General features: G+C 48.0%; 1 protein-coding gene across 3 annotated transcripts; it reads right to left on the bottom strand.

Moving 5' to 3' along the window:
* Positions 1-19,071: 19,071 nt before the first annotated feature.
* Positions 19,072-65,712, bottom strand: lats1 (large tumor suppressor kinase 1). Of its 3 annotated transcripts, none has more exons than XM_070884812.1 (8): positions 65,636-65,712; positions 63,713-64,221; positions 53,901-54,051; positions 48,003-49,594; positions 32,862-33,444; positions 24,367-24,549; positions 21,848-21,954; positions 19,072-20,957 (listed from the first exon to the last, which is right to left on the bottom strand). In XM_070884812.1, the coding sequence occupies exons 2-8, from the start codon at positions 64,103-64,105 to the stop codon at positions 20,442-20,444; spliced, it is 3,525 nt and encodes a 1,174-aa protein (XP_070740913.1). In that variant the 5' UTR covers positions 64,106-64,221; positions 65,636-65,712; the 3' UTR covers positions 19,072-20,441. The 3 variants fall into 3 exon arrangements, with proteins under 3 accessions (XP_070740913.1, XP_070740914.1, XP_070740915.1); XM_070884813.1 differs by lacking the exon at positions 65,636-65,712 and adding an exon at positions 65,080-65,594; XM_070884814.1 differs by lacking the exons at positions 19,072-20,957; positions 21,848-21,954; positions 24,367-24,549; positions 32,862-33,444 and adding an exon at positions 39,744-40,026.
* Between the last annotated feature and the right edge of the window lie 6,377 nt (positions 65,713-72,089).

Here is a 72,089-nt window from a genome sequence, read left to right as displayed (position 1 = left end):
ATTGAGAACTGGTTGTCAGACAGGAAGCAAAGAGTAGGAGTAAATGGGTACTTTTCGGAATGGCAGGCAGTGACTAGTGGGGTACCGCAGGGTTCTGTGCTGGGGCCCCAGCTGTTTACATTGTACATTAATGATTTAGACGAGGGGGTTAAATGTAGTATCTCCAAATTTGCGGATGACACTAAGTTGGGTGGCAGTGTGAGCTGCGAGGAGGATGCTATGAGGCTACAGAGTGACTTGGATAGGTTAGGTGAGTGGGCAAATGCGTGGCAGATGAAGTATAATGTGGATAAATGTGAGGTTATCCACTTTGGTGGTAAAAACAGAGAGACAGACTATTATCTGAATGGTGACAGATTAGGAAAAGGGAAGGTGCAACGAGACCTGGGTGTCATGGTACATCAGTCATTGAAGGTTGGCATGCAGGTACAGCAGGCGGTTAAGAAAGCAAATGGCATGTTGGCCTTCATAGCGAGGGGATTTGAGTACAGGGGGAGGGAGGTGTTGCTACAGTTGTACAGGGCCTTGGTGAGGCCACACCTGGAGTATTGTGTACAGTTTTGGTCTCCTAACTTGAGGAAGGACGTTCTTGCTATTGAGGGAGTGCAGCGAAGGTTCACCAGACTGATTCCCGGGATGGCGGGACTGACATATCAAGAAAGACTGGATCAACTGGGCTTGTATTCACTGGAGTTCAGAAAAGTGAGAGGGGACCTCATAGAAACGTTTAAAATTCTGACGGGTTTGGACAGGTTGGATGCAGGAAGAATGTTCCCAATGTTGGGGAAGTCCAGAACCAGGGGTCACAGTCTAAGGATAAGGGGTAAGCCATTTAGGACCGAGATAAGGAGAAACTTCTTCACCCAGAGAGTGGTGAACCTGTGGAATTCTCTACCACAGAAAGTAGTTGAGGCCAATTCACTAAATATATTCAAAAGGGAGTTAGATGAAGTCCTTACTACTCCGGGGATCAAGGGGTATGGCGTGAAAGCAGGAAGTGGGTACTGAAGTTTCATGTTCAGCCATGAACTCGTTGAATGGCGGTGCGGGCTAGAAGGGCTGAATGGCCTGCTCCTGCACCTATTTTCTATGTTATAATCAGGGATGCGCGAGGGCAGAACTTGGGCGCAGAAATCTTGTTGGGGGGGGGGGGGTTGGAGGAGATTACAGAGATAGGGAGGGGCGAGGCCGTGGAGGCATTTGTAAACAAGGATGAGGATTTTGAAATCGAGCGTTGCTTAACTGGGAGACAATTTAGGTCAACAAACATGGGTGATGGGTGAGCGGGACTTGGTGCAAGTTAGGACACGGGTTGCTGAGTTTTGGATGGCCTCAAGTTTACGTAGGCTAGAATGTGGGAGGCCAGCCAGGAGTGCATTGGAGTATTCAACACCGCCTCCAGTGCAGCCTTTAGCCACCTGAGGAAAAGAGTGAAGATCAGGCACTCAAAACTGTCACCAAGCTCATGGTCTACAGGGCTGTAGTAATACCCGCCCTCCTGTATGGCTTAGAGACAAGGAGTATGTACAGCAGACACCTCAAGTCGTTGGAGAAATACCACCAATGATGTCTCCGCAAGATCCTACAAATCCCATGGGAGGAAAGATGCACCAACATTAGCGTCCTCGACCAGGCCAACATCCCCAGCATTGAAGGACTGACCACACTTGATCATCTCCGGTTGGCAGGCCACATTGTTCGCATGCTCCCAAAGCAAGCGCTCTATTTGGAACTCCTTCATGGCAAACGAGCCAAAGGTGGGCAGAGGAAATGTTACAAAGACACCCTCAAAGCCTCCCTGATAAAGTGCGATATCCCCATTGACACCTGGGAGTCCCTGGCCAAAGACCGCCCTAAGTGGAGGAAGTGCATCCAGGAGGGTGCTGAGCACCTCGAGTCTCATCGCCGAAAGCATACAGAAATCAACCACAGGCAGCGGAAAGAGCATGCGGCAAACCAGTCCCTCCCACCCACCCCTTCCCTCAACAACTATCTGTCCCACCTGTGACAGAGACTGTGCCTCTCATATTGGACTATTCAGCCACCTACGAACTCATTTTAAGAGTGGAAGCAAGTCTTCCTTGATTCCGAAAGACTGCCTATGATGATGATGGCTATGGACTGCGCTGATGATGCTTCAGAAATAAGGCAGTGAGGACAGGAATTGCACTGGGTATCTGCTCGTGACCGTTTTCACTACCACAGTTATATTATTAGTTTGTGTTCTATGTAGAATTCCTGGACTTCCCCAGAGTACAGCGTGTGAGGATAACATTGCTGGGTATGTCATTGGGTAGAGTTATAAAAGAGAGTCCCACTGAAAATCTCTGAAGGAAGACTAAAAACCACAGCCCATTCACAAAAGCAATGTAGAGATTGGAGTCTATCTTGGTGTCAGTGATAGCACTCCTGCCTCTGAGTCCCACTTCAGGGACTTGAGCCCATAATCTAGGCCAACATTCCAGTGCAGTACTGAGGGGGTGCCGCACTGTCGGAGGAGCCGTCTTTCAGAGGAGACGTTAAACTAAGCCTTCTCTGGTGGATGTAAAAGATCCTGAGGCACTATTCAAAGAGCAGAGGAGGTTCTCCCACTGTTGTAGAACAACATTTAATCCTTAAACATCATCATCCAAAGACTGAAAGACGAGATTAGTCATTTATTTCAATGTTATTTGTGGGACCTTTGCGTGCAATTGGCTGCCGTGTTTCCTACGTCACAACTGACTACATTTTATTGGCTGTGAAATGCTTTGATACGTCCCGAGGACATGAAAGGTGCTATAGAAATGCAAGTTCTTTCTTCTGACACCTTGCCATAACCAGGCACTTAAATTTTATTGAAGTTTCTTAGAAGTTAGTTATGTCCCAACTTGACCACTTCATAGTTAAAGAGGCAGTAGCAACATTTATGCAGACGAGATACATTCCTTTGTGTGCTGCCAAATGGCATGATCCTGGCTCCAGAATCTATCACATGCAGTATTGCTTCTGGTGAACATCAGCTGCCTGAAGCGGAGGAGCTGAGAAGAGATCCTCACTTTGCAGGATTATTCTCATTCCCTGATTACATCTTCCACAAGCATTTCTTCCCAGCAATCCAATCGGGCTTCATAAGGGAATGTTTTTTTCTCCATGCTTAAGATTAACTGGTTCAAACAAAGGTCAAAAAAGCTCCCTTTGATGTGTGTGAGATGTTATACATGGGCCAATCTCAGCACATAGCAATACCAAGGAACCATCAGTGTGTGTATCTGTGTCTGAAAGGAATGCCATCTAGAATAGGTGAAGCCAGCTGAACTCCCAACAGTGGAGGATGCGACATTTGGAGAATGAGGACCCTCTTTGTCATTTACTATACCCATTTCTAAATTCTGCCATTTTTTAATGTGAATACACCAAATTGAGAAGAATTTCAAACTGGCAAAGTCTGCACTAAACATATATAGGGATTGTTGGCTGAAAACAGACCGAGGGCCATTTAGCTGGCCTTCTACCATCCTGGTAGTCGTTCGATACACAGAATAATGGATTGTTGACTAATCACAGCAATCTCAAATTTGCAGATGACACAAAGATTAGTGGGAAAGCGGGTTGTGTAGAGGACTCAGAGAGGCTGCAAGGAGATTTGGATAGGTTAAGCGAATGGGCTAAGGTTTGGCAGATGGAATACAATGTCGGAAAGTGTGAGGTCATCCACCTTGGGGGGAAAAAAAACAGTAAAAGGGAATATTATTTGAATGGGGAGAAATTACAACATGCTGAGGTGCAGAGGGACCTGGGGGTCCTTATGCATGAAACTCTTTTTGGGAGTAAACAAAAAACATTAAACCGTGCCCCCCCCCCCCCGATCTGGGGGAAACACCAAACATTTACAGGCCCTTTTATTTTTTTGTGGTATTTTTTGGGGGGTTTTTTTGGGCACAAAAACATTTTTTTTCTCCAAGTGCCCCCTATAAAAGGGGAGGGGGACACTAAAAGCACTGGCAATTAAAACAAATTAACTTAAAAACATAAAATCAAATTAAAATTTGGTTGCCGGGCGTGATGATGCACTCCAGTCCCTCCGGTGCCCACCTCTTGCGGAAGGCCACGAGCGTGCTCTATCTCCAGGGACACCCTGGCCCGGATGTATGCGCGGAAGAGAGGCAGGCAGTCTGGCTGAACGACCCCCTCGACCGCCCGCTGCCTGGACCGGCTGATGGCACCCTTGGCCGTGCCAAGGAGCAGTCCTACGAGGAGGCCTTCGGACCTACCCGCTCCCCTCCGCACAGGGTGCCCAAAGATCAGGAGAGTGGGACTGAAGTACAGCCAGAATTTCAGGAGCAGCCCCTTTAGATAACAAAACAGGGGCTGCAACCTCATGCACTCAATAAAAACATGGAACACGGACTCTTCCAGACCGCAGAAATTGCAGGCGGCCTGGGAGCCCGTGAACTGGCTTAAAAATTTATTGCACGGCACTGCTCCGTGCACCACCCTCCAGGCCAGGTCCCCGACAAATAGTGGGAGGACCCCTGCGTAGAGTGCCCTCCATCGGGGACCTCCGCCTCCTCCGGACGGCAAGATGGTACGCCATGGTGTGTCCGGACGGCAGGCGAGGATGGCAAAGTTGAGAGTGTGCAGGAGCAGCCCGTACAGGAAACCCTCCGCGCGGAACTGAAAGGCTCGGAGGGGATTTCCCCGAGGCGGCTCAAGTTGTGAGGCGCCGGTCCCCGAGGGAGGTTCCGGGGTTTGGCGCCGATGAGGAATTCCGTCCGGACGGGGGTCAGTTCGGACGGGATCTCCCCACGTGCTTGAGCCTCCTCGATGCACCTAACGGAGTTGGGGCCCAGAGCTCTTTTTAACGACTCGATGGCATCGGCCGCGTGGCGGACGTTGGCAGAATTTAGGCGCCGCGCCAGCGTGTCTGGCGCCATCCAGCCCGCTCCTCCACCATCGAGCAGGTCCCTGACCCTGGTCACCTCACCAGCCACAGCCCTCTCTTCCGACCGCCACATAAAACCTCGGTCGTGGAGGTACGGATTCCCGAGCAGCGGCTCCTGCAGGACGGCCGCCACTCCAGCCGGCGGAGAGCTGCGCTTGGTGGAGACTTTGTTCCAGACCCTGATGAGTTCCTTGTAAAAGACAGGCAGCTCCCGGAGGGCGGTCCTGACGCCCCCCACACTCACAAACAGGAGCTGCGTGTCGTAGTTGAGGCCGTGCTGCTGGTGGAAGAAATATGTCGCCAGAGCACGCCACCTAGGAGGGGGCTCAACGTAAAGGTATCTCTGCAGGGTCTGAAGACGGAAAGTCGCGAGCTGGGCGCTGACGCACACCAATGACTGACCGCCCTCCCCAAGCGGGAGACTCAAGACCGCGGCAGAGACCCAGTGCTTCCTGTTGTTCCAGAAGAAGTCCACCAGCTTCTTCTGTATCTTGGCGACAAACGCAGGGGGAGAGGTCAAAGTGACCAGCCGGTACCACAACATGGTGGCCACCAGCTGGTTTATGACTAGCGCTCGACCCCTGTAGGACAGCACTCGGAGCAGTCCTGTCCAGCGCCCTATGCGAGCGGCGACCTTTGCCTCCAGCTCCTGCCAGTTCGCCGGCCAGGCTCCCTCGTCGGGGCTAAGGTAAACTCCCAGATAGAGGAGATGGGTCGTGCTCCAGGCAAAAGGCCTGAGCTCCTCCGGCAGGGAGTCCACCCGCCACTGACCCACCAGGAGTCCGGAACATTTCTCCCAGTTGATTCTGGCGGAGGATGCGGCCGAGTAAATCTCCTGGCACTCACGCATCCTCCGCAGGTCAGCGGGATCCTCTACCGCGAGGAGCACGTCATCGGCGTAAGCCGAGAGGACGACCTCCACGCCCGGCCCTTGCAGAGCCAGTCCCATCAACCTCGTCCGCAAGAGGCGCAGGAAAGGCTCCACGCAAACGGCGTATAACTGGCCGGACATGGGGCGCTCTCCCAAAGCGAAGGGGCGCCGTCAAGGACCCGTTAACCTTAATCAGACACTCCGCGGTGGCGTACAAAAGTCAGATCCGGGCGACGAAATGCGTCCCGAACCCGAAAGCGCGCAGAGTTCCGAGCAGATAGTCGTGATCCACCCTGTCGAACGCCTTCTCTTGGTCGAGGGATAGGAAGGCGACCGACAGACCAGCCTCCTGGGAATAATGGATGAGGTCCCGGACCAGATGGATGTTGTCGTGGATTGTCCGGCCCGGGACCGTGTAGGACTGGTCGGGATGGATCATGTGGTCCAGCACGGCACCAAGGTGAGCAGACATCGCCCTGGCGAAGATTTTGTAGTCCGTGCTGAGGAGGGAGACCGGGCACCAGTTCTTAAGGAGGCGGAGATCGCCCTTCTTAGGCAGCAGGACGATGACTGCCCTGCGCCAAGAGAGGGGCATCTCCCCGGTCGCCAGACTTTCCCCCAGGACCCGCGGGTAGTCGCCCCCCAGGACGTCCCAGAACGCCCTGTGTAACTCCACGATCAGCCCGTCCAGCCCCGGGGATTTTCCCCTCGAGAGCCAGTCGAGGGCACCGGTCAGCTCCGCCAGGCTTAGCGGAGCTTCCAGATTTTCGGTGCCCTCTGGGCTGACCTTCAGCAGGTCCTCCCACAAAACTCTACGCGCTTCCTCGCTGGACGGCTCCGGAGAGAACAGGGCCCCGTAATATTCACGGGCCCGGTTGTTGACGCCCTCCGGATCCGAGACGAGAGAGCCGTCATCGGCCAGCAGCGTCAAGAGCTGCTTACGGACACTGTGTCTTTTTTCCAGCGAGTAGAAGAAGGGGGAGCCGCGGTCCAGATCCCGCAGGAACCGGATCCGCGACCTCACGAACGCGCCTCGGGACCTGACGAGCTGCAGGTCCTTCAGCGCGGCCTTCTTCGCTTCGTACACCGTCCGCAGGGCCGGGTCCTGGACGACTTGACCGAGACGGGACTCCAGGTCGAGCACCTCTTTTTCTAGGCGCCCGACCCTGGCCGCCCGCCTCTTGGTCGACCCCCTCGCATACTCTTGACAGAAGACGTGGACGTGAGCCTTGCCCACGTCCCACCATAGCCTCAAGGAGGGGAAGCCCCCCTGCTTCCTTCTCCAGTCGGCCCAGAAACGACGGAACGAGTCCTGGAACCGCACGTCCTCCAGCAGCCGGTTGTTAAAGTGCCAGTACGCGGACCCCGTCCTCGCGCGGAGCGAAGCGAGCTCCGCCCACACCAGGTGGTGCTCTGAACACAGCACCGGCCGCATGGAGGCCGCGGGGACGCAGGAAACGTACGCCCGAGACACGTAAAGGCGGTCGACTCTGGACCATCCTACTCCAGGCCTCACCCAAGTAAAGGCGCTGGAGTCGGGGTGGAGATTTCGCCAGACGTCCATCAAGTTGAAGGACCCCACCAGGTCCCTCAACTTCTCCATCGCCGTCATGCACTGCGGGGCAACGGAGCGGTCCCTTGCCTCGAGGGTGCAGTTAAAATCCCCCCCGAGGACAATGCAGTCGCCGACGTCGACGGAGCCAAGAAGAGTGGACACCTCCTCAAAGAAGCGCGTTTGCTGCGGGCCGGGCTGAGGGGCGTACACGTTCACGGGATGGAGCGGCACGTCCCCCAGGCGAACCATTACGTGCAGCAAGCGGCCTGGCACGGGCTCCTCGACCCCCAAGATCTCCGGCTGAAAATGCGGGCCCAGCAAGATGGCCACCCCACTAGAAATGGCGGTGAGGTGGCTCATGCGGACCTCTCCTTGCCATTCCAGGAGCCACGTGGCTTCGTCTCCCGGAACGGTGTGGGTTTCTTGCAGGAAGCACACCGCATATTTCCCCTCCCGCAGGAGCGAAAAATTGTTAAATCTACGGCGTGCCCCTCTGCCGCCGTTGATGTTGAGGCTGGCTATGGTTATCTTCATGACTAGAGCATAGTGCAACCTCTACCTAACCTATTGTGGGGGAGGAGTGGAGTCGATTGTTGACCTCCACTCCTTCAGCAGCCCAGCGAGGAACTTTTTGAGCCGGCGCAGCTCAAGGCCCTGCGCCTTTGATAAGGGCCCGCCCGCGGCCATGGTTTTAGCGGCGACGCGGACGGACGCGACGAGCAGCCCCGGCTCGGACCATCTTTCCAGGGCCAGACGGGCTTGGTCGCGGCGACCCCGGCACTGGACCAAAAAGTCCCGGAGTTCCTTTGCAGGAATGAGGAGGGTCTCAGCGGCGGGCACGAGGAGATCCACCGCCTCACTAGCGATGGACTCGAGATCTTCACCCGCGTCATCCACCAAGTCCCCGTCCCCCTCCGGGAGGTCGCCGCTAGCAGCCGGCCCGTCGACCGCACGAGGTACGGCAAACGGCCCGGCCGCTCCATCCGGCCCTGGCTCTGCCCCGATCCCACCCCCAGGATCGTCGGCAGAGGAGTCCCCACTGGGCTCTTTTAAAATTGGTGCTGGGTCGGGAAGCGACAGCGGAAGGGGTTCCCCCTCCGCCCCAGGAGCCGGGGAACACGGAGAGACCTGGTTTAGGAAGTTCTCCAGGTCCACCAAGTCCCTCAGCTCCAAAGTAGGGGGCAAGGGTTGTTGTTCTTCCCCCTCCCCGCCGCCACCCCCCGGCCCAGCATGTACAGTGTCATTAAAATTCTGAATTTCGGTTTCTGCCGGGTCGAGCGACTCCCAGGGGACGTTGGGTATTGGCTGGGCGGGCTCAGGTTCGGCCTTTTCGGCCCCGCCCGCCTCAGGCCCCGGGATGCTCGACCCGGCGGCTACGCATTCCTCCGCTGGCCCCACGCCCCCCACGACAGGCAGATCTTCCACGCCATCCCCAGGAGGCAGCGGCTGGGCAGCCTCGACTGCCTCACCCTCCCCGGGGACAGATTCCTCGCGCCTGCAGCGCAATTTGGGGGCGCTGGTGGGGGACGTGGGACACGCGGCGGGCACCGACTCCTCCGCAAAGGGATGTTGTTCCCCCTCCGCCTCATTGGGGCAGTGCCTCCTTTTGTTCCTGGGGGAGCGCGGAGGCAGGGAGACCTCCATGTCTGCCGAGGCCTCCCGCTCCGCCCCCCCCTTTTCCTTTTCTTGCCCGCGCCCGGGCCCCTCTGCGGTGTTGTTCAAGGGCTCGGGCACGGGCTCAGGGCACCCCGCGCTCGCCGGTGATGGGGTTGGGCCGAGCGCGGTAAACAAGTTGTTTGGCGCACCAAGGGGACCCGCCTCTAGATGTTTCGCCTTGTTCCGCGCCTTCTTTCCGGTCGGACGCTCTCCCTCCCTCCCGCCGGAGGCCGTGAAAACAAAGGCCCCCGACGATGCCCGCGCACCTACGGCTCCCGGCACGCGGACGCAACTAGGGGGAGGGGTGGCGGCGGCGCCAACCTTGGCCGCCCTCGGTGGTTTGGCGGCCCTGGAGGCGGGGCAGTTCTTACGAACATGCCCCACCTCCCTACAGGCATGGCACCGCACGCCGTCCGACGTCCAAAAGCAGTCCCCTCGTGCACCACATTAAAAGACCCCTCCGTCGTCTCCTCCCGCGCCAGCTGGACAAAGAGCTGGCGGCGGAAGGAGAACACGTGGCGCAGGCTGCTCTCCCTGAGGCCGAGCGGTATGGGGTTGATCCCCGACCTTACCTCCCCCAGTTGGTGTAGGTGAGGGAGGAGGAGCCCAGCGGGAACAAAGGGCGGGTCGTTCGATATGATGACCCTCTGCGCGGTGGCCTCGAGAGGGTCCACCGGCAGGAACGTCCCGCCCACCGTGAGCCCCTTTTCAAGGGACACCGCCCGCTCCGACCCCAGGAAGAACACAGCCTTCCCTGACATCTTGGAGGCTGCGACAATGGCCGAGGGGCCGACTACCCCAGCCATCGCCCGCACGCACTCCTCGATGATCATTGTGGGGTGAGTGTAGTTCTTGACCCCGTGTTTTCTGGTAATTAATCTGAATGGTGGCAGGGCAGCGGGTGGCGCAGGAGGTGCCGTGGAAGCGGTTGCCACCTGCGCATATGACCTTGCTGGCCCTGCCACCGGCGTGGATGGGGTCGCCATCACGGGGTCCCTTTAAGGGCCACACCCACCCCAAAGTCACAGGCCTTAATGGTCTTTATTGGCCTCGTTTGTGTTTTGAGCAGAGGGAGCTCTGAAAGAGGCACACCTCTCCCCTAGTTAACGATTGGGGAGGAGCCTTGTTCCCTCTGCTCAGTGTCTTAATTGTTTTGTTTTTTTTTAAATTAGGAGGAAGGGCTCTCAGAGAGGGGCTAGACAGAGAGAGAGAGAGAGAGAGATAGAGAAAAGGGGGTGTGGGAAAGATGGAGGCTGCGAGGGCAGGTCTCCCCTCACAGCAATGGGTGGGTGCACTCCCCAGATGGAAAAAAAAAACAAAGTACAGTCTTTGGGGTGGTCTTCAGGTGGGGGGAGAAGATGTCTTCACCTGGGGCAGCTTGAGCCACCCAGGCACACACTCCCAACGATGTTCAAAGGGTGATTAATGAAATCTTCAGCCAGGTAGCTCCAGCTATCCCAGGCTAGGCAATGGGGGAGGGGTGTTTCAATTGTGTGTGGGGCCTAGTTGTAAGCAAGGCCCCCACACACACATCCCCCGCGATGTTCCGGCCCTCAGTGGTCTTCTTTCCTCCCCCCACCGATACAACAAAGTCTATTGGGGAATGCACCAAAACACACCCACCTGTCGAAGATGTGGAAATGACTCTCCCTCCTTCCACACTGGATGGCGTTTCCTCAGGTTGTTCTTTCCCCCTCTCTCCAACTCTCTGTAGTTGTAAATAAATGATAATTGTTCAGCTCTCCACCTCTCCCTCCGGATGTTGTATTGTAGCAAGCCAGCCCTTTCCTCCTCTTCCTGGGCTGGTCTCAGGGCTCTCAAGGCCTTCCAAACAGGAGCAAAAGTTGATAGCCAACTGAATAGGACACGCCTCCACTGCTCCACCATTGGCCCTTGTGCATGAAGCCCCAAAAAGTTAGTTTGCAGGTGCAGCAGGTAATCAGGAAGGCGAATGGAATGTTGGCCTTCATTGCGAAAGGGATGGAGTACAAAAGCAGGGAGGTGTTGCTGCAACTGTATAAGGTATTGGTAAGGCCACACCTGGAGTACTGCGTGCAGTTTGGTCACCTTACTTAAGGAAGGATATATTAGCTTTGGAAGGGGTACAGAGATGATTCACTAGGCTGATTCGAGAAATGAGGGGGTTACCTTATGATGATAGATTGAGTAGACTGGGTCTTTACTCCTTGAAGTTCAGAAGGATGAGGGGTGATCTTATAGAAACATTTAAAATCATGAAAGGGATGGACAAGATAGAGGCAGAGAGGTTGTTTCCACTGGTGGGGGAGACTAGAACTAGGGGGCACAGCCTCAAAATACGGGGGAGCCAATTTAAAACCGAGTTGAGAAAGAATTTCGTCTCCCAGAGGGTTGTGAATCTGTGGAATTCTCTGCCCAAGGAAGCAGTTGAGGCTAGCTCATTGAATGTATTCAAGTCAAAGATAGATAGATTTTTAAGCAATAAGGGAATTAAGGGTTACAGGGAGAGGGCGGGTAAGTGGAGCTGAGTCCACGACCAGATCAGCCATGATCTTATTGAATGGCGGAGCAGGCTCGAGGGGCTAGATGGCCTACTCCTGTTCCTAATTCTTATGTTCTTATAATAAATAGAAGCAGGAGTAGGCCATTTGGCCCCTTGAGCCTGCTCTGCCATTCAATAAGATCATGGCTGATCTGATCATGGACTCAGCTCCACTTCCCTGCCCACTCCTCATCTCAGTTTTCATGAGGCAAGGAAAGCCCCAGTGGTGGAAAGCTTTGGGAACCAGAGGTCCAAAGTCTCCTACTTTGCCAAGAAGGCTACACCTTCCACAGGTCATGTCTCAAATTATTCATTTAGTGCATCAAAAATGTTATTTTCTGAAAGAAATCTACCTGATTTGTATTTGAATGAATCAACACCAATTGCTTCTGGTGTCTCCCTAGGGGGTTTAAAAAAAAACAGTAATTCATAACTGCAAACACAAGTCCGTGTCGAATTACTTTTGACTGGATAGTGACACCACTATTCCCGGCCAGAATGGTGACGATTGGGCAAATCCCCTGTCAATCACACCTGGAGCAGCACCATATATGGACTATACCTGCCACCTATTGTGCCCTTCCTATTTGCTGCAAGTGACTGGGATTGATTTTACACACAATTTGGATGCAACTATCCTCAACTCACAGCAACCTGTACAGCCCATGCAGCAACTGAAATTACAGCGGTCACTACACTGTAGAGGGGAGTCCAGAAGATGAGCTGTGACAAAATGGGGGTGCATGAAGCAGTGCCCCAGTATTCTCCTGCCAGTTTTCCCCAGGGAAGACCATTTTGGCCCATGTTAGTCATACTTGTAGAATGAGCCAGAAGTCTTCCCCCATCCCCAATGCAGTCTTTGATCATTTCTGAACAGCGCTACATTTTCTGGGAGTCCATGCCACTCCTTGTGTAAAGAAATACTTTGAACCTATGGGCCCCTTGTCCTGCTTAAGTAATTCAAATGAATTGCTTGCATTTACCTTCTCCATACTACTTATTATCTTGTGCAAGTCTATAAAGGTGCCCTCTCATATCACTGCTTATAAAAGGTTCAAAAACCCACGTTTCTCCAGTCTTTCCTCATATCTCGGACCCAAGACTATGGACCAGCCTTGTCTGGTGGCTTTTCTCTTCAGTTCCTCCAACACTTGAACATCTCCCTTGTGTCTCAAGGACCAGAACAGGAAAAGTACTCAATGTACAGCCTGACCAGAACACCTCAGACTTATACTGTTTTTACTCGGTAGTTTAACATTCGATTGACTTTTGTTGATTGGGACTCTGCATCGGTTGTTGGGTGTCAGATCTACCAAGACTCTTAACAATTTCAGCACCGTATACAATTTATGCGTGCCATCTATTTTGTCCTTCCTATGTGCAGTACTTTACACTTGTCTGCATTCAATTTCAATTGTTCTGCCCACTTATATATTTGTCTAAATTACTTTGTAATGCCCAAGTGCCTCCTCCAAAACCACTGCTCCTCAGAGCTTGGCATCATCTGCAGATATGACTAATATGTATTGACTTTGAGTCAGTCATTCATGTAAAGTAGAACCAGCAGTGGTCATAGAAACATAGAAACATAGAAACATAGAAAATAGGTGCAGGAGCAGGCCATTCAGCCCTTCTAGCCTGCACCGCCATTCAACGAGTTCATGGCTGAACATGAAACTTCAGTACCCACTTCCTGCTTTCACGCCATACCCCTTGATCCCCCGAGTACTAAGGACTTCATCTAACTCCCTTTTGAATATATTTAGTGAATTGGCCTCAACTACTTCCTGTGGTAGAGAATTCCACAGGTTCACCACTCTCTGGGTGAAGAAGTTTCTCCTTATCTCGGTCCTAAATGGCTTACCCCTTATCCTTAGACTGTGACCCCTGCTTCTGGACTTCCCCAACATTGGGAACATTCTTCCTGCATCCAACCTGTCCAAACCCGTCAGAATTTTAAACGTTTCTATGAGGTCCCCTCTCACTCTTCTGAACTCCAGTGAATACAAGCCCAGTTGATTCAGTCTTTCTTGATAGGTCAGTCCCACCATCCCGGGAATCAGTCTGGTGAATCTTCGCTGCACTCCCTCAACAGCAAGTATGTCCTTCCTCAAGTTAGGAGACCAAAACTGTACACAATACTCCAGGTGTGGCCTCACCAAAGCCCTGTACAACTGTAGCAACACCTCCCTGCCCCTGTACTCAAATCCCCTCGCTATGAAGGCCAACATGCCATTTGCTTTTTTAACCGCCTGCTGTACCTGCATGCCAACCTTCAATGACTGATGTACCATGACACCCAGGTCTCGTTGCACCTTCCCTTTTCCTAATCTGTCACCATTCAGATAATAGTCTGTCTCTCTGTTTTTACCACCAAAGTGGATAACCTCACATTTATCCACATTATACTTCATCTGCCACGCATTTGCCCACTCACCTAACCTATCCAAGTCACTCTGTAGCCTCATAGCATCCTCCTCGCAGCTCACACTGCCACCCAACTTAGTGTCATCCGCAAATTTGGAGATACTACATTTAATCCCTTCGTCTAAATCATTAATGTATAATGTAAACAGCTGGGGCCCCAGCACAGAACCCTGCGGTACCCCACTAGTCACTGCCTGCCATTCTGAAAAGTACCCATTTACTCCTACTCTTTGCTTCCTGTCTGACAACCAGTTCTCAATCCACGTCAGCACACTACCCCCAATCCCATGTGCTTTAACTTTGCACATTAATCTCCTGTGTGGGACCTTGTCGAAAGCCTTCTGAAAGTCCAAATACACCACATCAACTGGTACTCCTTTGTCCACTTTATTGGAAACATCCTCAAAAAATTCCAGAAGATTTGTCAAGCATGATCTCCCTTTTACAAATCCATGCTGACTTGGACCTATCATGTCACCATTTTCCAAATGCGCTGCTATGACATCCTTAATAATTGATTCCATCATTTTACCCACTACTGAGGTCAGGCTGACCGGTCTATAATTCCCTGCTTTCTCTCTCCCTCCTTTTTTAAAAAGTGGGGTTACATTGGCTACCCTCCACTCGATAGGAACTGATCCAGAGTCAATAGAATGTTGGAAAATGACTGTCAATGCATCCGCTATTTCCAAGGCCACCTCCTTAAGTACTCTGGGATGCAGTCCATCAGGCCCTGGGGATTTATCGGCCTTCAATCCCATCAATTTCCCCAACACAATTTCCCGACTAATAAAGATTTCCCTCAGTTCCTCCTCTTTAATAGACCCTCTGACCACTTTTATATCCGGAAGGTTGTTTGTGTCCTCCTTAGTGAATACTGAACCAAAGTACTTGTTCAATTGGTCTGCCATTTCTTTGTTCCCCGTTATGACTTCCCCTGATTCTGACTGCAGGGGACCTACGTTTGTTTTTACTAACCTCTTTCTCTTTACATACCTATAGAAACTTTTGTAATCCGCCTTAATGTTCCCTGCAAGCTTCTTCTCGTACTCCATTTTCCCTGCCCTAATCAAACCCTTTGTCCTCCTCTGCTGAGTTCTAAATTTCTCCCAGTCCTCAGGTTCGCTGCTATTTCTGGCCAATTTGTATGCCACTTCCTTGGCTTTAATACTATCCCTGATTTCCCTAGATAGCCACGGTTGAGCCACCTTCCCTTTTTTATTTTTACGCCAGACAGGAATGTACAATTGTTGTAATTCATCCATGCGTTCTCTAAATGTCTGCCATTGCCCATCCACAGTCAACCCCTTAAGTATCATTAGCCAATCTATCTTAGCCAATTCATGCCTCATACCTTCAAAGTTACCCTTCTTTAAGTTCTGGACCATGGTCTCTGAATTAACTGTTTCATTCTCCATCCTAATGCAGAATTCCACCATATTATGGTCACTCTTCCCCAAGGGGCCTCGCACAATGAGATTGCTAATTAATCCTCTCTCATTACACAACACCCAGTCTAAGATGGCCTCCCCCCTAGTTGGTTCCTCGACATATTGGTCTAGAAAACCATCCCTTATGCATTCCAGGAAATCCTCCTCCACCGTTTTGCTTCCAGTTTGGCTAGCCCAATCTATGTGCATATTAAAGTCACCCATTATAACTGCTGCACCTTTATTGCATGCACTCCTAATTTCCTGTTTGATGCCCTCCCCAACATCACTACTACTGTTTGGAGGTCTGTACACAACTCCCACTAACGATTTTTGCCCTTTAGTGTTCTGCAGCTCCACCCATATAGATTCCACATCATCCAAGCTAATGTCTTTCCTAACTATTGCATTAATCTCCTCTTTAACCAGTAATGCTACCCCACCTCCTTTTCCTTTTATTCTATCCTTCCTGAATGTTGAATACCCCTGGATGTTGAGTTCCCAGCCCTGATCATCCTGGAGCCACGTCTCCGTAATCCCAATCACATCATATTTGTTAACATCTATTTGCACAATTAATTCATCCACCTTATTGCGGATACTCCTTGCATTAAGACACAAAGCCTTCAGGCTTGTTTTTTTAACACCCTTTGTCCTTTTAGAATTTTGCTGTACAGTGGCCCTTTTTGTTCTTTGCCTTGGGTTTCTCTGCCCTCCACTTTTCCTCATCTCCTTTCTGTCTTTTGCTTTTGCTTCCTTTTTGTCTCCCTCTGTCTCCCTGTATAGGTTCCCATCCCCCTGCAATATTAGTTTAACTCCTCCCCAACAGCACTAGCAAACACTCCCCCTAGGACATTGGTTCCGGACCTGCCCAGGTGCAGACCGTCCGGTTTGTACTGGTCCCACCTCCCCCAGAACCGGTTCCAATGCCCCAAGAATTTGAATCCCTCCCTGCTGCACCACTGCTCAAGCCATGTATTCATCTGCGCTATCCTGCGATTCCTACTCTGACTAGCACGTGGCACTGGTAGCAATCCCGAGATTACTACTTTTGAGGTCCTACTTTTTAATTTAGCTCCTAGTTCCTTAAATTCTTTTCGTAGGACCTCATCCCTTTTTTTACCTATGTCGTTGGTACCAATGTGCACCACGACAACTGGCTGTTCTCCCTCCCATTTCAGAATGTCCTGCACCCGCTCCGAGACATCCTTGACCCTTGCACCAGGGAGGCAACATACCATCCTGGAGTCTCGGTTGCGTCCGCAGAAACGCCTATCTATTCCCCTCACCATCGAATCCCCTATCACTATCGCGCTCCCACTCTTTTTCCTGCCCTCCTTTGCAGCAGAGCCACCTACGGTGCCATGAACTTGGCTGCTGCTGCCCTCCCCTGATGAGTCATCCTCCCCAACAGTACTCAAAGCAGTGTATCTGTTTTGCAGGGGGATGACCACAGGGGACTCCTGCACTATCTTTCTTGCACTGCTCTTCCTGTTGGTCTTCCATTCCCTATCTGGCTGTGGACCCTTCTCCTGCGGTAAGACCAACTCACTACACGTGATACTCACGTCATTGTCAGCATCGTGGATGCTCCAGAGTGAATCCACCTTCAGCTCCAATTCTGCAACGCGGACCGTCAAGAGCTCGAGGCGGATACACTTCCCACACACGTAGTCGTCAGGGACACCGGAAGTGTCCCCGAGTTCCCACATAGTACAGGAGTAGCATATCACATGACTGAGCTCTCCTGCCATGTCTTAACCTTAGATACCCTTAAATTGGTAATAACAATGTTATAGTTCACTTACTGATATAAAAAATAAAAGAAAAGCTACTCACCCAACACCAGCCAATCACTTACCCCATTGGCTGTTACGTCACTTTTTGATTACTTTCTACTTCTATTTTGCTTTCTCTCCCGCTGTCGCTGCACCAGTACGTTGGCTCTCGATCTCCCGCTGGGCCTTTTTATAGGTCGCTCCCCTCTCACCCACTGCCGCTGGCTCTCGATCTCCCGCTGGGCCTTTTTATAGGTCGCTCCCCTCTCACCCACTGCCGCTGGCTCTCGATCTCCCGCTGGGCCTTTTTATAGGTCGCTCCCCTCTCACCCACTGCCGCTGGCTCTCGATCTCCCGCTGGGCCTTTTTATAGGTCGCTCCCCTCTCACCCACTGCCGTTGGCTCTCGATCTCCCGCTGGGCCTTTGATAGGTCGCTCCCCTCTCACTAACTGCTGCTGGCTCTCGATCTCCCGCTGGGCCTTTGATAGGTCGCTCCCCTCTCACCCACTGCCGCTGGCTCTCGATCTCCCGCTGGGCTTTTGATAGGTCGCTCCCCTCTCACCAACTGGTCTCAACAGAGCGTTCTATGGCACCCCACTCAGTCCTTCCATCCAACCAGACATAACTCCAAACAAGTACCTGCTGTTTTCTAGCCATCAGCTATTTTGTGTTAGATCCATACCTACGATTTACTCCAAATTCCCACAGCTTTCAGCTGAATTACCAGCCTTTCGTGTGGAAGTTTGTCAAAACACCTTTCAAATTTTGTTTGATAATCGCTCCTGTGAAGCGCCTTGGGGCGTTTTATTACGATAAATGCAAGTTATTGTCGTAGGGTCATTGAAAAACAAACAGCACAACGCAGTGATCATTTGACAGCAATCATACAAACCTGGCCTTTGATAGAAGTTTTTCTTGCGTCATATCATCGCTGTACTTGTGGCTGATTAATCCGTGTTTCAGTTGAACGAACAGCAGACAAGAAATGAACAGCCCTTCACTGAGGGCAAGACATCATTGCAAATTATGACCAGCACACCTGGGGAACCATCCAGGCGGGGAAAACACACACGAATCTTGTTGTCACGTCTCAATGCGTAGGCCTGGTTCTTTATTACCTACCTGCGTTACCATTGAACAACCCCAAAACATTTTTCCAACAGGCATGGAAGATTGAAAGCAGCAGGGCCTGCCCGAGAACAGTATAATGTAAATCTTAAAATATTGCATGTAAATATTTAAAGCTGCATACAGTGACACGAGTCCCGGCCAGAATGGTGATGATTGGGTAATTCCCCCCATCAATCACTCCTGGAGACTGATCGCACTGTTGCAAGTGACTGGGAATGATTTTATGCACAGAATTTGTATGTGACTCACTGCATTTTGTTGGAGAAATCATCCTGCTGTAGTCGGGAGACTCAGTTTGCTGTAGTTTGTGTCACGAGTTTGGAGACTCTACATTAAAACCTGTCTGCAACTCACTGGCCAACAGTGGTATCAATATTCGCTGAATATTTAACAATCTACATTACAACGCCACCTCCACAAACATATTCACATCTCGATTTCAAAACGTGAACAAGCAATGGTTTAATTTTTTTTAAATGAGTGTCGTTGACAAGGCCGGCATTTATTGCCCGTCCCCAATTGCCCTTGAGATGGTGGTTGTGAGCTGCCTTCTTGAACCGCTGCAGACCGTGAGGTGAAGGTACTCCCACAGTTGCTGTTAGGGAGGGAGTTCCAGGATTTTGACCCAGCGACGATGAAGGAATGGCGATATATTTCCAGTGTAGGTGTGTGTGTGTGTGTGTGTGTGTGAGATTTGGAGGTGGTGGTGCACGGTGCAAAGATGACAACTGAACACTTGTTAATTTGCATCTAAATTGTTAACAGATTACCAAACAATTAACATTGAAAATGATCTTAGATTTAATGTCATTGGAAATAAAATGAAACAATGAAGGTATGTACAGTCAAATTAAATGTTTATACAACATGTATAATTTATAAATAAATTCAAGTCATAAATTAGAAAAAATAGAAAGCTAATAACCTGTGTTTTCTACACGCTTCTAGAAGAAAATTATTTTCATGTAAATTACACCAAACTGATTTCTTCATATTTGGTCAAAGCTAAGCAGGATGTTTTAAGGCACAGCGTTAAAGACCATTTCCAGCTTTCAGACACGCAACAGGTCAATTTAGCACGATCCGTCTCCATGGGGACAGCTTCGCGAGACAGGAGCGTGGGTCCCAGAATGGGCCCTATAGTGTTATAGCCCATTCCCCACTCCCAGAATGGGCCCTATAGTGTTATAGCTCTATCCCCACTCCCAGAATGGGCCCTATAGTGTTATAAGCTCTATCCCCACTCCCAGAATGGGCCCTATAGTGCTATAGCCCATTCCCCACTCCCAGAATGGGCCCTATAGTGTTATAGCCCATTCCCCACTCCCAGAATGGGCCCTATAGTGCTATAGCCCATTCCCCACTCCCAGAATGGGCCCTATAGTGTTATAGCCCATTCCCCACTCCCAGAATGGGTCCTATAGTGTTATAGCTCTATTCCCACTCCCAGAATGGGCCCTATAGTGTTATAGCTCTATTCCCACTCCCAGAATGGGCCCTATAGTGTTATAGCTCTATTCCCACTCCCAGAATGGGCCCTATAGTGTTATAGCTCTATTCCCATTCCCAGTGTGTGGGCTCTCACTAGACAGGAGCATGAGTCACAGATTTAGCCATGTTCTGTTGTAGTCCTATCCCCACTCCCACCATAGAGCCTCACTGGCTGGAAGCATAGGTTAGAGTCAGCCCTATGCTGTTACAGTCCTACCTCTGACTTGTGCTCTGTGTTGGGAGTGGAGCCTCGAAAAATGACTCTTTTATAGTCTTTTAATGAAAAAATACAGGTATCTACTGTGCACGTCACCTACATAAAGCTCTCCAAGAACATGGGAGAACTTCAGGTAATAATTAAGACGGTGTATGTGCAGAATAAAGTCATGTACTAGGACAATTTTGCTGACAGACTACTGATCACATGATCCAACCAATTTCAACTCTAGTGTTAGGTGCTCAAGCCAGCGTTCTATTTATTCACATAACAACTGGAGGATTCAATTTACCACATTCAAATAAATTAATACTTACAAAATATAATTTTCTGTAAGTTCTTAAGGAGGAAAACACAAAAGCATAGGGTAAAAACTAAAATCCGTCCCTGGGAATTAAACAAGGGGATTTCTGCTTAATAAAAGAATAAGACTCTCACTTCATACGTATACCAGCTCTCGATTCTGGCTCCCTTTCCCCACTGCAGGCTTTTCCTCGTTACTTTCTGTTTGATGCTCGGGGGTTTCTGGACTGAGATAATCACACTGCAATGGTTTGGGATAGCTGTAAGGGTAGCCGTTATCATCGAAAAACCTCCGGAATGTGAACTCGTAGAAAGCGTGTTCAGGATGCTTGCCGTTCTGGTACCAGCCATTGAGTGTGTCGCTGACACTTTCCCCATCGCTGCCATTGCTCCACAACTTGTCGGGATCCACGGGATCGAAATTGGACGTATCAGTCGGGTGAGTTATCTTGGGAATGTATGGAGCCGACTGGTGCCGGATGTCACAGGAGAAATCAATCAGTCTGAAAAACGGATGGGCTTTTATTTCATCCGTGCCGTTCTTCCCGAGCCGATCTTCTGGGCCTCGACAAAGCTTGATGATGAGATCGGACGCCTCTGGGCTAAGTTTAGCCTGGGGTGGGATGTGAAGTGTCGCCTGCCAGTTTATAACCTGTGATAATGGGCAGTAATATAAATCATAAGTCTACCATTCCACAATTGTGTCAGCTGTGGCTCAATTAGTAGCATCCTCGCCTCGGAGTCAGAAGGTTGTGAATTCAAGTTCCACTCCAGAGACTTGAGCACAGAAATCTAGGCTGACATTCCACAACAGTGCTGAGGGAGTGCTGCACTGCTGGAGATGTCGTATTTCCAATGAAACGCTAAAACGAGGTCCCATCTGCCCTTTCAAGTGGATGCAAATGATCCCACGGCACTATTTCAAAGTACAACAGGGGAGTTATCCCCGGTGTTCTGGCCAATATTTATCCCACAACCAACATCACTAAAATCGATAATCTGGTCATTATCATATATTGCTGTTTGTGGGAACTTGCTGTGCGCAAATTGGCTGCTGCGTTTCCTACATTACAACAGTGACTACACTCCAAAAATACTCCACTGGCTGTAAAGCGCTTTGAGACGTCCGATGGTCGTGAAAGGCGCTATATAAATGCAAGTCTTTTTCTTTTATTGCTGAACCATCGGATTTTTAGAAAACATGCAACTGCTTTTAAATGCATTTATCGGAACAGGAGGAGGCCAATCGGCTCCTCAAGACTGCTGCCATGCAATTACATCTGCCTGGTCCCTTTAATTAATTACAAACCCTTTAATTGGGGCTCCCATTTTGGCAACTCTGCGGTGATAAATATAAACGTTCCTGGAGAATAAAGAACCATTTTCTGCTGTGTTTTGAACAGGTTTTGCTTCACTGGCATGCATGTTTCTTTGAAAAAAAATTAATAATTGGACCCAAATGGGCTGAAAGAGGCCCAGTGTAGAGAGAGAGAAGCATCAAGGTGCTGAAGGTAAATGAGACATACACTATAAACTCATTACCTTAATCTGTGTTTCCAATGGGGTTTGTGCCAGGAAAGGAGGCTGTCCCACTAACATTTCGTAAAGAATGACACCAACACTCCACCAATCACACAACTGGGTGTAACCTACAAGATACAAATTAATATACAGATTATACTTACAACTTAATGGAATATTACCCTGGTAACCATGATGTGTTAATCAGATTCGCATTATTGAGCTGTGTAACCTGGTTTTGTTATTCAGGTTAGAACTTTCACATCTGTAACAAGGATTAATTGCCATGATTTGTATTATTTACTCCTGAGACCATGATGTGTTATTCAGGATTCTATTTATTCCTGTAACTAGGGTTTGTGATTCCGCATGGTATTATTTAGAGATGTATTCAGATTTGTATTATTTAACAATATAATAAGGGTTGGTATTCGGCTTTGTGCTTTAACCCTCCAAGTAGGGTTTATAATTCAGATTTCTATCAATTATCACAGAACCAGCTATAGGTATTCTACCTTGCATTACTTAGAGATGTGACCAGGTTTTAAAATTGAGATTTGCATTCTTAACCTTTAGGAAGATAGGAACAGGAGCAGGCCATTCAGCCCCTTGAGCCTGTTCTGCCTTTCAATTGATCGCGGCTGATCTGTATCTTAACTGCAGCTACCCGCCTTGGTTCCGGAACCCTTTATACCCTTGCCTAACAACAATCTCAGTCTCGGTTTTGAAAGTTTCAATTGCTTTTTGGGGGATAGAGTTCCACAATTCCCTGGTGCAGGGATTTACTAGCAAAACAAAATTACTAGGATGATACCAGAACTGAGAAGTTAGAAATATCAGGAAAGATTAAACAGGCTGGGGCTCTTTTCCCTAGAAAAGGGAAGGCTGAGGGGTGACCTGGTAGAGGTCTTAAGATTATGAAGGGGTTTGATAGGGTAGAGAGGGGGGTTTCCGCATGTGGGGGAGTCCAAAACTGGGGGCCATCAATATAAGATAGTCACTAATAAATCCAATCGGGAATTCAGGAGAAACTTCTTTACCCAATGTGTGGTGAGAATGTGGAACTCGCTACCACAGGGAGTGGTTGAGGCGAAGAATATCGATGCATTTATGGGGAAGCTAAATACATGAGGGAGAAAAGAATAGGAGATATTGATGGGGTGAGATTAAGAGGGCAAGAGGAGGCTTGTGTGGAGCTGTTGGGCGGAATGGCCTGTTTCTGTGCTGTGAATACCATGCACAATCCTTTAAGTGAAGAAGTACTGCCTGACATCACCCTGGAATGGCCTAGCTCTGATTTTATGCTTATGTTCTTGTTCTGGACTCCCCAGGTTTTGTTCCTAATTTAGAACATAAGAAATAGGAACAGGAGTAGGCCATATGGCCCCTCGAGCCTGCTCCGCCATTCAATACGATCATGGCTGATCTGATCATGCACTCAGCTCCACTTCCATGCCATAACCCTTTACTCCCTTTTGTACTGTTTAGCTCTGTAACTGGGGCTTGTTATTCCAGTTAGTAGTATTGACAGATGTAACAAGCTTTAGTTATTCAGGTTTTTAATGTTGACCTCTGTAACCAGGGTTTGTTATTCACATTTATACTGTATACTGATCTAATCTGGTTTATAGGTTGCAAGCTTTCTGTCACTGCAGAAAATGCAATACATAGAGGATGAGACCAGAAGTTAACAGAGGAATCTTTGGAAGGATTTGTACTTTCTGGATACTCTGTGTCTTGACGTCACAGACAGCTGAAACTGAATGGAACAAACTTCAAACTCACGGTCAATCATGGTCCAAGCAATGAAGGTCTTGAAAATAGAACAAACTGGTTCACGAAGTACTGGATGCATTTCTGAAGAGTAAGTTAAATAAGGGATGGGGTGATGATGCATGTTGGCGGGATTAGGGTTTATTAGGATTGCTGATTTTTTTTGTTCTCAAACAATTTATTGTCCAGTTACCACTACAACAACAATTTGCATTAATACTGCAGTTTTAACATAGTCAAGCGTTCCACGGTGCTTCACAGGAGCATTAACATAATTTGGCACCGAGCCACATAAGGAGATATTAGGACATGTGACTAAAAGCTTGGTCAAAGAGGTAGGTTTTAAGGAGAGTCTTAAAAGAGAAGAGAGGTGGAGGGGTTTAGGGAGGGAATTCCAGAACTTAGGACCTCGGCAGCTGAAGGCACGGCTGCCAATGGTGCAGCAATTAAACTCAGGGCTGCTCAAGAGGCCGGAATTAGTGGAGCGCAGATATCTCGGAGAGTTGTAGGGCTGGAGGTTACAGACACATGGAGGGATTTGAAAACAAGGGAGAGAACTTTAAAAATGAGGCATTGCCGGACTGGGAGGCAATGTAGGTCAGTGAGCACAGGGGGTGATGGGTGCGAGTTAGGATATAGGCTGCAGTATCAAGAAAGCTCAGCATCCACGTACAGCAGTGGGGCTTGATGCTACAACGAGGAAAGAAAATCATCACTCACTGAATGCGAACAAAATGTGCTTCAGTGTATGTAGTAATTAACCGTACCTGTACGGAGCAAGACCTCTGGTGCGATGTAGTTCGGCGTGCCCACTAGGGAATGTGCCAAACAGCGCTGATGTTGCCGAGCTGCCCTCCGCTCCAGTGGTTTTAGCCTCTCCGCACACTTGCAGCTCTTGGGGTCACCCCATTCATTACTGAAATCCATGCTGTCCTGCCGAGGGTGGTCACCTGGGTGCAGAGAGGAAATACATCAACAATCAGACAACTAGGGTTTCTGAAGGTGGCAATGTACAGAAGAGACACCATTCTGTACCATTAGCTAATCTCCAGTACTATTCTCTCCCGCTTTTGTGACTACCCCTTCTGGGACCGTATGGCGCTATCAGTCACGGGGCTGCAGGAACTATTAGGATGGCACGATTGTTAAGCGGCCATCTTTGATCCGGGCACAGTTGGGGCTTTTCTGCATCGCACCCTGAAGGGAACTGACATTTATGGCCGGATACATTAGAGTCTGTGCCCCTTGTGAAAGCGAAGATGGGGCGCTATAACAGGGGGAAAAGACCAAGATTGGATTAATTAAGAGTTTTACTGAGGACATGGATATAAACGGTGAGCAAATAGACAATTAAAAAAAAAAAAATTTGTTCATGGGACGTGGGCGTCACTGACAAGGTCAGCATTTATTGCCCATCCCGAATTGCCGAGAAGATGATGTTGAGTTGCCTTTTTGAACCGCTGCAGTCCGTGTGGTGAAGGTACTCCCACAGTGCTGTTAGGGAGGGGGGTTCCAGGATTGTGACCCAGCGATGATTAAGGAACGGCGATATAGTTCCAAGTCAGGATGGTGTCTGACTTGGAGGGGAACTTGGAGGTGATGGTGTTCCCGTGCGCCTGCTGTCCTGGTGCTTCTAGGTGGTAGAGGTCGCGGGTTTGGGAGGTGCTGCCGAAGGAGCCTTGGCGAGTTGCTGCAGTGCATCTTGTAGATGGTACACACTGCAGCCACGGTGCGCCGGTGGTGGAGGGAGTGAATGTTTAAGATGGTGGACGGGGGGGGGGGGGGGGGGGCAGTCAAGCGGGATGATTTGTCCTGGATGGTGTCGAGCTTCTTGAGTGTTGTTGGAGCTGCACTCATCCAGGCAAGTGGAGAGTATTCCATCACATTCCTGACTTGTGCCTTGTAGATGGTGGAAAGGCTTTGGGGAGTCAGGAGATGAGACACTCGCCGCAGAATACCCAGCCTCTGACCTGCTCTTGTAGCCACAGTATTAACTGGCTGGTCCAGTTAAGTTTCTGGTCAATGGTGACCCCCAGGATGTTGATGGTGGGGGATTCGGTGATGGTAATTCCATTGAATGCCAAGGGACGGTGGTTAGACTCTCGCTTGTTGGAGATGGTCATTGCCTGGCACTTGTGTGCCACGAATGTTACTTGCCACTTATCAGCCCAAGCCTGAATGTTGTCCAGGTCTTGCTGCATGCGGTCATGGACTGCTCCATTATCTGAGGAGTTGCAAATGGCACTGAACACTGTGCAGTCATCAGTGAACATCCCCACTTCTGACCTTGATGGAGGGAAGGAAAGCTGAAGATGGTTGGGCCTAGGACACTGCCCTGCAGCGATGTCCTGGGGCTGTGATGACTGACCTCCGACCACCACAGCCATTGTCCTTTGTACCAGGTATGACTCCAGCCGGTGGAGGGTTTCCTCCGATTCCCATTGACTTCAGTTTTACTAGGGCTCCTTGATGCTACACTCGGTCAAATGCTGCCTTGATGTCGAGGGCAGTTACTCTCACTTCACCTCTGGAATTCAGCTCTTGTGTCTATGTTTGGATCAAGACCATTATGAAGACTGGAGTCGAGTGGTTCTGGCGGAACCCAAACCGGGCATCGGTGAGCAGGTTATTGGTGAGTAAGTGTCGCCTGATAGCACTGTCGATGACACCGTCCATCACTTTGCTGATGATTGAGAGTAGATTGATGGGGCTGCTGGATTGGATTTGTCCTGCTTTTTGTGCACAGGACATACCAGAGCAGTTTTCCACATTGTCAGATAGATGCCAATGTTGTATCTGTACTGGAACAGCTTGGCTAGAGGCGCGGCTAGTTCTGGAGCACGTCTTCAGCATGACAGCGGGGATGTTGCTGGGACCCATAGCCTTTGCTGTATCCAGTGCACTCAGCCGTTTCTTGATATCACGTGGAGTGATGGTGGGGACCGCAGAAGGAGGCCAATGTGGATCATCCACTCGGCAATTCTGGCTGAAGATGGTTGCAAATGCTTCAGCCTTGTCTCTTGCAATCGCGTGCTGGGCTCCGCTATCATTGAGGATGGGGATATTCATGGAGCCTCCTCCTCCCATTAGTTGTTTAATGGTTCAACCACCATTTACGACTGGGTGTGCCAGGACTGCAGAGCTTTAATCTCATCCGTAGATTGTGGGATCGCTTAGCTGTTTCTAGCATGCTGCTTCCACTGTTTAGCATGCATATAGTCCTGTGTTACAGCTTCCCCAGGTTGGCACCTCATTTTTAGGTACACCTGGTGCTGCTCCTGGCATGCTCTTCTACACATTGCATTGAACCAGGGTTGGTCCCCTGACTTGATGGTAATGGTAGAGTGAGGGATATGCCGGGCCATGAGGTTACAGATTGTGGTGGAATACAATTCTGCTGCTACTGATGGCCCACAGCACCTCATGGATGCCCAGTTTTGAGTTGCTAGATCTGTTCTGAATCTATCCCATTTAGCACGGTGGTAGTGCCACACAATGGAGGGTGTCCTCAGTGTGAAGATGGGACTTTGTCTTCATAATGACTGTACAGTGGTCACTGCTACCAATGCTGTGCAGGACAGATGTATCTGCGATAGGTAGATTGGTGAGGACAAGGTCAAGTAGTTTTTTCCCTTGTGTTGGTTCTGTCACCACCTGCCACTGGCCCAGTATGGCAGCTATGACCTTCAGGACTCGGAGAGCTGAGTCAGCAGTGGTGCTACCGAGCCACTCTTGATGAACATTGAAGTCCCCCACCCAGAATACATTCTGTGTCCTTGCTATTCTGTGCTCTTCCAAGTGCTGTTCCAACATGGAGGAGTACTGATTCATCAGCTGAGGGAGGGCGGTAGGTGGCAATCAGCAGGTGGTTTCCTTGCCCATGCGTGGCCTGAAGCCATTAGTCAATGTTAAGGACTCCCAGGGGCACTCCCTCCTGACTGTATGCCACTGTGCTGCTACCTCGGGTGGGTCTGTCCTGCCGGTGGGACAGGACATACCCAGGGATGGTGATGGAGGAGTCCGGGGCATTGGCAGAAAGGTATGATTCTGTGAGTATGACTGTCAGGCTGTTGCTCGACTAGTCTGTGTGACAGCTCTCCCAATTTTGGCACAAGTCCCCAGATGTTGGACTTTGCAGGGTCGACTGGGCCGGGTGGTCCGTCCGGTTTTATTCAGATTGTTTCTCGTAGCTGTTTTGTTACAACTGAATGGCTTGCTCGGCCATTTCAGAGGGCATTTAAGAGTCAACCACATTGCTGTGGGTCTGGAGTTACATTTAGGCCAGACCAGGTAAGGACGGCAGATTACCTTCCCTAAAGGACATTAGTGAACCAGATAGGTTACAGACGTATCATGGCGAATGGATTGCTGGTGAAATATTCACGGCAAGCTCCTTGCCCAGATTGAACTTACAGTTGGGAGCTCCCAATCAGAGAGATTCAGGAAGTTGTATACAGCTACAGCTCTTAGAGCTTCAGCTGTCAATTGACGACTGCATTTCTGGCTCAGCAGTAAAGAAATTGCTGGCCAAAAGTTTCACCAGAGGAAAGTACAGATAGCCAGAGAACGTCAGCGGGTGCCTGCAAGTGCAGGAAGAGGCGCTCACCTGCTTTTAGTCCCCCCCTCCCCCTCACAGAAGTGTACACTCAGGAGGTGGCCCAATGAGAGGTGCTGCATTCCACAGCCAAATGGCCGGGGATCAGAGGAGGAAAAGGTTTACTAAGTGTGCCAAAGTAAGGCGTGGCCATTTTTGCCAAGAACTAGCAGATAGGCAAAGTATGAATGCTAGAGTTCCCATGCAACCGGTCACGCCAGAACTAAGGCTGAATGCCAAGTTTTAGATGATATTACAGTTCTTTGAGCATCCCGTGAATGCCCATACTGTAGCAGGGCACACTATTTTTGCACTTACACCACCATTTCTCTCAGCCCCGGTCTCTAAATTGTCAGACTGCTCGTCCAACATCCAGTTCTGGATGAGCAGACATTTTCCCTAATTGAATATTGGGACAACCAAAGCCATTGTTTTCGGTCCCCGCCACAATCTCCGTTCCCCAGCCACTAACTCTATCCCTCGCCCCAGCTCCTGTCTAAGGTTGAACCAGACTGTTCGCAACCTTGGTGTCATATTTGACCCTGAAATGAGCTTTCGACCACATATCCACAGCATAACCAAGACTGCCTATTTCAACCTCCGTAACATCGCCCATCTCCGCCCTTGCCTCAGCTCATCCGCTGCTGAAGCCCTCATCCATGCCTTTGTTACCTCTAGACTTGACTATTCCAACGTACTCCTGGCTGGCCTCCCACATTCTACCCTACATAAACTAGAGGTGATCCACCACTCAGCAGCCCGTGTCCTAACTCGCACCAAGTCCCGCTCACCCACCACCCCTGTGCTTGCTGACCTACATTGGCTCCCGGTTAAGCAACGCCTCGATTTCAAAATTCTCATCCTTATTTTCAAATCCCTCCATGGCCTCGCCCCTCCCTATCTCTGTAATCTCCTCCAGCCCCACAACCCAACCCCCAAGATGCCTGCGCTCCTCTAATTTTGCCCTCTTGAGCATCCCTGATTATAATCGCTCAACCATTGGTGGCCATACCTTCTGTTGCCTCGGCCCCAAGCTCTGGAACTCACTGCCTAAACCTCTCCACCTCCCTTTCCTCCTTCAAGACACTCCTTAAAACCTACCACTTTGACCAAGCTTTTAGTCACCTGCGCTAATTTCTACTTGTACGGCCCAGTGTCAATTTTTTTAAAATCTCAATACGCCTGTGAGGCGCCATGGGACGTTTCACTGCGTTAAAGGTGCTATATAAATACACGTTGTTGTTACAACTGGATCATTTGGGGTATTTGTAAAGGCGCATTTTATAACAAAACCTCACTTGGCCAATGGACACAGTTTCCACTCTACATACTCCTCAAACTTCGCGTCTAAAAACTATTTCTCTGCTTGCAGGATGAAGTGGCCCATAACAGATGGAGACAAACCTGAACAGGAGAAGGATCTGTAATTTTCAAGTCTTTTTTCACTGGTTCGCCAGAGGTCACAGAACATTGGGAGAGGGGTCAATGTTAAGCCAGAGGCCTTGTACCGTCTTTTCTCCCAGTCATCCTTTCCCAGTTGCCCATTCCAGTCCTAGCTCGCTGCGTTGCTCAAACCTGAGCAGAGCTTCAACCCACACATCCATTGTCTCATCAAAACCGTCTACTTCCAACTCCCAAACATCTCCATCCCAATCTCTCGCTCAGTACCGGAGACCCTCTTCCCCGAACTCTGACTCCATCAACTCCTCAACCTATCTCCTGTCCCATACAAAATCCCATTTACCCATCGCCCTGCTCCTGGCACACCAATACATTTTCATTTTCGTCCTCAAATCCCTCCCATGCTCCTACCTAGCTCTGCAAGCTCCTCCTGCCCTACATTCTGCCTGCTCCCCCTCCCTCCACTTTATCGTCAGTGGCAGTTTGGCTTTCGGCCTTAGATTTGCTTTTGTAATTTATTTTGTCTTGTTCAGTTCAAGAGCTGCAACTTTGGTTGCTGCACACAAAAAAAAAAAGAGTTCCTCAGCGTCCTTTCTGCGATTTAGACATGGATGAGACATGGTGGGTGGGGGGTGAGGTACATTTACAACATCCTTATTGAACTGCTGTCCATAGACTTGAGAATGGCTGAGGAAACTGGCCTTCGCAAGATCCACTTGATTAGGTTGATCTGATCACAGCACTTAAAGTTTATGCCTCCAGATCTTTCCAAGACACATGCAACAGCAGTTGATCATCAGATGACTGACTGGATGCTCACTAACTCTTTTATAAATCCCCATATGGAAAGCTGGTATGGCACGCCTGGATGGGTTGGAGAGGAATTTTCCCAGATTTTGTTTTCCCCAATTGGCCTGGGTTTTTAATCTAGTTTTTGCCTCTCCCAGCAGATCATATGGCTCCGGTTGGGGTGGAGTGTAGAATGTTTTAGTATAAGGGGTGTCGCAGTTGTGTGAGGCGGACTGGTTGGGCTGGGTGCTCTTTGCTTTTCCGTCATTGTTCATAGGTTTATATGTAACCTTCAGGGCTGCTGACCGAGGGCCGTGTGGCTCTTTGTCGGCCGGCGTGGACACGATGGGCCGAAATGGCCTCCTTCTGCGCTGTAAATTTCTGTTTCTATGATATTTTTCTTTTTCTATTTGCCAGGATTCCAAAAGTGCAGGCCATGATTGATGGGACACATGTGACAATCTGGGCCACAGTCTACAGAAATCACAATTATTATGCAGTATAGCCCTGTAAAAAGCATGCACATAACGTCACCACACGGCGAGGAGCCACCATGGAGGTAGACAAGGTTGCCCAGCATCAGCTTACGGCAGAGCATGATACCGAAAATTATTCAGAAGAGATGCCGTGGAAGCTTAGAGCACGGAAGCTGACTGCTTGGCGAATTGTGTTTGTACTGGTTCTTTGCTAGAACAAATGCCAGCTAACTACTTATTTTTAAATTCATTTTAATAATTCAGGAGAGACTTCTTTACTCAAAGTGGTGAGAATGTGGAATTTGCTATCACAAGGAGCAGGTGGAGGCGAATAGCAGAGTGGCATTTCTGGAGAAGCTGAACACGAGGGAGAAAGGAACAGGAGGTTATGTGGATAGAGGGAGATGAAGAGGGGTGGGAGGGATTCCCTTTAATTTATTTGGGGCTGTCGGCCCCTTTAACGGGCTGCATGGCCCATTCAAGTTCCCACGCACGCACGGTTTTTCCTACTGTAAAGCCGGCAAGCGGCCTGTGCCAGAGCTCCAGACAGCTACATGGCCGTACAACTTAAAGGGAACTTCGGTGGGAGGAGACTTGTGTGGAGGATAAACACTGGCATAGACCATTTGGGACAAAGAGCTTGTTTCTGTGCTGTACATTGTATGTACAGGTACAAACTCCGAAATCCGGAAACCTCGGGACCAAGGCCATTCCAGTTTTTCCGGAATTCGGAACAGAACAGCGGCAGTGGGTGAATCAAAATCCCAATGCTGTCAGGGAGAGCACCTATGGGTGATTCAAAATCCCGATATCATCAGGGAGAGCACCTATGGGTGATTCAAAATCCCGATATCATCAGGGAGAGCACCTATGGGTGATTCAAAATCCCGATATCGTCAGGGAGAGCACCTATGGGTGATTCAAAATCCCGATACCGTCAGGGAGAGCACTTATGGGTGATTCAAAATCCCGATACCGTCAGGGAGAGCACCTATGGGTGATTCAAAATCCCGATACCGTCAGGGAGAGCACCTATGGGTGATTCAAAATCCCGATACCGTCAGGGAGAGCACCTATGGGTGATTCAAAATCCCGATAGCGTCAGGGAGAGCACCTATGGGTGATTCAAAATCCCAACACTGCCCCATGCTCTTTCCATAGCTCTATAGCTTCCTCTGCTTCAAATGATTAGAAAGAGGCAGGAGTGGAAGAGAGAAGAAAGTGAAGGAGTAAATAAGTGAGTCGAAAGTAAGGAGAAACAGACATATTGGATAGTGAGAAAAATGATAATGTAAACTTTGCAGTCATTCTTTGCAAGCTTATGATCCGTAGCTAGTGGAGCAGAAGCTTGAAGACTTTTCTAGGTAGGGCCCAGCTAGATAAAAATGTCACAACTGTGGATATGGACTTTCCAGCAATCACATATGCAAACACTGAGGTAGGCAATGAGTCACGTGTAAATACTAAGCTGGAATCTCACTTGGGGAACCAGAGTTACAAATTCTGATTGGGGAGCAAGCTTGTCCTTCTGCCCAAACCCATTACGCCATGACACTATGCTTAATATAAGAAATAGCAGGAGTAGGCCATTTGGCTCCTCGAGCCAAACGTCTAAAGACTCTACAAGACAGAGGTACTTGCAGACATACTGCCCCGAGCAGCAGAGAAACTCTTGGACTTCTCTTCACGAAGCCCTTCCCCGGCCTCAGTCCACATCCCTGCAGCAGCCTGGTGCCTCTCTGATTTCCCTTCTGATGGAAAAGGGCTTACAGGCATCTGTGGCCCAACTCAACAATGTCAAGGACAAGATAGAGTCCTTGTCCACAAGTCCCACTCTGGTGCGCTTCCAACGGGGGCCAAGAAGCTGATTGTCTGGATTATCAAGTCTCAGGACTATATTAAGGTAATTAAAGTAACTAATCAGGTTGAACAGAGCAGCTATTAACAGTTCCTTAAGTGCAGTAAAATTCCCTTACCATATGGGTTAGCAAATGTTACTTACCACTTTGGTAATACTTGGAATCGTGGGTCCATCGGAAACCAGTACACAGCCCAAAGTCAGTCAGTTTTATATGGCCATCTCGGTCAATCAGGATGTTATCTGGTTTGATATCCCTATGAATGAAGCCCATTTTGTGGACACTTTCCACGGCACAGGTCAGTTCAGCAATGTAGAATTGTGCTAGAGGTTCTGGAAAGATGCCCATTCGGATTAGGAGACTCATCATGTCTCCTCCTGGAATGTAGTCCATCACAAAGTACAGGTTGTCTCGGTCCTGGAATGAATAATAGAGTCGAACCACCCACTCATTGTCAGCTTCCGCCAAGATATCCCGCTCAGCTTTCACATGAGCAACCTGGTTCCGCAGCAACACATCTTTCTTCCTCAGTGTTTTCATAGCGTACAATGCATTGGTATCTACTTTCCGAGCTAGGCAGACCTCCCCAAATGCACCGATTCCCAGGGTCTTGATCTTCACAAACATGGATTTATCCATCTTTGCCCTTTTTAGGCGAATATAATTCGACTCTTTTTGGCACAACATCTTGTGCATCTGATCTTGGGCATCTTTTGACAACCCAACCTACAACCAAATAAAGCAAAGACAGATCACATTTTCAAAATGAAGTCCTCAAAATATAACTTCTGATTGCACACTGTACAATTTATTCAAGAACAGATCAACAATGTTAAATAGTTTCCAATTCATTTCCTGTAGTGTTGTATACGGGGCGTCAAAACCAAGTGAAGCCTTTAGGTGAAGTGGGATAGTTGGACAAAGGCACACAGACACAGTTTAACCACCATTTTATCATACATACTGTCCTTATTTTAATATTTCCATTATAAACTCCTATGTCCACATACATAATGGGAACCATTTATGTCAACTTGCATGCTGTAATGACACCCTTCTGCCAGTAACAGGTCCCACTGATGAGAGGATGGAACTACGGCAAGACAAGTTTACATGGACAGTTACCTTGCTCAATGTGGATAGAGGCATTTATAATGGAAAAGCTGACAGGAAATGCCCATAGATATTAGATTTTAATATATTACAGATACGATTTGCTTAGTATTTTAAACATTCAAATGTTTATTGTGCTGATATTGCTTGATAAGATGCCACAAACTGAAAATAGCATCAATGCTAAACCTATGACATACTGATGATTAGAATGAGTTATATGCTCCTTTCTAAAGCTTTGCTGCAAAGGGAACGAGTTGGGACCTTCCGGTCCAAAACTCTCCTTCGATAAAAATGGGACAATTTCTTCTTTGTCTCCCTCTCTCTAATTATCAACTCAGTCCAATGACAGGAATCCATACCTTTGAAACAGGTGACTTGGGAGAAGCTGCTTTTATCATCAGGGCAATTACTGGAGGAAAATAGTCCACTGTTTCATGTTATGATAGATTTCACCCCTCCTTCATTGCACAGACCAGAGATCAGACACAGAAGGAAATAAGGAAGTGGCCCTAGAAATAGTGGATGCATTGCTGGTCATTTTCCAACAGTCTATAGACTCTGGATCGGTTCCTATGGATTGGAGGGTAGCTAATGTAACCCCACTTTTTAATAAGAGGGAGAGAAAACAGGGAATTATAGACCGGTTAGCCTGACATCGGTAGTGGGGAAAATGTAGGAATCAATTATTAAAGATGTAATAGCAGCGCATTTGGAAAGCAGTAACAGAAAACGGTCCAAGTCAGCATGGATTTAAGAAAGGGAAATCATGCTTGACAAATCTTCTAGAATTTTTTGAGGATGTAACTAGTAAAGTGGATAAGGGAGAACCAGTGGATGTGGTGTATTTGGACTTTCAAAAGGCTTTTGACAAGGTCCCACACAAGAAATTAGTGTGCAAAATTAAAGCACATGGTATTAGGAGTAATATATTGATGTGGATAGAGAACTGGTTGGCAGACAGGAAGCAAAGAGTAGGAATAAACGGGTCCTTTTCAGAATGGCAGGCAGTGACTAGTGGGGTACCGCAAGGTTCAGTGCTGGGACCTTAGCTATTTACAATATAATGATTTAGATGAAGGAATTGAATGTAATATCTCCAAGTTTACAGATGACATTAAGCTGGGTGGCGGTGTGAGCTGTGAGGAGGATGCTAGGAGGCTACAGGGTGACTTGGACAGGTTAGGTGAGTGGGCAAATGCATGGCAGATGCAGTATAATGCAGATAAATGTGAGGTTATCCACTTTGGTGGCAAAAACAGGAAGGCAGATTATCTGAATGGTGACAGATTAGGAAAAGGGGAGGTGCAATGAGACCTGGTTGTCATGGTACATCAGTCATTGAAAGTTGGCATGCAGGTACAGCAGGCGGTGAAGGCGGCAAATGGCATGTTGGCCTTCATAGCGAGAGGATGAGAGTATAGGAGCAGGAAAGTCTTACTGCAGTTGTACAGGACCTTGGTGAGGCCACACCTTGAATATTGTGTACAGTTTTGGTCTCCTAATCTGAGGAAGGACATTCTTGCTATTGAGGAAGTGCAGCAAAGGTTCACCAGACTGATTCCCGGGATGGTAAGACTGACATATGAAGAAAGACTGGATCGACTAAGCTTATATTCACTGGAATTTAGAAGAATGAGGGGGGATCTCATAGAAGCATATAAAATTCTGACGGGATTGGACAGGTTAGATGCAGGAAGAATGGTCCTGATGTTGGGGAAGTCCAGAACCAGGGGTCACAGTCTAAGGATAAGTGTTAAGCCATTTAGGACTGAGTTGGGGAGAAACTTCTTCAGAGAATTGTGAACCTGTGGAATTCCCTACCTCAGAAAGTTGTTGAGGCCAGTTCGTTAGATATATTCAAAAGGGAGTTAGATGTGGCCCTTATGGCTAAAGGGATCAAGGGGTATGGAGAGAAAGCAGGAATGGGGTACTGAAGTTGTATGATCAGCCATGATCATATTGAATGGTGGTGCAGGCTCGAAGGGCCTATTCCAGCACCTATTTTCTATGTTTCTATAACTAACAGGGAGGGAGAGAAAAGATTAGGGCTCCCGCATTAGGTTGCATTTCAGTACTCCATCAGCTCATCAATGTATTTGTCATGGAAATTCCAATTGACTCAGGAAATTCCCACCAACTGAGAAAAAGATCAATAAAATGAAATTATTATTTAAATATAAATTTCTAAGATGTTTATTGAAGTTAGTAAAATGTGGTTGTTTATTTGCAGGGCAATAACAAAGAAATACAGTATCAACTCAGAATAATACAAGCTTGCCTTTCACAACTTCAGGATGCTCCAAATTGGTTTACAGTCAATGGAGTGTTGTTGTAATGTATGAAACGCAGCAGCCAATTTGTGCACGGCAAGGTCCCACAAACAATGGCCAGATAATCTGTTTTCGGTGGTGATTGTTGGCAAGAACATCAGGGAGAACTCCCGTGTTCTTCTTTAAATAATGCTATAGGATCTTTCAAATCCACCCGAGAGGGCACACAGAACATAAGAAATAGGAGCAGGAGGAAACCATACGGCCCCTCGAGCCTGCTCCACCATTCAATAAGATCATGGCTGATCTGATTTTTATCATTCAAAAACCTGTATCTCCACCTTAAATATATTCAATGACCCAGTCTCCACAGCTCTCTGGGATAGAGAATGTTACAGATTTACAATCCTCAAAAGAAATTCCTCCTATTTTCCGTTTTAAATGGGTGGCCCCTTATTCTGAAATTATGCCCACTAGTTCTAGATTCCCCACAAGGGGAAACATCCTCTCTGCATCTACCTGGTCAAGCCCTTTCAGAATCTTGCAGGTTTCAGTCAGATCCCCTCTCATTCTTCTAAACTCCAATGAGTATAGGCCCAACTTGCTCAACCCTTTCATTTCAGGAATCAACCTCGTGAACCTTCTCAAGTATATCTCTCCTTAAATATGGAGACCAAAACTGTAAGCAGTACTCTAGGTGTGGTCTCACCAACGCCCTGTACAGTTGTAGCAGGACTTTCCTACTTTTATACTCTATCCACCTTACAATAAAGGCCAACATTCCATTTGCCTTCCTGATTACTTGTTGTATCTGCATACTCACTTTTTGAACTACAGTTCAATGTCTCATCCGAAAGATAGAACCTCCAACAGTGTTGGACTGCACAGAAGTGTCAGCCTAGATTATGTGCCCAAGTCCATGAAGTGGGGCTTAACTCCCAGACTCCGAGAGGACAGTGCTAGCACAGAGTTTGAATGATCACTTGGGGCCCCTCCATGCCCAATTTGCCTCATTGCCAACTCTATGCAGCTATACGTCTCAAAGTGAACAAATGATCTCCCAGTCACACTATAAAATGAGGACCTGGTTCGAGATGTAGCAAGGATTACTACTTGACAGTGTCTTAATTCTTTGAAGAGGATACATTCCACACATTGCTGGCATTAATCTGGTCTGGGGAAACTATAGAGAGGGCCGACTGTCAACACACACTCAGGTGGTTACTTCATTACCATGCAGTACATTAGGCAGCTTACACGTCACAGTGTCAGTTTGCTTCAACCAACACTAACTCTACAACCGGAATAAAACACATGTACTCCCTTCAAGGCCTAAGGGGACAGCCAGTGGCAGTATGGGGAATGAAAACAAATTACTAGCTAGATCAATCTATATTCGTCAATCTGTATCCCCCACACGCCACTGGAAACGCCACAGAACTCAAGGCAAGGGCGATTCCAGCTGCAGGATACATCTGCTAAAATTAGTTTCAGCTTTCACTGTCAAGAACAACTAAATGGAGTTATCATAGAATCTAACAGTAGAGGAGGCCGCCGTTCAGCCTATTGTGCACGTGCCAGCTCTTTGAAAGAGCGATTAAATTAATCCTGCGCCCTGTAGATTTATCTTTTTCAAGTTATTTATTCAATTCCTTTTTGAAAGTTATTACTGAATCTGCTTTCAGGCAGCGCGTTACAGAGTTGGGAGTCTGTTTTGGGAGCTGTGGGTCTATAAACCAAGGCAGGTGGGACAAAGTGTCATGACTCGATGACAAGCACTGGAAATGGTGGTCATGCCCTCCTACCACACTTGCAGTGGAGCTCGAAGCTTTTTGCAATACTCGAGATGTTGCTGAGGGCTAAGGAGAATTGTTCTGATTGTAACGCTATTAAACTGGAGTGATCCCAGTCTTCATGTCAGATAAGTAGCTGGAGAGAGTAGCAATGGTGACTGGTTCAATGGTGAAAGTAGAGAGATAGATGTGGATGCCATGGAGACACATGTGGACGGTAATGCTATACTTATAAATATACCCAGGGTCAGCTGTGGCTCAGTGGTCGCACTCTCACCTCGGAGTCAGAAGGTCACGAGTTCAAGTACCACTCGAGAGACTTGAGCACAAAAAAAATCTAGACTGACACTCCAGTGGAGTGCTGAGGGAGCGCTGTGCACAAATTGGCTCACGCGTTTCCTACATTGCAACAGTGACTACACTTCCAAAAGTCCGGTGGTCGTGAAAGACGCTATAGAAATGCAAGCCTTTCTTTCTTTTTACCCGCAGAGAGGACCAAGGATACAACTCTAAGTATTCTAGGGACCAAAAGGGTACAGCACGAGAAACCACTGGAGGAAATGTAGTGCCAAATAGAATTGAAACCATGATTGAACAGCATCACGAGATGGACAGTTGAGGAATGGCATTGAAATTGGATGAGAAGGCAGCAGCAACCAAGATTGAACCGGCGAGAGGGATAAAGCATACTATCCTTTTCTTGAGACAAAACATTGTTCAGAATTGCTCCAGCTTACTTCAACCAGTACTAATAGAGGATGCATGCACACAGGCACCACAAGAAATAGAGGGGCAGAAATCTTGCACGTGCATGAAACGAAGCAAGTATGAGAATGGAGACCACAGGGAAAATGCCGAAGCTGTGGGAACAGAACAGAAGTTATGTCCCTTGGCCTTGTCAGTGGCAAAACATATTTAGACAGATTTCCTACAGGTGACGGGCAATTTCAAGAGTAAATTGCAAAAAAAATTCGGAACCATTCCGTTTTTAGTGTGCTTCTTACGATTATAAATGTGGATTTTGCACCTGTATATTGGTTTGAATGTCAGCTTGGCTCAGTTGGTATCACTCTCACCTCTGAATAACAAGGCCCCACTCTCCAGAATCTGACCACACGATGCAGGCTAACACTATAGTGCAATACCGAGGGAGTGCTGCATTGTCAAAGGTGCCATCTTTCATGCAAACTGTTAAACCAGGTGAATGTTAAAGATGTAAGAGAAAAGCCTGTTGCTCTGGCCAAAATTCTTCCCTCAACTACCACCAAATAAAGAGATTAACAGTAAATGTTTATAGCACCAAAAACAAGGCTATTTGATCCATCATTTCTGTGCCAGCTTTTTACTAGAGCAATCTAAAACTAATGCTTTGTAACTTCCACTGCTTCAAATACTTTTTTTCAGATTTCCATTAAAAGATGCCTTGGTCTCTGTTTCAACCACTCTTTGTGGCAAACCACATCTACTACAACCCCTCAATCAGATTGTCAGCCCTGGCTCAGTGGGTAGCTCTCTCGCCTCAGACAGAAGATTGGAGTGGGACATGGGTGCACAAAGACTTAAGCACAAAAATCCAGGCTGACACTCCAGTGCAGTGGCTGAGGGAACGCTGTACCGTTGGAGGTGCCGTCTTTCAGATGAGACGTTAAACCGAGGCCCTGTACGCCCTCTCAGGTGGACATAAAATATCCCGTGACACTATTTCGAAGAGCAGAGGGGTTCTCCCATGTCCTGGACAATATTTATCCCTCAATCAACATCACAAAAACAGATTATCTGGTTGTTATCACATTGCTGGGCATAACTGGGAACAGTAGCATAAAGGCAACGTCACCCTGGACTAGTAATCCAAGGCCTGGATTTATGATCCAGAGACGCGAGTTCAAATCCCGGAATTTAAATTCAGTTAATTAATTTTTTTTTAATCTGGAATAAAAAGCTAGTAATGGTGATCATGAAACTATCGGATTGTCATTAAAAACCCATCTCGTTCACTAATGTCCTTTAGGGAAGGAAATCTGCCGTCCTTACCAGTCAGCGATGGTGTGACTCCAGACCCACAGCAGTGTGGTTGACTCGTAACTGCCCTCTGAAATGGCCCAGCGGGACACTCAGTTGTAATAAAACCGCTACAGAAAACAATAAGAATAATAAAACCGGGGGACCACCCGGCATCGACCCAGACTCTGGCTATGGACACGACACACCCAGTCAGCCCTGCAAAGTCCTCCTCACTCACTTCTGGAGACTTGTGCCAAATTTGGAGAGCTGTCCCACAGACTAGTCAAACAACAGCCTGATATAGTCATACTCACAGAATCATACCTTTCAGCCAATGTCCCAGACTCCTCCATCGCCATCCCTGGGTATGTCCTGTCCCACTGGCAGGGTAGACCCACCAGAGGTGGCGGCACATTGGTATACAGTCGGGAGGGAGTAACCCTGGGTGTCCTCAACATTGACTCCGGACCTTATGAAGTCTCATGGCTTCAGGTCAAATATGACCAAGGAAACCTCCTGCTGATTACCACCTACCGCCCTCCCTCAGCTGATGAATCAGTACTGCTCCATGTTAAACACCATTTGGAAGAAGCACCAAGAGTAGCAAGGGCACAGAATGTACTCTGGGTGGAGGACTTCAACGTCCATCACCAAGAGTGGCTCGGCAGCACCACCACTGACCGAGCTGGCTGAGTCCTGAAGGAATTAGCTGCCTGACTGGGCCTGCAGCAGGTGGAGAGAACACCAACACGACTTGACCTCGTTCTCGCCAATCTACCAGTCGCAGATGCATCTGTCCATGAAAGCATTGGTAGCAGTGACCACCACACAATCCTTGTGGAAACGAAGTCCCGTCTTCACACTGAGGACAACCTCCATCGTGGCACTACCACCGTGCTAAATAGGATAGATTCTGAACAAACCTAGCAGCTCAAAACTGGGCATCTAGGAGTCGCTGTGGGCCATCAGCAGCAGCAGAATTGTATTCCACCACAATCTGTAACCTCATGGCCCAGTATATCCTTCACTCTACCATTACCATTAAGCCAAGGGACCAACCCTGGTTCAATGCAGTGTGTAGAAGAGCATGCCAGGAGCAGCACCACGCATACCTAAAAATGAGGTGCCAACCTGGGGAAGCTGTAACACAGGACTGCAGCATGCTAAGCAGTGGAAGCAACATGCTACGGACAGGGCTAAGCGATCCCACAATCAACGGATCAGATCAAAGCTCTGCAGTCCTGCCGCATCCAGTCGTGAATGGTGGTGGACCATTAAACTAACGGGAGGAGGAGGTTCCATGAATATCCCCATCCTCAATGATGGCGGAACCCAGCGCCCGAGTGCAAAAGACAAGGCTGAAGCGTTTGCAACCATCTTCAGCCAGAAGTGCCGAGTGGATGATTCACATCGGCCTCCTCCTGAGGTCATCGTCACAGAAGTCAGCCAATTTGGTTCACTTCACGTGATATAAAGAAACGGCTGAGCGCACTGAATACAGCAAAGGCAATGGGCCCCAACAATATCCCGGCTGTCATGCTGAATACTTTTGCTCCAGAACTAACTGCTGTGGAAGCTCAATCATTGAGTATATTCAAGACAGAGATGGATAGATTTTTGGATATTAAGGGAATCAAGGGATATGGGGATAGTGCAGGCAGGTGGAGTTAGAAACATAGGGCTCAAGTTTTCACACGATAAAAAACGGGCGCCCCTCCGAGCTGGGCGCCCGTTTTTCGCGCCTAAAAAAAAACTCGCGATTCTGGAGCGTTCTGCAGCTCCTTGTCTGCCTGGCGCGGCGCCCAGGGGGGCGGAGCCGATACTCGCACCGATTTTGTAAGTGGGAGGGGGCGGGTACTATTTAAATTCGTTTTTTTCCTGCCGGCAACGCTGCGCGTGCGCGTTGGAGCGTTCGCGCACGCGCAGTGTGAAGGAAACATTGGCACTCGGCCATTTTTGTAGTTCTTTGTAACCGTTTAATTTTTGAAATTTTTTTTTTTATAAAAGCACATTGCCATCAGCACTTTCAGCCTTCTCACTGTCTCCTCCCCCCCCCCCCGCGGGAAGAACGGACGCCTCCTCGCCCCCCCCCCCCCCCCCCCCCGCGCGCGGGAAGACCGAGCGCCGCCTCTCCCTCCCCCCCCGCGGGAAGAATGAGCGCCTCAGGCTGACTGCAGCATTCTCCGTGCCTGAAACACTTTCACACAGGTAGGAAGATGGTTTATTTAATCTTTTCTTTGCTTATAAATGTTTATTCAGGTTGGATTTATTTGTATAATATTTGTAGAAGTATAAATAAGGATTTATTGTAGAATTTAATGACTTCCCTTCCCCCTCCCCACCCACCTCGTTCTGGACGCCTAATTTGTAACCGGCGCCTGATTTTTTTAATGTGTAGAACAGGTTTTTTCAGTTCTACAGAAATCTTCACTTGCTCCATTCTAACTTAGTTTGGAGTACGTTTTCACTGTGGAAACTTTGAAATCAGGCGTCAGTGGCCGGACATGCCCCCTTTTGAAGAAAAAATTCTGTTCCAAAGTAGAACTGTTCTACCTGACTAGAACTGCAGAATAAAAATGTGGAGAATTGCGATTTCTAAGATAGTCCGTTCTCCACCAGTTGCTCCTAAAAATCAGGCGCAAATCATGTGGAAACTTGGGCCCATAGAAACATAGAAAATAGGTGCAGGAGTAGGCCATTCGGCCCTTCGAGCCTGCACTGCCATTCAATGAGTTCATGGCTGAACATGCAACTTCAGTACCCCATTCCTGCTTTCTCGCCATACCCCTTGATTCCCCCTAGTAGTAAGGACTTCATCTAACTCCTTTTTGAATATATTTAGTGAATTGGCCTCAACAACTTTCTGTGGTAGAGAATTCCACAGGTTCACCACTCTCTGGGTGAAGAAGTTTCTCCTCATCTCGGTCCTAAATGGCTTTCCCCTTATCCTTAGACTGTGACCCCTGGTTCTGGACTTCCCCAACATTGGGAACATTCTTCCTGCATCTAACCTGTCTAAACCCATTAGAATTTTAAACGTTTCTATGCGATCCCCTCGCATTCTTCTGAACTCCAGTGAATACAAGCCCAGTTGATCCAGTCTTTCTTGATATGTCAGTCCCGCCATCCCGGGAATCAGTCTGGTGAACCTTCGCTGCACTCCCTCAATAGCAAGAATGTTCTTCCTCAAGTTAGGTGACCAAAACTGTACACAATACTCCAGGTGTGGCCTCACCAAGGCCCTGTACAACTGTAGCAACACCTTCCTGCCCCTGTACTCAAATCCCCTCGCTATGAAGGCCAACATGCCATTTGCTTTCTTAACCGCCTGCTGTACCTGCATGCCAACCTTCAATGACTGATGTACCATGACACCCAGGTCTCGTTGCACCTCCCCTTTTCCTAATCTGTCACCATTCAGATAATAAGTCTGTCTCTCTGTTTTTACCACCAAAGTGGATAACCTCACATTTATCCACATTATACTTCATCTGCCATGCATTTGCCCACTCACCTAACCTATCCAAGTCACTCTGCAGCCTCATAGCATCCTCCTCGCAGCTCACACTGTCACCCTAGTGTCATCCGCAAATTTGGAGATACTACATTTAATCCCCTCGTCTAAATCATTAATGTACAGTGTAAACAGCTGGGGCCCCAGCATAGAACCTCGCTATCCCCATATCCCTCGATTCCCTTAATATCCAAAAATCTATCGATCTCCATCTTGAATATACTCAATGATTGAGCTTCCACAGCGGTTAGTTCTAGAGCAAAAGTCTTCAGCATGACAGCCGGGATGTTGTTGGGGCCCATTGCCTTTGCTGTATTCAGTGCGCTCAGCCGTTTCTTTATATCACGTGAAGTGAACCAAATTGGCTGAAGACTGACTTCTGTGATGATGACCTCAGGAGGAGGCCGATGTGAATCATCCACTCGGCACTTCTGGCTGAAGATGGTTGCAAACGCTTCAGCCTTGTCTTTTGCACTCGGGCGCTGGGTTCCGCCATCATTGAGGATGGGGATATTCATGGAACCTCCTCCTCCCGTTAGTTTAATGGTCCAACAAGGTTGGACCCCACTAGTCACTGCCTGCCATTCTGAAAAGTACCCATTTACTCCTACTCTTTGCTTCCTATCTGACAACCAGTTCTCAATCCATGTCAGCACACTACCCCCAATCCCATGTGCTTTAACTTTGCACATTAATCTCTTGTGTGGGACCTTGTCAAAAGCCTTCTGAAAGTCCAAATATACCACATCAACTGGTTCTCCCTTGTCCACTCTACTGGAAACATTGAAGTAGATGATCAGCCATGATCTCATTGAATGGCAGAGCAGGCTTGAGGGGCCAAATGGCCTACTCCTGTTCTTATTTCTTATGCTCTTATGTAAATTTAATTCAGCCAATTACCACCCCATCAGTCTACTCTCAAAGATCAGCAAAGTGATTGAAGGTGTTGTTGAGCGAGCCATCAAGCCGCACGTGCTCACCAGTTTGGGATCCGCCAGGGCCACTCAGCTCAAGACCGCATTACAGCCTTGGTCCAAACATGACAAAAGAGCTGAGTTCCAGAGGTGATGTGAGAGTGACTGCCCTCATCAAGGCAGCATTTGACAGAGTGTGGCATCAAGAGGCCCTAGTAAAACTGCAGTCAATGGGAATCAGGGGGAAAACTCTCCACTGGCTGGAGTCATACCTAGCACAAGGGAAGATGCTTGTGGTGGTTGGAGCTCAATCATCTCAGCCCCAGGACATAGCTGCAGGAGTTCCTCAGGACAGTGTCCTCGGCCCAATCATCTCTAGCTGCTTCACCAATGACCTTCCCTCCATCATAAGGTCAGAAGTGGGGATGTTCGCTGATGACTGCACAGTGTTCAGTTCAGTTCCATTCACAACCCCTCAGAAAATGGAGCAGTCCATGCCCGCATGCAGCAAGACCTGGACAACCTTCAGGCTTGGGCTGATAAGTGGCAAGTAACATTCACACCACACAAGTGCCAGGCAATGACCATCTCTAACAAGAGAGTCTAACCACCACCCCATGATATTCAATGGCATTACCATCGCCAAATCCACCACCATCAACATCCTGGTGGTCACCACTGATTAGCCACATCAATACTGAGGCTACAAGAGCAGGTCAGAGGCTGGGTATTCTGCGGCGAGTGTCCCACCTCCCGACTCCCCAAAGCCTTTCCACCATCTACAAGGCACAAGTCAGGAGTGTGATGGAATACTCTGCACTTGCCTGGATGAGTGCAGCTCCAACAACACTTAAGAAGCTCGACACCATCCAGGACAAAGCAGCCCGCTTGATTGGCACCCCATCCACCACCTTCAACATTCACTCCCTCCATCACCGACGCACCGTGGCTGCAGTGTGCACCATCTACAAGATGCACTGCAGCAACTCGCCAAGGCTTCTTCGACAGTACCTCCCAAATCCGCGACCTCTACCACCTAGAGGGACATGGGCAGCAGGCGAATGTGAGCACCACCACCCCCAAGTTCCCTTCCAAGTCAGACACCATCCTGACTTGGAAATATTATCGGCCGATCCTTCATCTTTGCTGGATGAAAATTCTGGAACACCCTCCCTAACAGCACTGTGGGAGTACCTTCACCACACGGACTGCAGCGGTTCAAGGCGGCGGCTCACCACCACCTTCTCAAGGGCAATTGGGGATGGGCAATAAATGCCGGCCTTGGCAGTGATGTCCACATCCCTCACATGGAAAAAAAAATTGGCTGCCGCATTTCCTACATTACAACAGTGACTGGACTTCAAAAGTACTATTTTTAAAAATTTGTTCTGGGATGTGTGCGCCGCTGGCAAGGCCAGCATTTATTGCCCATCGCGAACCGTAGGGGCCGCAAATTCAGCCCCATTAAGTCCCCAGTCATGTCTCCGTTATAGCTACTATATTTTATTTCTCCAGTTATTAATGCTAATTCCAATTTTGCTTTGAATGCTTTCTGCACTCACATACATACCATGTAATCTGAACTTTAATTTATAGGGAGACTCAGCCTTACTCCTTTTCCATGTTTTCTCATCTGATTTTTTTTGATCTCTCTTGCCCCTTCTACAATGTTTTTATCTCCTTTTTTCTGAAACTTTCTCTACCTGTTTCTATTACAACAGTTTTAATAATTCAGTCGAGTAATCATAATTTTGAAAAGCCTTATGAGATTCCCTTTTACATTCTCTGTTCCTGCTCTACCTTCCGCAAGCATAACCTCTCATTCGCTTTTGCCTCTTGCAGCACCGTTTCCACAGCTCTGATATTCTTGCTGAGAACTGTACACAGTACTCCAACCAATGTTAATTCACCCTACTGCTTTGCAGATCCAGGATATCGCGCACCATGCGTACATTATTAGCCCAAGACCCGATCCCAACACTTGTATTCTCTTAAGTACTGTGCTACTGATTAGCATTCACTGTAGAACTAAATTTCTCAGTTGCATACCCTCTTGCAGATTCAAGCTCCCAGTCTCAGCACCGAATTCCCATTCAGACCAAATCCTCCTTCTCCTTCGCGCAAACAAATTCAGTTAACTGCTTAGCTCAAATATCCTCTCGATTCCACGCAAATTGAATTGATACATACAGGAATTCGCTAAGCTCTCGTCGCAACAGCCACAATCCAAATGGTGTTTGTTAATTAAGTTGATTTTGAAGTTAATCTACTTAATTTAACAATGCAAACAGCACAGCCCTGTCTCCAGTTACACCACCAGATATACAGTATGGAGACCAATTCGGACTTGGACTAAATTACCCCTTTACCTTGTTCAACACAAAGTGGATATGAGTGTTTTGAATGAAAAATGAAAGAAGACTGCTTGCTGGAATAAGGACACTGCAAACATAATATTCCCAGTTCGCACCTTGATCACAGTACTTTAGTCTGGGATCAAGCCCCATTGGTGACCACAGCAGTAAAGGACTAACGGCCAAGAGCACACTTATTTGCAGGGCAGCTCTGCTGGATTACAGTTTACTATATTAAATGTGGGCAAGTTTAGATCTCCTCCGCCCCTTTCCGCAAGAGAAACTGATAGAAAGAAGACTTAATTGAATTTCTTTAGCACCTTCTTTCTCAGGATGTCCCAAAGCGCTTCACAGCCATGAAGCAATTTGGAAGTGTAGTCACTGCTGTAATGTAGGAAATGTGACAGCAAGGTCCCACAAATAGAAGAGAGATAGTGATCAGATAACCCGTGCCTGGAAATCTTTACATCGACCAGATACCAGACAGAGCCTCGGTTTAACATCTCATCCGAAATACAGTGAAGCGCTGCACTGAGGTGGCACCCTAGAATATCAGCTCAAGTCTCTGCACTGGTACTTGAACCTACAATCAAGAGCAGAGAGTGCTCCCACCGAGCCCAGGCTGACACCTTGTTCCAAGCTATAGGGCAATGCTCAAAATTCATAAAGAAAGGCTTGCATTTCTATAGCGCCTTTCACGACCACCGGACATACCAAAGCGCTTTACAGCCAATGAAGTACTTTCTGAAGTGTAGTCACTGTTGTAATGTGGAAAACGTGGCAGCCAATTTACCGTACAGCAAGCTCCCACAAACAGCAATGTGACAATGACCAGATAATCTGTTTTAGTGATGTTGATTGAGGGATAAATATTGGCCAGGACACCGGGGATAACTACCCTGCTCTTCTTCAAAATAGTGCCATGGGATCTTTTTTGTCCGCCTGAGAGAGCAGACGGGACCTCGGTTTAACATCTCACCTGAAAGACGGCATCTCCGACAGTGCTGCACTCCCTCAGCACCGCACTGGAGTGTTAGCCTTGATTTTTGTGCTCAAGTCTCTGGAGTGGGACCCTTTGATTTTAATTTTCTTGTGTACATGGCTTCTTACCCAGATGGTCAGTTTTTCAGGCGTGGGGCTGGTTATCTGTCACTGACATGTTTGCGCTATAGGAGTGCCTCACTGAAAGCAGGAAGGGGAAGAGAGACCAGTCTTCCCTATTGGCTGCTCGCAGACATTGGAGGCAAACAAAAGGGTGGCCCCACCTGAAGGAAGCTCTATGTAGATGAAGTGCCTTATGGAGAGAAAAGTACACGGCTTACCCTTGACATTTCATTCTCCAGCTGCTTTTTGCGATGCAACCTCTGCTGATGTGATTTGAGCACATTCTCCACGTGCTGCTCCATGAAGAATTTGAAGGCCTGCGAGGAGTAAATCTGAATTCGCGACTCTCGCCGCTCCTCGTCCTTCTTGTTTTTCCGCACCGGGACAGGTGACGTGGTGATCTGTTTCTTTTCCTTCTCCACAGCATCAGGCCGCTCCCCGCATTCGGTGGCCCTCTCGTGCTCGTCGTCCTCGGTGCTTTGAGCCACTGGTAATACGGGCACTTTTGCGGCATGCTCGTCTTTGTTGGCTTTAGCCACGGAATCGTACGGCGGCGCAGGCTGATTCTGCTGAAGCAAGTGCTTGGGGTACGGCGGAGGCGGGGGCTGATAACTCGGAGCTTCGGCCAGGGGGGAGCCCTCGGGAACAGGGCCTGCCTGCTGCATCCAGGGCGGGTGAGTGGGCGCAAGGGCGGTCTGCAGCTCAGGCTTCTGCACGCGGATGCTCTTCACCGGCTGCAGAATGGGGGCGGGTGTAATGGCGGTCACGGTCGTGGCGGAGGGCTGGGAGTTGGAGTGAGGCTGCCGGCTGGACAGGAGGTGGTTGTTGAAGGAATTGGAGCGGACAGGCGGGTTCAGGTTTTGCGGCGGGTGCCAGTTGGACATCTCCGGGCCGCCGCCGCAAGACTGGGGCTGAGACGGAGGTGGCTGCGGCCACGAAGACGCAATCGCCGGTGCGCTGAGGTTGTACAGATCCATGTTCTGGCTGTTTCTGTTCGGCACCATGACAGACTGCGAGACATTTCCGTTCAGGTTGCTGCTGTAGGCGGACGCAGCAGTCCCGCCTGCTTGCATCTGAAGGGCACTGGGGCTCTGCCGGCTAGACTGGGAGTGCGGGTACAGCGGTGGCTGACGACTCACTGCGTTCCCTCCCATGACGTTTTGGTGTGGCACAAAGTGTCCACCTATGGAGCCGTCTGGTTGCGCCGATCCATTCTGGTGTCCGGTTCTGCCCGCTGGGTAGTTGTATTTACTGCAGGCGGCGTTTTGCATGATAATGGGTTGCCTACCCAGCGGAATGGGGCTGATCCCTCTCTGGCTTTGGGGTGGCGCATTCATCATCGCGCCAGCGCCGAGGTTGGCCGGCGGGAACCCATCCTGCCAGGCTCCTTGCGGCACAGGCGATATCCGCGTGATCATGTACTCCATGTTTCCAGAGAAACGCTTCGGCTGCTGGCTCCCCTCCCAAGAGGGAGGGGGAGGGGTGGTGCCACGCGGGGGAGGGGTCTGTCCTCTGGGTGGAGGTGGCGGCGGGGTTACACTCCTCACTGGAAGCGGAGGCGGAGGGTTTGCTCTCTGAGAGGTCACTGCACCCAAAGGTCCCTGGCCGCTCCCCGGATGGCTCTGTGTGTACGCAGTTATTCCAGAACCTGAAGACAACGGCCGGCCAATTTCTACCTGAGAGACAGGGCTGTCTGCTCGGTATCCCACGCCCTCCATCAGCGATGGGCCGTGTCGCTGTGCAACCAAAGATTCTTTTGAACCCTTCCAGCTGGGCCTCCGGTTAATTGTTTGCTGAACTGTGCTGGATCCTGAAGGAAGAAAAACAAAACAATGATAATGTAACGTAACAACAGTAATTTAAAGAAGAAATCATTTTGTCAGATTAGATAACATTTTGCAGAATAGGGTAAATGTGACAATGATTATTACTCCTTCCATATTAAATTGTCAGTTAGCTTCACAATACTGTAATATACTTTTCACTTCCATTCTCTGATGAATACCAGTTCACCAAGTGAGGAGAATCATAACTGGGAAATACTCTGGGCCCCAAATGTCAAAAGCAAGCATTCCAAAGTGATGTGCAGTACAGCAGAGTAAGGCTTTGTCTAATTAAAAAGTCTTATCCTTGATTTTAAATCCTTTTATGACCCTCGTCAGTCCCGATCTCTGTAACCTCTTCCAGCTCTACTGCACTCCAAGATCTCTGCGCTCCTCCAATTCTGGCCTCTTGCACATTCCCGATTTTTATCGCTCCCCTATTGGTGGCCCCAAGCTCTGGAATTCCCCATATTAAACCTCTCCGCCTCTCTTTCCTCCTTTAAGATGCTCCTTAAATTCTACATCCTTGAACAAGCTTTTGCTTGCCTGCCCTAATGTCTCCTTGTGTGGTTCGGTGTCAAATTCTGTTTGATAACGCTCCTGTGAAGCACCTTGGGATGTTTTACTGCATTAAAGGCGCTATATAAATGCAAGTCATTGTTGTTGTCTACTTTGTTTAAATAATATACCGTAACATCACAACATTGTTAAAATGTTCAACTTCTCAGACTAGCAACTGTGTGTGAAAGACTGCTAAATTATTGCTAGCTTAGGCTCAACTATGAGCAGCTCCCCTAGGATTCCACACTATTCATGGCCAACATCTGTGCCAACCCCCAATTCTGCTGCACGAGAATTTAAATTCTGAAGCAAATTTATCAAGGATTTATGGTGTCTCAATAAGATAATTATTTTTAAAATATATGAGCAAAAATATGCTAGATTGGTATTTTAAAGTGCTTAGCCTTTAGCCCCCCCAAGTGCTGCTCACAGCAACTGTTTGATAACATCTAGCTCTCACCCCGAACTTCTCACAAAGCTATGGTGAGGCGAGACAGCTCAGTAAACACCTGATGTAAATAAAGCTTTGCAAAAATGAAAATGTTGGAAATATGAATTGAAAAGCAAGATGCTGGAAATGAACATCTGGTTCTTCGAAAATTTCAGAACTGAGATTGATCGGCATGGGTAGGAAGGGTTACGGAAGCAAGGCTGGTAGAACGAATTAAGACAAGCATCAGCCATGATCTCAGTGAATGGCAGAATTGGCTCGAGGGCTGAATGGCTTCCTCCTGCTTTTATGTTCTGTTTACAGATCATTAAATCATTCACCGTCTCTGTGGAGTCAGCATTGCTAACTCTACCCGGACTACCCTGATCATTAGCAGTTTAGTACTATGGATGCATACCCAATAGGAAGTAGACTTTAAACTTGGGAGAGAGACTTTCACCCCATCAGCTTGTACTGTCATGCCAGAGGTGCAGACACATGGGAAGCCTTCAGACACTAGGTTAAAATTCAAACAGACAAACTAGGAAATGCATTGGAGCTAACCCACTCCAGCACCCAATGTCCCTGTTGGAAGTTTAGTCATTGCAATAGCAGTGTTTAATATCTGGGAAATAAATCATTTAAAACAGACAGCTGGAGAGAAATCAACTGGCCAAAGATGAAATGCCTGTAGTTAAACTGATTTCGTCCCCAGTTCTGCACTCTCCTCTACAGCTCAACTGCCTCCAGGTACCAATAAGCTTTGTACAAATCATAGGAGCTGCACTTGCTTCATGGAGAGAAAGAATTTACCATGAAGATCTCCAACATGCTCAGACAACATCTTTACATAGAGAGTTCAACCTCAGCAGGGAAATTCCAGTTAAATAAACACAAATGACTGAAGCATTATGGAGTCATCCTGCGGAGGGGGAAAAGGATTCCACAACAGTTAAATATATCTTGGCTTTTAAGTACTGGATTGGATCATTTTAGAACACAACTGGCCAATATATGTCTGGATATTTTGTATTTTCAGTCCTACCCTTGAATAGAAACCTAATGAACATTACTTCTAACTAGTGGGCTGAGGATTGTGTAGATGCTAAGGTTCAGTGTACCAGACAAAATGCTACGGTCTCTTGCCTTCCGAGGCTGCACCATGTGGTTCAAGCATAGGAGACCCACTAGTATGTTAAAAGGATTTTTTTTTTAAGCAGATTGCTGCTGTTCAGGATTTGAAGTGCAGCACTGATGCTGAACCTACAACTGAGCTTCTGACCAGATGCTTAAGGCCAAATCGATCTGTACAAATGCACTTGGGAGTCTTGAGTTGGGCAGGCGGACAATGTGGCTCGCCCAACAGAGCAGGTTGAGTGTGGTCAGTGCTTCAATGCTGGGGATGTTGATCTGATCAAGTACACTGACGTTGGTGCGTCTATCCTCCCTGGGGATTTTCAGAATCTTGTGGAGGCATCATTGGTGGTATTTCTCCAGCGATTTGAGGTATCTGCTGTATATGGTCCACGTCTCTGAGCCATAGAGGAGGGCGGGTATCACTACAGCCCTGTAGATCATAATTGATGCCAGATTTGAGGGCCATCTCATGCTCAACAAACTCCCCGCTGGAGTGGAACTAAATTATAGAACCAGTGGGAACCTGTTCAACCTTCGTCGCCTCCAGGCTAGATCCAAGACCGTCCCATCCTCGGTCGTCGAGCTATAGTACACGGACGACGCTTGCGTCTGCGCACATTCAGAGGCTGTAATATCTCCAAGTTTGCAGATGACATGATGCTGGGTGGCAGTGTGAGCTGTGAGGAGGATGCTAATAGGCTGCAGGGGGACTTGAACATGTTAGGTGAGTGGGCAAATGCATGGCAGATGCAGTATAATGTGGATAAATGAGAGGTTATCCACTTTGGTGGCAAAAACAGGAAGGCATATTATTTGAATGGTGACAGATTAGTAAAAGGGGAGATGCAACAAGACCTGGGTGTCATGGTACATCAGTCATTGAAAGTAGGCATGCAGGTACAGCAGGCGGTGAAGGCGGCAAATGACATGTTGGCCTTCATAGCGAGGGGATTTGAGTTTAGGAGCAGGGAGGTTTTGATTTAGTTGTACAGGGCCTTGGTGAGACCACACCTTGAGTATTGTGTGCAGTTTTGGTCTCCTAATCTGAGGAAGGACATTCTTACTATTGAGGGAGTGCAGCGAAGGTTCACCAGACTGATTACCGGGATGGTAGGACTGACATATGAAGAAAGACTGGATCGACTAGGCTTATATTCACTGGAATTTAGAAGAATGACCGGGGATCTCATAGAAGCATATAAAATTCTGACGGGATTGGACAGGTTAGATGCAGGAAGAATGTTCCTGATGTTGGGGAAGTCCAGAACCAGGGGTCACAGTCTAAGGATAAGGGGTAAGCCATATAGGATCGAGATGAGGAGAAACTTTTTCACCCAGAGAATTGTGAACCTGTGGAATTCTCTGCCACAGAAAGTTGTTCAGTCCAGTTCGTTGGATATATTCAAAAGAGAGTTAGATGTGGCCCTTACGGTTAAAGGGATCAAGGGGTATGGAGAGAACGCAGGAGTGGGGTACTGAAGTTGCATGATCAGCCATGATCATATTCAATGGTGGTGCAGGCTCAAAGGGCTGAATGGCCTACTCCTGCACCTATTTTCTATATTTCTATGAAAAGCAGCATTTTTTTCTTTGTTCCTGGGATGTGGGCGTCGGTGGCAAGGCCCAGCATTTATTGTCCATCCCCAATTGCCCTCGAGAAGGTGGCGGTGAGCCACCTTCTTGATCCAGTGCAGTCCCGTGTGGTGAAGGTGCTCCCAGTGTTGTTAGGGAGGGAGTTCCAGGATTTTGAACCAGTGACGATAAAGGAACAGCGATGATAAAGGAACAGCGATATATTTCCAAGTCAGGATGGTGTGTGACTTGGAGGGGAACTTGGAGGTGATGGTGCTCCCATGCACCTGCTGCCCTGTCCCTACAATAGCCCAGTAAAGTAAGTGACAAGATGCTGTTCAAATCCAACACCGTGGAAATGTTAATAAGCATCCCTACTATATACAAAAGCAATGTTGACGAGTGGGAGAAATACAAGTCCTAATCATAGTGACTCCTTAAAATCGTCCGAAAATTGGACACATGCAAAAGGATACTGTTGCCACAACAGGAATCGATAGCCAAGTGCGTGAAGAGAAACCGAGACAGAGGCACAAATGATATATTAGCGCTGAATAAGTTAGAGGCTCCGTAATATTTCAAGCAAGGAATACCTGCTGTTTTCATGCTTGCATTCACCGGTCTTGCGGCTGCAGCGGCCATCTGCTCTCGCCGTGTATCCTGGTAGCTCATCTTACTGATGTATTCAATCGCAGCCTCTATACTGCGGCTGTTAGTCTGCTTGAGAGCTCGAACTACCATGTCCTACAAATGATCAAATGCAGTTAGTAAAGTACACATTTCATCTAAAACAACATTAGGTTTCTTAACAGTAATAAAACCAGTAAAACACTTCACGTCACCAGTGATTTTACTAATAGATAAAAAATTTAAATATTTAGTATTCAGTTCCACGGATACAAGAAATAAAAAGTACAAATAGCAATAGCAATCACTGCCCATAGCTCAGATTCTCACACGGCACTTCATTTTTTAATAAATGAAGTTTGACCTTCCCATCTTTTTGCATCACTACATTTTGGTCACAAAAATTCTCAGAAACCCACTCACTTCTTTCACAAACTTCACAGGATTCAACATAGTTTGCTACACAAGATATCGTTTGTGCGTTTGTGAATGGAGCCACCACAAGATCACACACAAAGAATTACAAAGATAAGTACAGGTGAGGGAGACCATTCGGCCCATTTGCATCACCCTTCCACAGAAATCAGTAAACTGTCCCCAAGTGCCTGTTGACTGACTCATGGCCCCTACCCAGAGACCATTCCAGGTATTAAATGCTGTGAAAAGAACTGCTTCCTGAGATCAGTACTGAATTTTAATCTCAACAGTTGAAGCCTGTATCCCTTTATCTTGCAGTCATGGTCTTTGAAATATTGCTCAGAATTAACTGTATCTGTTCCAGTCAGTGCCTTATATACCTCGAGGAAGTTCATTCTCATTCAGCTTAAATTAAAAAAGAAAAGGACGACTTGCATTTAAATAGTGCCTTTCACAACCACCAGAGCTTTACAGCCAATGAAGTACTTTTGAAGTGTAGTCACTGTTGTAATGTAGGAAACGTGATACCTAATTTGCTGCTCGGTCATGACTAGGCATAGTCAGTGTTAATATCACCCCCAGATTTGTTGCAACCTCTTTCGTAGCCAGTTTGATACATTTTATTCGGAGAACACGCTCTGCCCGCTATTTTCCTCCAGCGTGCAAAACCGTGCTCTTATCTGCATTGAATTTCACCCGCCACTGTTCTGCCCACGTACAAACACTGCCCAGATTCATTCATTCCTTTGCTGCTTTGGAAGGATTTACTGCCCCTAATTTAGTATCAACTGTGAATTTGATGAACTGGTGTTTCTGAATCTAGATCATGTAGATGAGAAACAGGGACCAATTTCTTATCCACACCTTGGTTTCACCAAGGATTCCTCGAGATTGTGCTGCAGTCTTTATTGTGGAAACACTGACCAAGGTGCCTGCAAGTTCAATTGTTTGATATTTTTTGATGCACGAGCACTCAGGATGTCACCTCCTCAGAATGTCAATGAGACAGGATCTGCCAATTCGAACTTCAATTATCCAAAAATAGACTCAAGTAAAAGTGGAAAAGAGGAGATATTTCGGCAATATTTTCAAGGGCTACTTTTAAGATCAGTATGGTTTAAATCTAAGAAAAGAGGCAGTACGGGATCTAGTCCTAGGAAAGACTTTCATTTCTATAGCACCTTTCATGACCATTGAATGTCCCAAAGTGCTTTACAGCCAATGAAGTACTTTTGGAGTGTAGTCACTGTTATAATGTAGGAAACACTTCAGCCAATTTTCGCACAGCAAGCTCCCACAAACAGCAATGTGAAAATGACCAGGTAATCTGTTTGTTATGTTTGATTGCAGGATAAATATTGGCCCCAGGACATCAGGGATAATTCCCCTGCTCTTCTTCAAAATAGTGCCATGGGATCTTTTACGTCCACCTGAGAGCAAGTTCATCCAAAAGACGCACCTCCGACAGTGCAGCACCCCCTCAGCACTGCACTGGAGCGTCAGCCTGAATTACGTGCTCAAGTCTGTGGAGTGGGATTTGAACCCACAACCACCTTCTTCTTCCTTTGGATATCCAGGCCAAAGCTTCCAGTGGAACAGCTCCACAGTCGCATGATGGGGAGGCTTTAATCTTCCACCTATGGAGAAGGTGGCAGCATCTACCATGACCAGCTCTGAGGCGGTTGATGGTTGTCCACTATTTGCAAGGAAGGTTTGATCCTTCGGATTGTACTGTGGGATCCTCTATAAGGAATCCATGCCGTATGTCACAGTTCTTCCAAGCATTTCGCCATCAAGACTGAGGGGAGGTCGCTGAAGGGCTTTGGCGACGGTCCAAAATGGCTTTCTAGATTCGAGACGGGTTGACGGTAGGTTGTTCAAGTCGGCCTGGATCGGCATATCTTTGCTGGTGCAATAGCAGCGGCAGGTCGGGGCCATAAAAAAAAAGAGTGGCAAGCGGCGGCCATGGGCAGCGTGGAGGCCCCGACCTGCGAGGGAACATCAGCGGCAGGTTGGGGCCATAAAAGGAGCAGCGGCGGCCATGGGCAGAGTGGAAGCATGCCACTACAAGGTACAACGCGAGCTGGTGCAGGAGGGCGACGGCTGTGAAGAGTGAAGTCATCAAGGTCCAGATCGGTGATTGGAGCGTGGGCAGATACAGTAGGAGCGGCGAGAGACTGTGGAGGGATGTGATCGGGGTCCAGGGGAGGCGTGAGTTCGGGGCCAGGGGCAGCACAGGCCAGCCCACACTGCGATATGTGTGCGCACTAGATCCATGCAGCAGAGCTGGTCTCCAGTCGTCTTGGTTAATCCTTGCCACTGGACCAAGACCTAGCTCTGTCAAGCCCGTGTGGTGGCTGGTGTGCAACGGCCACCACATGTTAAAAAAATCCACGCACAGGCATCTTCCACCCTTCAAGATGTAGTTCAGGTCCAGAACTTGTCCTTTTTTGGCGTGGACTGCCTATGATGATGATTGTTGTATTCTCTGGAGACTGAATATTCGCGTGTAGGTGCGGTGGTGCGATGTTTGCAATCACGGGCGGCCAAGGAGTTGGCACCGATAAAAGCGTACCGGTGATAATTCTCATAGTAGAATTCAGGTGGATATCAACGGATTTGACAGCCATGCCGGAGCGCAGTACTCCGCTGCAGAGTACACCGGGGCGAGTGCTGCCGTATGGAGGGTTTGAGCGTCTGCTCCCCATGTTTATCCGGCGAGTTTCTGGATCAAGTTGACCCTACTCTTTAGTTTCTACCCAAGGTTCTGGAAATATTGTCTATATGGCAGGGTGCGATCAAGCATGACTCCTAAATAGGAGGGTTTTCTGGCATGGTTTACCTCTGTGCCGCAAAAGGAGACTTTCAAAGCTGACTCAGAGGCGAGAGTGCTGCTAACTGAGCTACAGCTCACAGTGTCAGCTGTGGTAAGTAGGAACTGTAAGGGTGGCGAATGTGTTGAAAACACTGACCATTGAATAATTATGAAATAAAAATTGAAACAGTCAAAGACTGGAAAAAGCTATGTAATTGAGATAAAAAGGGAACTAGACCGGATAAACCTGACTGAAAAGTTGGCAAAGAGTGCACAAAAAATGGGAAATGTTCAAACAGGAGATGATTAGGGCACAGACTAGCTGAAGTTCCTTGGATTGGTACAGAAATTAAAATGAGCTTTTAAAAAAGGTAAATAACACAAAGGAAAATCAAACAGAATATAGAAAATTGAAGCAAAAAAAAGATTACAATGGGCAAGAAATCTTGTGGATGGAAAAAGGCTGAGAGGGTGTGAAGAAACAGAAAACCTATTTCTTCTGGTGGGGGAACCCGGAACAAGGAGACAAGGTCTTAAAATGAGTTCGGTCAATTAGGAGTGTAATCAGGAAGCACCTTTTCACAGAAGGTCTAGTGGAAATGTGTAACGCTCTTCCCCAAAAGGTTGCGGATCAATTGAAATGTTCAAGATTATGAGCGACAGATTTCTGTACGGTCATGGTATCAAGAGATATAGATCAACTCCAGTTAAATGGAGTGAAGATACAGATTAGCCATGATCTCATTGAATGGTGGAACATGTTTGAGGGGCTGAATGGCCTACTACTGTTCCTATGTTCGTCATCCAAAAACGTAGTTAGGCGAGTTCGAATAGCAGTGTTCTTTGCTTCAGAATTTTTGAACTAAATGCAACTTTGACTAACCTAAACCCCACAATGAGTTTTTAAAAATTCTTCCACAAGCTGACCAGTAGGTTCTTGGCACAGGAATTCAAACATCTATACTTCCATTAGTCTTGAACAATTTATGGGCTCACAGTAGATATTCTCGAAGAATCAGCATCACTCTCGTGAGCAGACCCCACCCCAAGTTCCTGCAATTATTCAGTATGTTCCACAGGTCAGTGTCAGACCAAATTAAGGCAACCATTTATTAAAGAAACCATTTTAAACATGTTCTCTCGGTCAGACAAATTGCAAATAACCAAAGAGAGCGCATTATCTGTCCAATATACGAGGGTGGCCAAATATCATAACAGTAAGACCCGTCAAGTATGTACAGGATATTACAATCCCACACATGCAACCAGATGCATTTTCCTACCTTGTAGGAAGGTGGACTGATAAGCACCGTAGTAAGAAAAGATCTACAAACTGAAGATATATTTAATGTAAAATAAACTAATTAATTTCCTAGACTGTAGACATTAATTTCCTCTTACTCCTTGTAACAAAACAAAATACACAACCATCCCTCTGTTACAAGGTAAACTTACATACAAGTTAGCAGTCATTGAACAAACTGAACCCTAAACAAGAGGACACAATCTTAAAATGAGAGTTATCGGAAAGCATCTTTTCACAGAAAGGCTAGTGGAAATGTGTAGCGTTCTTCCCCAGAATCATAGAAAGTTACTCACTTTTGACAAGGTCCCACACAAGAGATTGGTGTGCAAAATCAAAGCACATGGTATTGGGGGTAATATACTGATGTGGATAGAGAACTGGTTGGCAGACAGGAAGCAGAGAGTCGGGATAAACGGGTCCTTTTCAGAATGGCAGGCAGTGACTATTGGAGTGCCGCAGGGCTCAGTGCTGGGACCCCAGCTTTTTACAATATACATCAATGATTTGCATTAAGGATTTGAGTGTAATATCTCCAAGTTTGCAGATGACACTAAACTGGATGGCGGTGTGAGCTGTGAGGGGGACGCTAAGAGTTTGCAGGGTGACTTAGACAGGTTAGGTGAGTGGGCAAATGCATGGCAGATGCAGTATAATGTGGATAAATGAGAGGTTATCCACTTTGGGGGCAAAAACGCAAAGACAGATTATCTGAACGGTGGCAGATTAGGAAAAGGGAGGTGCAACGAGACCTGGGTGTCATGGTACATCAGTCATTGAAAGTTGGCATACAGGTACAACAGGCAGTGAAGAAGGCAAATGGTATGTTGGCCTACATAGCTAGGAGATTTGAGTATAGGAGCAGGGAGGTCTTACTGCAGTTGTACATGGCCTTGGTGAGACCTCAACTGGAATATTGTGCTCAGTCCTAATCTGAGGAAGGACATTCTTGCTATTGAGGGAGTGCAGCGAAGTTTCACCAGACTGATTCCCGGGATGGCTGGACTGACATATGGAGGAAAGACTGGATCAACTGGGCCTTTATTCACTGGAGTTTAGAAGGATGAGAGGGGATCTCATAGAAACAAACAAGATTCTGACGGGACTGGACAGGTTAGATGCGGGTAGATTATTCCCGATGTTGGGGAAGTCCAGAACCAGGGGACACAGTCTTAGGATAAGGGGTAGGCCATTTAGGACTGAGATGAGGAGAAACTTCTTCACTCAGAGAGTTGGTAACCTGTGGAATTCCCTGCCGCAGAGAGTTGTTAATGCCAGTTCATTGAATATATTCAAGAGGGAGTTAGATATGGCCCTTACGGCTAAGGGGATCAAGGGGTATGGAGAGAAAGCAGGAAAGGGGTACTGAGGGAATGATCAGCCATGATCGTATCGAATGGTGGTGCAGACTCGAAGGGCCGAATGGCCTACTCCTGCACCTATTTTCTATGTTTCTAGGAGGCCATTTGGCCCATTGTGTCTGTGCTGATCAAAAAAAGTGTTACCCAGCCTAATCCCAGCTTCCAGCACTAGGTCTGTAGCCCTGTAGGTCACGGCTCTAAGTGCATTTCCAAGTACTTTTTTAAATGTGGTGAGGTTTTCTGCCTCCATCACCCTTTCAGGCAGTGAGTTCCAGACTCCCACCACCCTCTGGGTGAAGAAATGTCTCGTCTCCCCTCTAATCCTTCTACCAACTATTTTAAATCTGTGCCCCCCCCCCCCCCCGTTATTGACCCCTCTGCTAAGCGAAACAGGCCCTTCCTATCCACTCTATCTGGGCCCCTCATAATTTTATACATCTCAATTCAATCTCCCCTCAGCCTCCGCTGTTCCAAGAAAAACAACCCCAGCCTATCTAATCTTTCCTCACAGCTAAAATGTTCCCGTCTTGGCAACATCCTCATAAATCTCCTCTGCGCTCTTTCTAGTGCACATCTTTCCTGTAATGTGACGACCAGAACTGCATGCAGTACTCCAGCTGTGGCCTAACTATTGTGGCTGTGAATCCTGGGTCAGCTGAAATTTTCAAGACCAAGAACGATAGATTTTTGTTAGATAATGGTACCAAGGGATTATGGACCAAATTCAGGTAAAAGGAATTAAGATACAGATCAGCAATGATCTAATTGAAGGTGGAGCAGGCTCAAAAAGGCTGTATGGCCTCCTCCTGTGCTCATCAGTCTACCTTCTGACAAGGTGGGAAAATGCACCTGGTTGCATGTGTGGGATTGTAGTATAGGTATCCTGTACACACGATGGGTCTTATTGTTATGAGATTTGGACACCCTCGTATATTGGGCACATAATGTGCTCTCTTTGCGCACTGACTCTGCTGGTCAGCTAATAGAGGAATTTTAAAAACGCTATGATGATTGAGGTTAGTCAATGCTGCATTTAGTTCAAAAATTATGAACGCTGCTAACCCAACTTTTCACTTGTAGGCAATATGCATTAATGTCTCAGCCTGAAGCCTCTCTCAACCATCTCTGCTTGATTAAAAAGCAAGATCCTTCTGTCTCTCTCGACTATTTATAACGACTTCCCCAGAAAGGAATCAAGACAAAGACTGACTTCTGATCACTACCTCAGCCAAGCCACCAAAGTTACTGTCTCGAATGGGCGCCATCTCCCCCAAGTCAGCCAGGCGTGAGCACTCAACAACTGCATTGTCCATTCAGCCAATCCCCTCCCCAGTGCATTGAATGAAAAGCATTAAATGTGCAAACTGCACTGGGGTGCGCTCAAATGGTGTTCCATCATCTCATGATTTGATGTGATAGCAAAATCATGAAACAAAACTCAAATCCTTCCACGGGTAAAAATAAAATCTCAAACGGTTACGCAAGTCTACTCAATGTTATGCCCATTTACATCACTCGGAATTACAAGGAGCTCAGCAATTAACCGTACGGCCAATTATTACAAATGCTAACCCATTCTCCAAGTTCCTGGTTAAATGTGTATTCAGGATGTTCCATAGTACAGGTAGAGCGTCCGAAATCCAGCATTCTAAAAACCGGAATGTTCCGAAAACAGGACATTGTGCAGGTCGCACGAGTCGACATCCGTAATCCGGAAATACGTTCCGAAAACAGGACTATTTTTTTAAATGGCGACCTTCATCATGCTCCAGATCTAGTGTTTCGACATTATTTCCCATTTCGTATGCCTCTTAAGGTCACTTCTCAGTTGCCTCAATGTTGAATGCCTCGATCTCCAGCAATTTCAAGTTATATTGCCATTTTTTTTTAATTCATTCATGCAGCGGATTCGGGACATGCCTCCGAAATCCGGAAAAACCCGAAACTCGGCCCAGGGATTTCTGGATTCAGGATGCCGGATTTCTGTTCCGAAAGCCGGAAAACCCCAAAAACCAGAATGGCCTCGGTCCCGAGGTTTCCGGATTTCGGAGGTTGTACCTGTAACAGGTTGGTGTCACACTGAATAAAGCCCAACTCATTAAAGAAACAATTTTAAACAGTTGTGCAGACTAATAGAAAATAACCGTACTCCATTTGTATTTTAGCGCAATCTGACCTATAGATCGAATAAATTATAACACCAACAGGCTCGATAATAAGTCTAATTAAATCATTAACTTATTACCCGTCTTAAAATCTGCTTCGAAGGCCTGCTAACATTTGGAATTTAAAAGGCCACTTTTTACTATTCAGTCAGTTATAGGCGGTCCCTCGAAACGAGGATGACTTGCTTCCACGCCAAAAAAGGATGAGTTCACAGGTGTTTCAATGAAGGACCCGAACTACATCCTCAAGGGTGGAAGACACCTGTGCGTGGATTTTTTTCACGTGTGGTGACCATTGCACACCAGCCACCACACGGGTTTGACAGAGCTAGGTCTAGTGACAAGGATTACCCAACTATTGGAGTGTTATCAGCTCCCAAACATGCACCTAATGACCTTGTTCAGGAGACAACAACTTCTCTTGGGTCTCTGGATACACCATCAGAACAAATTTTCTGTGACTCAAGTTAACCTGTACAAGTACCACTGCAAACTTCACGTGAAGGCAGGAGAGCGTTAGAGAGTAAACTTTTGCCTCACTTTCCCAAAAGCAGATCATAGAGGTTGCAGCAGAAAATGCCTCAAGGCATTTGACTTTGACTAGATGAGTCTTGGGAGAATGGTACTTCAGAGACCAGAAAGCTGCATGATCTGCTTTCCGTTGATTTTGTTTGATGCTGTTGCTCCAGTCGAATTCCACTGGATGCTGGAGACTCAGAATTTCCATCAATCTGGCACAGTTTGCCCAGCAGCACCTCCCAATATCGATGAAAATAGAGTTCCATGATGCTGAAAGGTCTTGATTTTAACTGCAGGGAACACCATTGTCTTCAGTCAATGACATTCACCTAATGCAAACATGCCTTCAGATTACTAACCGTGCGCTTTTCATATACCGATAGTACATATTGGGCCAAATCTTGCTGGAATGAGGCCTCTTGCCACGTATGCCATTAGTTAGACTTTTTTCTACATGCTACAGCTTGAAATTTGTTTGCGGCACAACTTGCTGGAAGTGCACACTGATACGATACAGCAAGGGCATCTGGAACTTAATGAATGGCAGGACCAACAGTCTATCTCTTTAACCAATGAGATTTAAGGATTGAGAAAGAAACAGGAACGACAGGGAAGGAAATCGGGTGAATTAGAGACAAATCAGGTACAGAAAGAGAAACAGAGAGAGCGAAAGAAGGACTGGATTACGAGAGAAAAAAGAAGCACAAAGGAAAAGTAAGAAAAGAATGTTTTAAAAAAAAAATCGAGGACAATTAACTAGAGATAGGACAGTTTAAATTGTTCCCTTTCGGAGCTAGAGGTTGACGAGTACTAAATTGTTAACATGTCGTTAAAAGAATGCTTACGCTCTTAATTGCCAGCCCCGACATTCTCTGGCATGTTAATGGGCAAATCCAGCAAGTTCTTAAATAAATAGCAGGCAGTCCAAGGGCGAGATGCTGCCTGTGCGAAGCAAAGACCGGAGGGGCATAAATTGACCAGCAAGATTCGCAGCTCATGGAATATCTCTCAATCTGAACTTGCTGGCCGATTTGTGCATTAATAACACAAGCGTCATTAACAGTTATTTTTCCAGTAAGATTCAGCCCATTATGATGCAAGTTTTAAAATAGAAATTGGCAAACTGTAAAGCATTTGCAATATAGCTTGCACAGCCGAAAAGTATTGAATCCACGTGCTCCACTTAAATAGCCCTCACCTCGTCAAAGCCTGCAGTCACTAGGTCCTGTAACATCTGCTTGTTTACATCTGCGGATCCATGGACTGACGAACTGTACTCATTTGAAAATGGTAGCAAGGAATTCCGGATCTCCTGCAGGGCTTTTTGGTAAGTTACAAATTTAAGAGCATTGCGTCCTTGCTGTCTTGAATCTTCTGCGCCCAGTTTCATCATACTTTGATCAGTGTTCCCAGCATCTCCTGATGGTTTGGGCAAATGCCTGAGACTCTCCCGGATTTCCTGCAACATCTGCCGGCTGCTCCCAGAAAAGTTGCTGGCAGGGAATGTTTTTGGCCTCATTTGTCTATGTCCATCAGGCTTCTCCCCCCTCTTCATGAAAATGTCAGACAAAACCAACCACTCTTGGCTCATTTACATAGGCTGAAATTCTAGCAGAGTACAGGCTCGTGCGTTAGATATCCAAGAATATCAGCTGCAGTGTTGTTGCTCTGCTCATCTATGTAGTGGCAAGATCCAGTTACCTGTAACTAAAAAGAAAACTGGCATTAAAGTGTGACAAACTAATCCCAACAAAGTTATCACACAAATGTTTACCATACAAAGCAGTAAGCAACTATCTGACAGTTATAGACTCAACTAATAAGTGCAAAGCCAAAAGGCCATGCTCATTGCTAAACAAATATTACATTACGATTCCTAGCTGCCAACAAATTCACACTTCCTCTCCTGAGGTGAGTGTCTCTTGCTCAGACATATTGCAACGGGTGACCTGCCCGAGTAGCCTAATATTCCACCCTGCATCTTAAGTGTTTTGGGAGGGGGAAAAGAGGTCGGGTCAATCCTTTCCACACAATCATATTTTCTAGCAGGGGTTATTGCATAGCAATTGGGAGTAGAATCATAGAAATCTACAATGCAGAAAGAGGCCATTTGGCCCATCCTGTCTGTGCCAGCCGAAAGAGCTATCAAATCTAATCCCACTTTCATGCACTTGGTCTATAGCCTTGTAGGTTACGGCACTTCAAGTGCGTAGCCAAGTACTTTAATGTGATGAGGGTTTCTGCCTCCATCACTCTTTAGGCACCAAGTTCCAGACCCCCACCACCCTCTGGGTGAAGAATTTCTCAACTCCCCTCTAATCCTACTAACCAAAATTACTTTAAATCTATGTCCCCCTGGTTATTGACTTATTTGCTAAGGGAAATAGGTCCTTCCTATCCACTTTACCTAGGCCCCTCAATTAAATCTCCCCTCGGCCTCCTTTGTTCCAAAGAGGGCAACCCCAGACTAGCCAACCTTTCCTCAGAGCTAAACCTCCCCAACCCTGGCAACAACCTCGTAAATCTCCCGAGTAGAAACGTTGACTTCCCCCCACCCCACCTCACCTCCTATGTAACCCCAGAACCCGGAGGCCAACTTGAAGCTTGCTTCTTCTGCTGAGGATCAAGTAACGCAGCACAGGTCAGGGATTCAATCCCCGCCTGCAGTGAGGCCATCCTGTGCGGGACAACTCGCCGCTGGCAGCAGTTTACGAGAGAAATGTGCAGGAAGGTTGGGCTATCAGAATGATACCACCTGGCTGGGGCTTTATATATAGAATATATATATATTATATATCAATAAAGCAAACTGCAGGCGCAGATCTTTCATTAGCAATGCCTCTCCCGCACATGTTGTCCAGCACACACCCAGAACGACAATGAATGTAAAACAACAAAGGCCCGAGAGCTGGGCTGTGCGGAGGGAGGGAGCAGCGAGGCCCGGCCCGGGGCCGCCATTTTAGCCTCGGCTCCTGCTGCCAACTCACCGCACCGCCCACCAATGGCGGCCCGGCCCTCGCCGCTCCGGCCGGGTGGAGGAAGGCGAGTGCCGTGCCGCGTCGTGCCGCCCTCCGGGCCCAGTCCCCCCCACTCTCTCTCTCTCTCTCCCTCCCCCGCTCACCCCGTGCACCAGCCGCCGCCCCCGCAATGGCCGATTCTCCGCTCCCGCTCCGCTCGCCACCGCCGCCGCCGCTCCTCTCGCGAGATCTCCAGCCGGCCCGGGCTCCACCTGCTTCTAGCGCCCCCTCCGGCCGGGAGGAGTGAGTGCCCGCTCTGCTCAACCTCCCAAACCCCGCACCTGCACAGGTAACACTGGCCTGTTGCACACTATCCGGGTAAAGGGAGAGCATTATACGTGCCTGCTTACAGTCAGTGTTTTATATACACTGCATAATACTGCATTGTCGGAGGTGCCGTGCTTCTGCTAAAAAGAAAAAGAATTGCATTTATACAGCGCTTCACAGCCAATGAAGTACTTTTTTTGAAGTGCAGTCACTTTTGTAATGTAGGATAGGTACAGTAGGAGTGACGATGTCGGGGAGAAGGAGCGGCAAGAGTTCGTAGAGGGATGTGATTGGGGCCCAGGGGCAGCACGGGCCAACCCACACTGCAACATGTGCACGCTCAGTCTGTGCAGCAGAGCAGGTCTACAGTCGTCCTGGTTAACCCTTGCCACTAGACCAAGACCTAGCTCTGTCGAGCCCGTGTGGTGGCTGGTGTGCAATGGCCAGCACACGTTAAAAAAAATCCACGCACAGGCATCTTCCACCCTTCAGGATGTAGTTCGGAACTGGAATATTAGGTCCTTCATTAAAACATGTGTGAACTCATCCCTTTTCAGCGTGGAAGCAAGTCATCCTCGTTTCGAGGGACTGCTTATGATGGTGATGACACAATCCGGGTAAAGGGAGAGCATGATATATGCCTGCTTACAGTCAGTGTTTAACATATGCTGCGTAGAAACATAGAAAATAGGTGCAGGAGTAGGCCTTTCGGCCCTTCGAGCCTGCACCACCATTCAATAAGATCATGGCTGATCATTCACCTCAGTACCCCTTTCCTGCTTTCTCTCCATACCCCTTGATCCCTTGAGCCGTAAGGGCTGAATGCAATATGTCTGACTCCCTCTTGAATATATCCAATGAACTGGCATCAACAAATCTCTGCGGTAGGGAAGTCCACAGGTTCACCACTCTCTGGGTGAAGAAGTCTCTCCTCATCTCGGTCCTAAATGGCTTACCCCTTATCCTTAGACTGTGTTCTCTGGTTCTGGACTTCCCCAACATTGGGAACATTCTTCCTGCAGCTAACCTGTCCAGTCCCGTCAGAATTTTATATGTTTCTATGAGATCCCCTCTCATCCTTCTAAACTCCAGTGAATACAAGCCCAGTCGATCCAGTCTCTCCTCATACGCCAGTCCTGCCATCCCAGGAATCAGTCTGGTGAACCTTCGCTGCACTCCCTCAGATTCGGAGACCAAGACTGTTGTGTATCTGTAAAGTATGCACTCCCATGTTCCGCCACCAGGGAGCTCATCCCCTGAAGTCCCAAGGGATCCCAGCATCCCTTGGGAGCACTGTATATAAGTCAGCCCCTAAGGCCTGTTCCTCTTATTAATGACTGAGGTCACTGTTATTTTAACCTCACTGTGTGCAGTCTCATCTGTGTTAGGAACACAATAACTGGCGACGAATATATGAATCTAACGCAAAGATGCAGCAAACTGTGGGCATCCTGGAGAAGTTCTCGGAGGGTGAGGACTGAGAAGCCTATGTCGAATGGCTAGACCAGTACTTTGTAGCCAACGAGCTGGACGGAGGAGGAAGCGCTGCAAAAAGGCGAGCGGTCCTCCTCACGGTCTGCGGGGCACCGACCTACAGCCTCATGAAGAATCTTCTGGCTCCGGTGAAACCCACAGATAAGTCGTATTAGGAGCTGCGTACACTGTTTCAGGAGCATCTTAACCCGAGGGAGAGCGTGCTGATGGCGAGGTATCGGTTCTACACATGCCAGCGATCTGAAGGTCAGGAAGTGGCGAGCTACGTCGCCGAGCTAAGGCGACTTGCAGGACAATGTGAGTTTGATGGCTACCTGGAGCATATGCTCAGAGACTTTTTTGTACTGGGCATTGGCCACGAGACCATCCTACGAAAACTTTTGACTGTAGAGACACCAACCCTCAGTAAGGCCTTTGCGATAGCACAGGCGTTTATGTCCACCAGTGATAACATCAAACAAATCTCTCAGCACACAAGTGCTAGCAATATTCATAAATTAACTGGAACTGTGTTTGCGAGCAGATATGTACAGGGCAGAAACCACGAGTCTGCAACTGCCAGCAGGCCTCAGGTACCCGGATGACTCAGAGTCCACAACAAAGGATGAATGCAAGGCAATTCACACCTCGTTGGCGTTGTGGAGGCTTCCATTCAGCCTATTCATGCCGCTTCAAAGGTTATATTTGCAAAAGCTGTGGAACAATGGGGCACCTCCAATGAGCTTGCAGACGAGCTGCAAGCTCTGCAAAACCTGCTAACCAGCACGTGGCAGAGGAAGATCGGTCCATGGTGGATCAAAGCAATTTTGAGCCTCAGAGAGAGGAGGCAGATGCTGAGGCACACGGCGTGCACACATTTTCGATGAAATGTCCACCTATAATGCTAAACGTAAAATTGAATGGCTTCCCGTAGCCATGGAATTGGACACTGGCGCTCGCCAATCCATCATGAGTAAAAAGATGTTTGAGAGACTGTGGTGCAACAAGGCATTCAGACTAGCACTGAGCCCCATCCACACGAAACTGAGAACGTACACTAAAGAGCTTATCACTGTCCTGGACAGCGCCATGGTCAAGGTCACCTACAAGGGCACGGTGAATGAACTGCCACTCTGGATTGTCCCGGGCGATGGCCCCACACTGCTTGGAAGGAGCTGGCTAGGCAAAATCCGCTGGAACTGGGATGACATCCGAGCGCTATCACATGTCGATGAGGCCTCATGTACCCAGGTTCTTAATAAATTTCCTTCCCTTTTTGAGCCAGGCATTGGAAACTTTTCCGGGGCGAAGATGCGGATCCACTTGGTCCCAGAGGCACGACCCATTCACCACAAGGCGCGAGCGGTACCTCACATGATGAGGGAAAGAGTGGAAATCAAGCTGGACAGGCTGCAACGCGAAGGCATCATCTCCCCTGTGGAATTCAGCGAGTGGGCCAGCCTGATTGTTCCAGTACTCAAAAGTGATGGCATGGTCAGGATTTGCGGCGATTATAAAGTAACTGTTAATCGTTTCTCGCTACAGGACCAATACCCACTACCTAAGGCAGACGACCTATTTGCGACGCTGGCAGGAGGCAAGATGTTCACCAAGCTCCACCTGACTTCAGCCTACATGACGCAGGAGCTGGAGGAGTCTTCGAAGGGACTCACTTGCATCAACACGCACAAGGGACTGTTCATCTACAACAGATGCCCGTTTGGAATTCGGTCGGCTGCAGCGATCTTCCAGAGAAACATGGAGAGCCTACTCAAGTCAGTACCACGCATGGTGGTTTTTCAGGACGACATATTTTTCGCGGGCCGGGACACCATCGAGCACCTACGAAACCTGGATCGCGTAGGGCTGCGGCTGAAGAGGTCGAAATGCGTCTTCATGGCAACAGAAGTGGAGTTTTTGGGGAGAAAGATCGCGGCAGACGGCATTCAGCCCACAGGCGCCAAGACAGAGGCTATCAAAAACGCACCCAGGCCACAGAACGTCACGGAGCTGCGGTCGTTCCTGGGACTCCTCAACTATTTTGGTAACTTCCTACCGGGGTTAAGCACCTTCTTAGAGCCCCTACATGTGTTATTGCGTAAAGGTGAGAACTGGGTATGGGGGAAAAAAAACAAGCAATTGCTTTTGAGAAAGCCAGAAACATTTTATGCTCCAACAAGCTGCTTGTATTGTATAACCCGCGTAAAAGACTTGTGCTAGCATGTGACGCGTCGTCGTACGGAGTCGGGTGTGTATTACAACAAGCTAACATTGCGGGGAAGTTGCAACCTGTCGCCTATGCTTCCAGGAGCTTGTCTAAGGCCAAGAGGGCCTACAGCATGATTGAGAAAGAGGCATTAATGTGTGTGTTCGGGGTAAAGAAAATGCATCAGTACCTGTTTGGTCTCAAATTTCAGCTGGAAACCGATCACAAGCCCCTCATATCCCTGTTCACTGAAAACAAGGGGATAAATACTAATGCCTCAGCCTGCATACAAAGTTGGGCACTCACGCTATCAGCGTATAACCATACTATCTGCCACAGGCCAGGCACCGAGAACTGTGCAGATGCTCTCAGTCGGCTACCATTGCCCACCATGAGGGTGGAAATGGCGCAGCCCGCAGACTTGTTGATGGTCATGGAAGCGTTTGAAAATGTTAAATCAACTGTCACGGCCCACCAGATTAGGACTTGGATCCTCTGCTGTCCCTAGTAAAAAAACTGTGTACTGCATGGGAGCTGGGCCAGCATCCCCGTTGAAATACAAGAGCTAATCAGGCGAAAGGACGAGCTGTCCATTCAAGCAGACTGCCCCTGTTGTGGGGTAACCACGTAGTGCTACCAAAAAAGGGCAGGGAGATGTTCATCTCGGATTTCCACAGCACACACCCGAGTATAGTAATGATGAAAGCAATAGCCAGATTCCATGTGTGGTGGCCCGGTATCGACTCTGACTTAGAGCCCTGTGTACGGCAATGCAGCGTGTGTGCTCAGTTGAGCAACGCGCCCAGAGAGGCAGCACTAAGTTTGTGGTCCTGGCCCTCCAGACCATGGTCGATGATCCATGTCGACTATGCGAGCCCGTTTCTCGGTAAAGTGTTCCTGGTGGTGGCGGATGCTTTTTCAAAATGGATTGAAAGTGAAATAATGTCAGGAAGCACCGCCACCGCCAACAATGAAAACCTGAGGGCCACGGCCTGCCTGACATACTGGTCAGTGACAACGGGCCATGTTTCACCAGTGCCAAATTTAAAGAATTCATGACCCACAATGGGATCAAACATGTCACCTCGGCCCCGTTTAAACCAGCCTCCAATGGGCAGGCAGAGTGGGCAGTACAAACCATCAAACAGAGCCTTAAACGAGTCACAGAAGGCTCACTCCAAACCCGCCTGTCCCGAGTACTGCTCAGCTACTGCACGAGACCCCACTCACTCACAGGGGTGCCCCCGGCTGAGCTACTCATGAAAAGGACACTTAAAACTAGACTCTCGCTGGTTCACCCCAACCTGCATGATCAGGTAGAGAGCAGGCGGCAGCAACAAAATGTAAACGATGGTTGCACCACTGTGTCACGGGAAATTGATCTGAATGACCCTGTGTATGTGCTAAACTATGGACATGGTCCCAAGTGGATCGCGGGCACGGTGATGGCTAAAGAAGGGAGTAGGGTGTTTGTAGTCAAAATAGACAATGGACAAATTTGCAGAAAGCACCTGGACCAAATGAGGCTGCGGTTCACAGGCTGCCCTGAACAACCCACAGCAGACACCACCTTTTTCGAGCCCACAACACACACCCAAAGGATCAACGACACCACCCCGGACCAGGAAATCAAACCCATCACGCCCAACAGCCCAGCAAGGCCAGGTGCACCCAGCAGCCCTGCTGGTCCAACAACACGCCAGCCCAGCGAGGGCACAGCCAACACACCAGAACAGACATTTGTACCGAGGCGGTCCACCAGGGAAAGAAAGGCTCCCGACCACCTCACCTTGTAAATAGTTTTCACTTTGACTTTGCGGGGGGAGTGATGTTGTATATCTGTAAAGCATGCACTCCCATGTTCCGCCACCAGGGAGCTCATCCCCTGAAGTCCCAAGGGATCCCAGCATCCCTTGGGAGCACTGTATTTAAGCCGGCCCCTAAGGCCTGTTCCTCACTCTGGAGTGTCTTAATAAAGACTGAGGTCACTGTTATTTTAACCTCCCTGTGTGCAGTCTCATCTGTGTAAAAACAATAAAAACTGAACACAATATTTCAGGTGAGGCCTCACCAAGGCCCTGTACAACTGCAGTAAGACCTCCCTGCTCCTATACTCAAATCCCCTAGCTATGAAATCCAACATACCATTTGCCTTCTTCACCGCCTGCTGTACCTGCATGCCAACTTTCAATGACTGATATACCATGACACCCAGGTCTCGTTGCACCTCCCCTTTTCCTAATCTGCCGCCATTCAGATAATATTCTGCCTTCCTGTTTTTGCCACCAAAGTGGATAACCTCACATTTATCCACATTATACTGCATCTGCCATGCATTTGCCCACTCACCTAACCTGTCCAATTCACCCTGCAGTCGCTTAACATCCTCCTCACAGCTCACACCGCCACCCAGCTTAGTGTCTTCTGCAAACTTGGAGATATTACACTCAATTCCTTCATTTAAATCATTAATGTATATTGTAAATAGCTGGGGTCCCAGCAATGAGCTCTGCGACACCCCACTAGTCACTGCCTGCCATTCTGAAACGGACCCGTTTATCCCAACTCTCTGCTTCCTGTCTGCCAACCAGTTCTCTATCCACGTCAGTACA

This window comes from Pristiophorus japonicus, chromosome 7 (assembly GCF_044704955.1).
Source record: "Pristiophorus japonicus isolate sPriJap1 chromosome 7, sPriJap1.hap1, whole genome shotgun sequence".
Lineage (NCBI taxonomy): Eukaryota > Metazoa > Chordata > Chondrichthyes > Pristiophoridae > Pristiophorus > Pristiophorus japonicus.
This window is presented reverse-complemented; position numbering and strand designations above follow the sequence as displayed.

Bases quoted from the DNA above. Each gene is read 5' to 3' on its own strand.
- lats1 (XM_070884812.1), bottom strand. From the start codon at position 64,105: ATGAGCCAAGAGTGGTTGGTTTTGTCTGACATTTTCATGAAGAGGGGG. The intron at 33,445-48,002 runs GTAAGCCGTGTA...ATTTGGTTGTAG, and splicing joins TGGAGAATGAAATGTCAAGG to GTTGGGTTGTCAAAAGATGC. The intron at 24,550-32,861 runs GTAAGTAACATT...CTCTGCACCCAG, and splicing joins TTCCAAGTATTACCAAAGTG to GTGACCACCCTCGGCAGGAC.